The sequence below is a fragment of the Panthera pardus genome, unplaced genomic scaffold (genome assembly GCF_024362965.1).
Source record: "Panthera pardus isolate Hobbes unplaced genomic scaffold, ASM2436296v1 HiC_scaffold_16, whole genome shotgun sequence".
Lineage (NCBI taxonomy): Eukaryota > Metazoa > Chordata > Mammalia > Carnivora > Felidae > Panthera > Panthera pardus.
Genome location: NW_026526721.1, coordinates 10,984,977 through 11,057,065, shown reverse-complemented (window position 1 = coordinate 11,057,065; position 72,089 = coordinate 10,984,977).

The following is a 72,089-nucleotide window of genomic DNA, read 5'->3' as shown; positions in this document are numbered from 1 at the left end:
CTTTACAAATATTGATTCAAATTGAAATCTCCTAAAAAAAAAAAAAAAATAGAGTCTAGCCCCACCGAATAGCATTTCAAAATATCTTCTCAGGTGGGTGCTTCTAAGGTACGGCCAGGACTGGATCTCCTGAACCAGAGGAAGGAAAGCTGTCTCTTGGCCATGTTTTCCAAGGACTTCTGGGTCCCTGTCTCCGCAGGTGGTGCTGGCTGTCTGGGGGGTGTGGGCTCAGGGCCAGCAGAGCATGCTCGTGTTCCTGGGTTTGGGGACTGTTGCATCCTTGTGGGCCCTGTTGGTAGGGAAACGGGCGTTGCATGGGCTTAGCGCACCTGGCTGTTGGACACACACACATACACACACACACACACACACACACACACTCTGACCCTTTTCCCAGGTTGAGAGGCCCTCACACTGGTCACCTGGCCGGACCTGCAGGTATCCAGTAACCATGGGAGCTACAGTCCCATGACCTCCACGTCTAATCTGCACTCACCTGTATTCTGGTTTCCCATTGATTAAAAAGATACCTAATTTCTGTCAGTGGTGTGAGAAACGTTTTCTTCTTAGGACGCTTGGGGACTTTCTAAGCCATATAAATGCCGCGCCTCCTAGTTGTGTGTAGGCCACAGCCCTACCCAATCAGGACAGAAAGGTTCACAGGAGACAGACTTTAAATGTAAGGGCAGAGACAGGCTAAAAGGAAAAGGATGGGAAAGATGTCCTGTGCCAGCTCAAAGCATCAAGAGCTGGTGTGGTGACCTTAAGATCAGACAAAGTAGGCTTTAAGATCAGGAGTTATCACAGAGGGAATCCCCCAAACCCCACAAGGTGATCCCCCTTCTCCCTACCCTCCCGCTGTCTTGGCACCCGGCCCTCAGACCCTACGGTTCAGCTGCGTCCGTGGGAACGGGAATCTGGGTAGGGGTGCGTGGAGGCCGCCTCTCTGGGCATGACTCTGGAGTCTTACTGCCTCCCCCCTTTTCTCCCTTCTCCTCCCATCTTCCAGGCCCTTGGCATAATCTCATCCAGGGATTTAGCGTTTACAAAAGCAGGAATCCTTTCGGCTGGCCCAAATCCCTAAGGCAAGAAAGTGTGAAGCTTGGCTGCCCGGTGGAAATTGGTGTGGGTGGGGAATAAGGGAGCCAAACCCGAATTAGTACTTTCGCAGTTGATCCTGCCATAACGCCCTGCCACTTTTCCCAGGGGCTCCCAGGCCGCTCCAGTCTCTTGGTTCTCTTGTTTGGACAATAGCTGCAGGCGTGCTTGACTTTCTTGTCTTCTCCCCTCCAGACCCCCGACTTTAACCTGTGTAAAGCAACCCTTATTCTCCGCAGGGGCCTCTCAGCTCACTCAGAAACCGTGTGTTGAATTGAGCAGCACTAAGTCTTATTCCCTCTGCAAGAACACGTGGATGAGAGATTTGCCTCTCGGACCAAATCCTCACTGGGGGTGTTTGCTGGTCTGACCCTGCTCTGTGTGCAGAGATCCCCTTCAGGAAGAGGGCAGTTCTCACCACAGATCCTGGCGTATTCTGTCTCATCGTGAAATTGCACCGGTAGGGTGCCTAGGAGCTCACGTCTCAAAGTAGGTCTGTGCAGGGGCGCCTGGGTGGCTCAGTCGGTTAAGTGGCTGACTTCGGCTCAGGTCATGACCTCACGGTTCGTGGGTTCGAGCCCCAGTTCTGGCTCTGTGCTGACACCTCGGAGCCTGGAGCCTGCTTCAGATTCTGTGTCTCCCCCTCTCTCTGCCCCCCCCTTTCTGGTGCTCTGTCTCTCTCTCTCTTTTAAAAATAAATAAATAAAGCGTCCGACTTCGGCTCAGGTCATGATCTCACAGTCTGTGAGTTCGAGCCCCGCATCGGGCTCTGTGCTGATGGCTTACAGCCTGGAGCCTGCTTCGGATTCTGTGTCTCCCTCTCTCTCTGACCCTCCCCCACTCATGCTCTGTCTCTCTCTCTCTGTCAAAAATAAATAAAACATTAAAAACAATTAAAATAAATAAATAAATAAATAAATAAATAAATAAATAAATAAAAATAAATAAACATTAAAATTGAACAAAAACACACCTTTTGGGATGAGCACTGGGTGTTGTACGGAAACCAATTTGACAATAAATTTCACATATTGAAAATAAAATAAAATTGAACAAAAACGAAGTAGGTCTGTGCAGGCAGCACCTTCGGCATTTGGGAGCTTCTTAGAAATGCAGATTCTCAGCTGACCCCAGACCTGTGGCCTCAGAATAAGTAACAAAGAGTAAAAATAAAAGAGATTATGCCAATATTTTTGTTAGAGAGATACTCTTCTGTTTGATCCTGCTGGTGGGAATTAGTAAATTAGTCCGTTGGCACAGCTAGCTGTGGAACAATTTCCTTTCTATGATCTTCAGTTAAAATTTAGTTTGCGGGCGCCCGGGTGGCTCAGCGGGTTGAGCGTCCCAATTCTTGATTTCGGCTCAGGTCATCATCTCACCGTCTGTGAGAACGAGCCCCATGTCAGGCTCTGTGCTGAGCATGGAGTGTGCTTGAGCAGGTGCCCCCTCCCTCTCTCTCTCTCACTCTCCCCTGTTCTCTCTCTCAAATAAAAAAAAAATTATGTTCTGACCTATGACCCCTGCCCCCCTCCAACCCCTTTATTCTGCCTGGAACGCCGGTAGGGTGTTGGAGATCCCTGACTCACAGAACTGATGGCGGCACCGCCTCCTTCTGGACTTTTCATTATATTGAGAAAAAAATCCTCACTGAAGTCACCGTGTCTCAGGAGTGTGATATTTGCTTTCGAACACAACTCCTACCTCACAAGCAACCTAAGCGTCCACAAATGGAAGCCTGATTAACACATTATCATTTACCCACACAATGAAATGCTAAGAGGCATGTAACAGATTGTGTAAAACTATAGCTTCAGATTATTTCTAGTAGTGGGTACCTCCCTTTATGTGGGAGTGGGTACTCAGTCTTTCAGAGAATCCTAGTACATAGAATTGTTCCAAGTAGATAATCCTGAGTGAGCCGAGGATAGGAACTCATAATCTTCTTCCCCTCGCATAATCTGCCCTCCTCTCTTGGGGATCTTGAAACACCCTCAGTGGTCTCGAGAATTCCATAGAACTACCGAGCACGGTTTGAAAACGAAGGTTGCAGTTTTCTCTTTGCCCACTTGACAAATATCCTCGTGAGATCTTGTTAAGCAAAGCAAACAGTTTACTAATCAAATTATGGTATGATCCAGTTTTATATTAAGAAGATAAAAGATATCTTACAGTGATAGATCGATTACTAATTCTCCAGGCTTCACCAGTTTTTGGAAAGAATGAAGTCACATGCGTCATGATTACTCAAATCCCCCTAGCTGGTGGCCCTCTTTCTCTCGAAAAGGTAGCTCCTTCCTGTTCAGCCTCCTCCAGTTATCTCTGAGGAGCCTTAGGGGTGTTCCCCACCTGTGAGGATCACAACTTTCTGTCTGGCGCCTTGGTTTCCATCACCTGCAGAAGCGCATGGGGACAGTCCCGCTTTTGCTGCTGGTGCCTCGGGGAGGTCTGCTCTAGATGCCCATCTCCCACCCACTTTGCTGCAAATGTCTGCCTTGGTCACATGCCGGGTGGGGTCATGCCGCAAAGAATAAGGAAGATGAACCAGGGCTGTTCCACGGGACTGAGCTATGGCTCAGGGGCCGGCTGGGAACCAGAGGCCGTGTCAGCAGTCATGCTGACCTCCTCATTTTCTAGCTGACCCCTTGCCTCCAAGTATTTAGCACCTCCCAGTTCTCCCTGCCCCCAGATGAGCTCAAGGGGGGGACCCCGTGTTCATCAGCCTGAGCTGATTCCCTGTGTGTGTGTGTGTGCATGTGTACATGTGAGTATTATTAAAGCAATGTAAATAGGAATTAAAAATGTTAATAGTAGTAATTTCTGAATGGCAAGATTGGGGTGCCTAAATGTTCTAATTTTTTTCTTGCTTACTTGTGTTTTTAAAATTTCTACAATAAACATGTGTTACTTGTATTAACAAAATTAAGATGCACTTGAAATCAGCCATGACTGTAATCACTGAATACACTCAACATAATTGCTTAGTACGTTTAACTGTGAGTTTCCTGCCATCCAAGGCAGAGTATTTTACCTATGTCAATGTTAGAGGGGTGGAGGGAGGCGTGGAAGGGAGGGAAGCAGGGTAGCAGGAGGCAGAGATACACCACAGGCATAAAAATCATGTGGACTTGTGGTTTCAAATTATTTCTAGTAGAAGACACCACCCCTTTTTTATATGCAATTTTTCATAAAATCTCAGTATCTATATATACTGTTAATAGTTTACACTGAATCCGTATCTTTTTTTCCCCCAGCTTTCTGGGACATAATTCAGATATAACACTGAATAAGTTTAAGATGTACAGGATATTGATTTGTACACTTGTTACCTCTGTCTCTGTCTTTGAATAGATAGATCTGAAGACACCACATTCTAGCAGAGCCCCAACATCCCACACTTCTGGGGGTGGTGAGCTATTCTTTCCCCGAGGGCCAGTTCCCTGGGCTCCCTGCCCTGCAGCCCTGCAGCCAGGGGGAGCTGGGCTTTGGGGACACAGGCGGACAAAGCAGGAGTGTACCCGAGGCCAACGCTTCATTTGGGGTGCCCCTGGAGTTTACACTGATGCATGGCTAGGGAGCGGGTGGGGTGTCTCCAGTTACCAGGAGGGAAGGGGGACCTTTAGGACGATGGTTATTACGGAAGCCGAGTCAGGTCACCATGGGAAACCATAAAATGTCCTGGGTCCCATTAAATGCAGCCCTCCTTTTTGCTGCCAAAGGCTGTGGACTCCAGGATGATTCGCAGAAAGGTTCTTCTTCCCATGGGGCTTTCAACTCAGGTGGGAACAAGACGAGGGGTTCAACGGTGCCTGCACGGTGGGTCTCCACTGACTTTAGTTCATTAGTGGTCTTCCTCTACGGGAGTCACCAGGCACAGTGGATCCTGCTTTGAGCGCTGGACTTTCCAAGTGCCCTGCTGCAGGGGACAAAATTTCAGTCCCCCTTTCACTGTAGCAACAAAAGAAGGCTCATCCCAGGCCCCGTGGAGACTCCCAAATTTGTGTCATTTGTGCCATCTGAGCCACTCCAGGCATCTGACACATTCTCTTTCCTTTATTTTCCGAACATGCCCTTTGGAGGACTATCCCTTCTTGTCATTGTTCTTCCCTGTCCCCATCCAAAAACCCCAAGATTTTTTGGGTTTTGTTTTTAAAAATTTTTTTAGTGTTTATTTAGCTTAGAGAGAGAGAGGGAGACGCAGAATCCGAAGCAGGCTCCAGGCTCTGAGCTGTCAGCACAGAGCCCGACGCGGGGCTCGAACTCACGGACCGCGAGATCGTGACCTGAGCCGAAGTCGGATGCTTAACTGACTGAGCCACCCAGGCGCCCCCACCCAAGGTTTTTTATTCATCGTGTACCTTTTGCTTAATTACACCAGCTAACATTTTTGAGCTCATACTCTGTTTCCAGCACATGCACTACTTTGCTTATTTCTGACAGCAGCCCCAGGCAGGAGGTCTTGCAATAAACCCAATTGTTGAGTTGAGAAAATTGACTCCCGCCAAGAGCCTTAAGCCCGGGGTCCCGCAGGGGGAAGGTCAAGAGCCAGCAACCCAGGCTGCCCGGCTCCCAGTCCGAGTGATGAGTCGCAACGCCAGCGTCGTGGTTGTCCTTCGAGGAACCTGCATCAAAATTTTTAAAAATTCCAATCCTGCTCTTCAGCAGTTTTGGTGGTTTTTACCATCCCTCAAGGCCCTTCTGCCTACAGGACAGACCATTATGGAGCTCCCTGGGGCCAGAGCTTAGATCCACATCACAGAGCCCCCTGTTCTCGCCAACACATGACCCAACATTAACATGGAAGGCATCAAAGAATAAGGTGTTTCACTTGCTCGGACATTTCTGCATAGAGGTCACATCCAATGTGATTTTCTTATTAAGTCCCGGTATATGTTTTCCATTGAAGTGAAACTCGTCGAACATAAAATTAACCACTTGAAAACGAACCTTTCGGGGGCACGTGGTACATTCACAATGTTGTGCAATGGCCACCTCTATTTCTTTCCAAAACCTTTCCATCACTCCCAAGAGAAAACCCGTACTCAGTTAAACAAGTTACACCCTAGCCCTCCCTCCTCCAGCCCCTGGCAACCACCAACGACTTCCTGTCTCTGTGGATTCACCTATATGGGATATGCCACCGAAACGGAATCACACAGCATGTGGCCTTGGTGCCTGTCTTCTTTCCCTTTAGCAGCATGTTTTCAAGGGTCATCCATATTGTAGGATGTACCAGTGCTGGACTCGTTTTTATGGCACAGTAATATTCCATTGCATGCATGACTACATGTTGTTTATGCATTCACCCGTCGGTGGATGCTTGGGGTTACTTCACCTTTTGGCTATTGTGAAGAGTGCTGCTGTGCACATTTGTGTACAAGTATCTGTTTGAAGTACTTGTTTCAGTTCCTGTTGGTGTATACCTGGCAGGGGCATAGCTGGGTCATAGGGTAATGTTTTAATTTAACTTTGGTGCCACCTTATGTTTATTTTTTTTTTTAAGTGTCTTTATGTTGTGAGAGAGAACGAATTCAGGAGAGGGGCGGGGGGTGGGGGGGGGTGGGGAGAGAGAATCCCAAGCAGGCTCTGCGCTGTCAGGCAGAGCCGGACATGGGGCTTGAATTCACCAACTGCAAGATCATGACCTGAGCCGAAATCAAGAGTCGGATGCTCAACCGACTGAGCCCCCTCAGGTGCCCCTATTAGTGCCATTTTAATTTTTTTTTTTAATGTTTATTTATTTTTGAGACAGAGAGAGACGGAGCATGAACGGGGGAGGGGCAGAGAGAGAGGGAGACACAGAATCGGAAGCAGGCTTCAGGCTCTGAGCCATCAGCCCAGAGCCCGACGCGGGGCTCGAACTCATGGACCGCGAGATCGTGACCTGAGCTGAAGTCGGACGCTTAACCGACTGAGCCACCCAGGCGCCCCTATTAGTGCCATTTTAAAAGCAAGGAGTCCGAGGCTGAAGGAGATTATGAGTTTTCCAAGGTCATGTGATTAGAAATGACAGAGCCAGCACTAGGACCCAGGGGCCCACACTGCTGTCATTCTGAGGACAGACCTGCAGACTGCAGGGGTCATCATTCATTCACTCACCAAACATTCATCTAGAGCCAGAGCGAGGCTTTGTGGCAGATTTAACAATAAGTCCCAGAAAGGAGCCTCCTGATGCCTGAAACTTCAGGAGCAAACACAAGGGGAGTATTTTTCATCGTAAATCAACGTGATCAGCTCACGCATAGACACCATTAAGCCAACAATGTATTTGAGCACAGGGAGGTTCTCGCACACCTTGCTGCATCTTTTAATGTCACTGTGGGGAGTTCGTGCTGATTCTCCAGCCCACCTGAAAGGTCCGCTCTCTCCATTTCTAATGGTCTTTCACTGTCTGCATTTCGGGATTGCCCCTGGGGATGGGCCACTGCGTGCTCCAAAGGGTTAAATACCGGGGGCCGGAAGAGAGACTTTAAAGGGAAGGGGGGTGGAGGGTGGGGGAGGCGGCAGGACTGAGCATTGGGAATCGTATTTTCCTGTGGTTTCTAGGGGAATTTTTACTATGAAGAGGCAAATTCTAATGTCAACCCCCGACTGTTCCCGGCTCACTGGAGCATTTTCTGTGTAGATAGGTGACATCCAAAGGCTTCAGCTGAGCTGGCTTTGATAACAGGCTTGGGCTCCTCCTGGCTCCCATCCTCCCTGGCCCCGCTGGCCTGATTAATCAGAACCCTGCCAAGCCCACTGAGGAGGGCTCCCTGGCTAATCTAATCTGCGTCCCCGCGCGGGACAGACACCCCCGCTCGGCCAATGAGAGGCGATTGTGCAAGCTCGGCCGGGCGGTGGAAAATTCCATGCGCCGGCGGCTGCGGCGGCCCCTGGTGGCGTCGCGCGCTCCGCATTCCGCAGCCGTCCCCGAGCCGGTCCCCCAGCGGGTCCCCGAGCCGCTCCGCCAGGCTTCCAGGCGCTTTTCCCCGAGTCACCGTTCGAGAAACTAGCATTTTCTTGCTCCCCCCCACCTCTCTGCGAGAAAAGCTTTCAGCAAAGCCAAGACAAGCTGGCGATGCTTGTATCATTGTGTGTGTGTGTGTGTGTGTGTGTGTGTGTGTGTGTGTGTTGGGGGGAGGGGGTTACGTGTGTGTGATGGAGACAGAAAGCACCGTCCTCAGCCCCCGTCTCTAAGCCCCGTCTGGAATTGTCCCCCAAGTTCCTCGGCCCGGCTTTGCAACTCAGTACGTGCGGAGAATGAATGAACAGGGCACCTTTCTAGATCTACCCGCCCAAGGACTACGGTGACCTTTCAGAGGTGGCCTGTGGGTCCTAGAGAGCGGAAGATTAGGAGTTAGCAAAGGTACAAAATTGCTAACGAGGGGGAGGGAGGAGGGGAGATCCAGAGCTGTGCCCGAACCTCACGCAATAGTATCAGCGCCATAACCCGGGGACGCACAGAAAATTCCAGGGCCACAAAGGAGGGACCTCTTGCTCAGTCCGCCAGGGCGGGGGAGGAGGGGATGCAGAGGCGGTACACAAGGATAGGAGTTAGCCAGACAGCGAAGGGGGAGGCGCCGGGGAGCCAGTGTTCCCGCCGCGGAGGAGGGGAGGCTGCTGGGCCGGCCGCTGCCCTTCCATGAAGCTGGGCTGTGTCACCGGATCCCTATCTTTCCTAACTCCGCGGGCATTATTGCAATAAATCCACCTTCTGCAGGGGGATCCAGGCTTGTTTCTGCCCCTTGCCATGTGAAAGAACCTAGTGAACAGAGTCCAAAAATGAGAATGCAATCTTGCCCAAGAGCCAGTTCTGCCAAAAGACCATCACGATGGCTTCTTCCTTCGGGGATTGAGAGGTGGGGGAGGGGGACAATGGGCCCTGAGCTATCTGGGAGGAAGGAAAGAGAAGGAAAGGGGAAGATGCAGGGTTTTCTTCTTAAAGGAGAGTATGAAGCTTCAGGAAGAACCAAGAAACAGAAGGAAGGGGCCATCTCCAGTCCCAAACCCCGAGGTGGGTGAACAAAGCCAAGCACAGGGAGACAGCAAAGCGGGATGCCCCAGTTCTGCTAGGAGCCAGTAAGGACCTGGAAAAGCGAACTTTCCTGAGTCTTAGTTTTCACCTCTGTAAAAGCATGACAAAAACAATTCCTGTACCTAAAAGAAAAATGAAATTTCTCTGAAACGGTTTGTAAAGAAATATATGGACGTGGGTTTTTTTTTTACCCACATGTGCAAACGATAAGCTATGTCTTTTCGGTTGAATTAACTTTGACGAAGAGCCACTGCTAAATTAATGGATCAGTACATAAATTAACGTATTCAGTAAATATTTACTGAGCACCTAATATGTTCCAGGCATTGTTCTGTGCCTGGGGAGACGGCACTGAACAAAACAGCAACCACTGCTCTTGGGAAGCTCAGATTGGCACGGGGAAGACAGGGCATAAAACAGATGACCCTGTAGGGTATTTGAAAGTGGCTAGCCGGAAAGAGGGGCAGGGGAATGGGAGGCAGGGGAGTGATTTTGAATAGGGTGAGTAGGGAAGGGCTCATTGACAAGGTCATCTTTGAGCAGAAACCTAACAAAGAGGAGAGGGAGTAAGCCCTGCGGATTTCTGGGGGAAGAACTTTCCAGATGGGGGGATGCGGGGGAGAGGGAGTGCCAGCAAGTGCCACGGACCTGAGGTGGGACTGTGGCTCTCCCAGTTGGAGGAACCAGAAGGCAGACACTTGTCCCTGGAAGGAGAGTGGATGATGGGGATGGGGCCAGGGTTCTGGACAGCCAGAGGGGTCACTGCTGAAGATCCCTCTTGGGTTTTCACTGCCTGTAATGCAACTCCATTTCAAGCTTGGAGACTGGCAAGCGACCAGCAAGCATTTATTGAAAGCCTTGCTGTGTTTGAGCGCCTGCAGCAAGGGGGAGTGGGGGAGTGCCGTACAGGCTCTGGAAAACACAAGGAAGTATGACACAGACCCTTGCTCTGAGCCACCCCCCCCCCCAACAGTCTGGTCCAGAATAAAGCTGAGCTGCAAAAAACAATTGGTGACCAATACCAAGCAAGTTTCTAACACATGTTGAATGGTGCAGATGGGCCCTGAAAGGAGGAAGAAACTGGGAGCTTTGGGAACCCCAGAGGTACCCTGGGATTGTGACGGGATCATAGTAGGTGCTCAGTGACCGTTTGTGGACCAAGGCAGAGAGAGCCTGGTGGCTAATTGTCTCCTCTCCGGTTGGGGTGGCCTGTAGCCTCTGGCAGCCGCTCACTTGCACACGGGCCAGTGTTGCCAGACCACCGCTGGGGCGGCTGTGAATGGCCCTCTAGCCACACGGTGCTAAAAGGCCTCGAGAAGAGGGAAATGACCATGCTGGTGGCTGGATGGAATGTTTCCCCAGGGGAAATCACAAAATGAATCAGGTGTCCAGGCCTCAGCCTCACTCCTTTACCGGCCAGTCCAAGGTCCTGGGGCCAGCGCCTGGGGGAGGCTGCTTCCTCTGATAGGCCAGCCTCCTTTCCAGGTCTCTGACTCCTCTTTGCTTTTGTAATCCTGTCTGAGGCCTCTCGCCAGGCAAGGAGGATGATTCGGGACAGAGAGGTTTGATGAAGTTAGTTCAGAAAAGCCCACAATGCTGTGCCACTCGGAACCCTTTGCAGAACTGGCCAGCTGGCCCAGGGCAGCTCTAGAATGCAGCAGTTGTGGCCCCTCGGAGGCCCCCTGGGCACCTGCCTCCTCCCCTGGGGGCCAAGGGCTCCATTCTGAAATCATAGGACGCATCAAGGCAGAGTCTCCCAGCCTGGGGCTTCCAGCTCTAGAATCACCCTTGATCTCCCTGGACAGGCCTGAGCAAGTCCTAAAACCTTCAGGGACTCAGCTACTTTGTGAAACCAATTTGGCCACACCTTCCTCCACTCAGCCCAGCGGGAGCCATGCTGCTCTGGGGACAAGAAAGAGAGAGAAGGGGGGAGGGTGGGGCATTGTCCTATGCTTCCTTCTCATAGCTAAATGTTTATTGATTTAACATTTTGAATAAGTAATATATTATAGGGTTCAAAAAAAACCCCAACAGTTATAAAACATGACACAGTGGAAAGTACCCTTTCCTATCAGCTCAGTTCTTATCCCTTCTCTCAAAAAGGTAGCCACTGTTATTAATTTATTTCTAGATCCCTTCCTTCCTTCCTTCCTTCCTTCCTTCCTTCCTCTTTCTTTTCTTTTCTTTTCTTTCTTTCTTTCTTTCTTTCTTTCTTTCGCACATACAAGCAAATTGAATATATATTCCTTCCCCAATTCCAATTCTTTCTACTAGCTCCATTGTATAGAACCTGCTGTTTTGTGCCTTGTTCTTCTCTGTGAACTGTGTGTTAGAGATCTTTCCATCATGACACATAAAGCATGTCGTTTTCCTTCTTTATTGATGCTTTACTTACTATGCAGAATGTTCCTAAACAATCTCCTATATATGGGCATTTAAGTTGTTGGAAATCTTTTGCTTTCAAACAGTGCCGCCATGGATAACTTGGTGATTCATGTAGCACACGGTTTATGCAGAAGGTAAATTCGTAGAAGTAGAGTGGCTGAGTCAAAGGGTAAATGCATCTCTAACGTGGACAGATGTTGCCGAATTACCCACGGCAGGGGGTATGCCAATGTCTCCTCATAGTAACAACGTAGGAGAGAGAGCTCCTGTGTCTCTAGAGCTCACCAGAGTTTATTTTCAAACCCTTGGATTTGGGCCATTTCTGATCAATTTTTTAAAAAATCAGTATGGTTTCCATGTGTGTAATTCTTGTTATGATTGACACGGAGCATATTTTCATATGTTTAGGAACCAAGTGTATTTCCTGCAAATTGTTCATGTACATGCCCATTTTCCTATTGGTTTTTTGGTCTCTGTCTCATCAATCTGTAGGATCACTTCATGCGCTGGGGCCGTAAACCCTCTGTGATATGAGTTACACACATTTCTCATTTTGTCATCTATTTATTGACTTTGCTTTGGGCGTTTTTAAAAATTTGTTTGCTTTCTGCCATGTGGAAGTTTTTTATTTTCATGCAGTTGAAATTGAAATAGTCAACCGTTCGTTTTGTGGCTTCTAGACATTTAAAATTTTTTTTTGTTTTTTGAGAGAGAGAGAGTGAGAGCAGGGGAGAGGGGCAGAGAGAGAGAGAGGGAGAGAGAGAGAGAGAGAGAGAGAGAGAGAGAGAATCTTCAGCAGGCTTCATGTCCAGTGCAAAGCCCCTCGCGGGACTCCATCCCATGACCCTGGGATTATGTCCTGAGCTGAAATCGTAAGTCAGACACTGAACCAACTGAGCCACCTAGGTGTCCCTTTTAAAATTTTTGTTGTGTCAGGGGCGCCTGGGTGGCTCAGTCGGTTAAGCCTCCGACTTCAGCTCAGGTCACGATCTCATGGTCCGTGAGTTCGAGCCCCGCGTTGGGCTCTGGGCTGATGGCTCAGAGCCTGGAGCCTGCTTCCGATTCTGTGTCTCCCTCTCTCTCTGACCCTCCCCCGTTCATGCTCTGTCTCTCTCTGTCTCAAAAATAAATAAACGTTAAAAAAAAAAAAATTTTTTTAAATTTTTGTTGTGTGACTTCTAGATTTTTGAGTCATAGTGGCAAGACTTTGCTCATCTCCCGTTTTAGTTTTTTTTTTTATGTTTTTGAACTTTTATATTTAAATCTTTAGTACAGTTGGAATTTGAAGTCTATATACAAAATGTTTGTTATCAACACACATTATTGACTAGGCCGTCTTTCTCCCGTGTACTTGAGATGTCACCTTTATCTTAAAATTTCTGTATATATTTGGATGTTTTTCAGAATTTTCAATTCTTGCCAGACATCGGTCTGATTAATCAGATTCTACTATTACAATGTCTTAATTATTGAAGGTTTTAAATATATCTTAATATATGATATAACTATTCCTTCTCACTTATTTTCTCCATCAAAATTACCTGGATTATTCTTGTTTATTTTTCTGTGTGAAAGAATCAGTCACCTTGTATAGATAGAAATTTCTTTTTATATTTTTATTGGGATAATATTTATCAATAAACACTTACAAGTTGAGGGAAACTGACCTAAGGCAAAGTCATCTTATCTAAGGACACTGTATGTCTTTTACTTTATTCGAGCTTTTTACTTTTCTTTTTCTCTCTCTCTTTGTTCACTTATGAGTGTTCAAAAGATTATGTAGGCCTTGCACATATCTTAAGCTTACTTTATCATTTTTATTGTAAATGAGGTATTTTCTTACATTACATTGCCTTACATTGCACATACTTAAGCTTATTTAACATTTTTATTGTAAGTGAGGTATTTGCTTATATCACATAAGCAACCTAACAGAGTTGTTTGTATAAACAAAAGCTATTGATTTCTGTATTTTAATTTTGCATCTCCTCCTACCCTACTGTCCTACCATATCCTCTTAGTGATTGTAGTAATTTTCATTCATTTCTCTTGGGGTTTCAAAGGATACAACCAGTCCCCTGCAAATAGTGATAGTTTTATCTTCTTTGGTTCAATTTTTATACTTTCAATTCTGTTCTTTTTCTAGTTGTATCAGCTAGTACTTCCAGTACAAAATTAATTAATAGTGTGATAGTGAGCAAAGACTCATCTGATTCCTGATTTAGGGGTAAAAGCTTCTAGTATTTCATGATTCAGTGTGCTTTTGGTTTTGAGGTTCAGGTATACATTTTGAAGGTACCTATTGATTCCTACGTTATTGCCTTTGAAAAATAAAGAAAGAATCAGTTGTTAAATTTTGTCAAATTGTATTTGAACATGTATGAAGGTGACTATGTAATTTTGTCCTTAGAATTAGGTGGATTTCCTACTACTGAATAAGCCGCATTTGGTCATGCTGTGCGTTATTATCTTCACTTGCTGGTGAATTCTGTTTGATGGTGTGTTTGTTAACTTTTTTTTACTGATAGTGAAAGTGCACAAAACTTAGGTGTAGAAGTACGTGAATTTGTGCATGGGTATGTGTATGTGTGTGTATATGTATATATGCAATATATACATGAGAATCTGCACATAAAAAGTATGAAAAGCTAATAGATGAGAAAGATGGAATAGAAAAAATACATGATTAATCCTCAAAAAGGCAGAAAATGAGGAACAAAGGAATAGAACAGATGGAACAAATGAAAAACAAATAGCAACATGGTAGGATTTAATGTGACTATGTTGGTAATTCCTTGAAATGTAAATGTAAAACACTCCAATTAAAAGAATAAAGCAGTCAGACTAAATAAAAAGAGTTGAGACCTGGGTGTATACTAACTATTTACAGTGAGCACACATCAAATATAAGGGCAAGGTTAGAGGATGAAAAAGGTTAGACCCCTCAATACTAGCAAAGAAGAAATTTGGTTGGCTGACTCAGTAACAGACTAACTGCACTTTAAGGCAAGAACTATTACCAGAAAGAAAAGGAGATGTTTTGTTATGATAAAAAGGTCAATTCAATAAGAAAACCCAAGAAGCTAGAATTTGTATGTTCTCGATAACACGATTTCAGAATAGAAATGAACAGAAGAAATACATCAACAACCAGAGCTAAGAATTAATCATGTATTTTCCTATTCCCTTTTCTTATGCATTAGCTTTTTACTTTCAGTTTTTATTTATTTATTCATTTAAGTAATCTCTATGCCCCATGTGGGGCTTGAACTCGTGACCCCCAGATCAAGAGTCTCATGTTCTTCCAACAGAGCCAGCCAGGCGCCCTGTTATCCATTAGCTTTTTAATTATATTTTCTCAGGGGGTGATTGCCCTAAAGATTTCATCATGCATCTCTGACTCGTTACCTTTGACTCTTGAAGGTATTAAGGTCAAAGGTATTGGGATATTGTATAATTTTACCTCTACATATGTTAAAAAGCTCACAAGACATCCTTATTATTACTTTGGCTTCAAACAGAAAATATTCTTTTCTCTTTTCCCATGTATTTATTGTTTCCACTGTGCTTTGTTCCTTCCTGAAGTTCTGTGCTTCCATCTGGGAATATTTTTCCTTTACTCAAAAAAATGTCCATTAGTATTTCATGTAGTGCTTCTCCACAGGGATGGATTATTTCAGGTTTTGTTTTTTTTTTAATGTCTCAAAAATTTTTTGTTTTGTCTTCCTATCTGAAGGACTCTTGCTGGATACCGAATCCTAGTTTGATGGTTGTTTTTTCTTTTTTTCTTCTGGTGCTTTAAATATATCATTCCATTGTCGTGTGGCTTTCACAGTTTCTGTTGAAAAAGTCAATCATCAGTTTTACTGTTGTTCATTGAAGGTCATGTGCATTTTTTTCCCCCAGATGCCTTTATCATTTTCTCTTTGTCATTGATCTTCATTGTTTAGCTGAGATGTGTCTTGACACATTTTTCTTTTTATTTATCTTCCTTGGGGTTCACTGAAACTCTGGATCAATGAGTTGACATCGTTCATCAATATTAGAAAATCTTGGCCATTGTGTCTTCAAATATTGTTTCTGCCCTTATTTTTATCCTCTCTTGACTCCAATTATACATATATTAGATCTTTAGACTGTGCCTCATGTATCACTTGTGCTCTATTCTATTCTTTCTGTTCATTTTTCTCTCTCTGCTTCCTATCAGAATTTTCTGTTGATCTACTTTTGAGTTTACCAATCCTGTCTTCTGCTATATACAGTCTTCTTTTGAAAATAAGTTTTTAATTTTAGCTATTGTATTTTTGGCTGTAGAGTGTCCACCTGATTATCTTCATGGATTCCAATTATTTCCTTTAACACATTTATCGTATTATTTTAGAAGCATAGAGGCTGCAGATGATATCTTCTGCCAATGAGAGTTGCCTTTTCCTTCTGTTAGGCTCATGAGGCAAAGAGAAGATTGCTGTAGTCTAATCAGGGACTGAGTCAGGCTGGGGCTGGATTCCATTTTGGTAAGATGCATTCCACCTCTGGTTTGCCCTAAACGTCCTGCCTTTTGGAGGTCTGAGCTAAGCAGCCACCCCAAAAGTTAAAATTTGGCAAATGTTTTGAGAGAAAGACTGGTCACGTTTCTGGCAGGCCTTTCCATCTTATGGGACTGAGTTTCCTAAGCACCTACAAGATTTGCAGGATATTTCTTCTCTCTGCCTTTCTAGCCCAGCTCCCAGCCTTCTGGGTCCCCCTCCCTCCCCCACTCTCCTCCAGCCTTAGAACTTAGCAAATGTCTCATGAGGAAAATTAGCATTGTGTTTTGGACTCTTTTAATTTCCAATCCATTACACTAACCCAAAGTTCTGCTGCCTTCTCTTTTTGGGTAATCTTTTTGAGCCAAGCTGACATTACCCCATATCCAGCTGGTGAGTTTCAGCTCATGTACGATGAACTCTTACTCCTCTGGACTTTTCTGTTTATCTAGTCTTTGTTTTCATGGTTCTCAACTGTCTTGAAAATACAATTATTTCAATTTATCCAGTCATCGCTACTGCTGTTACAGAAAGAAGGTTCATCTTCCTGACCCATTGTATTCTACCTGGAAGCCCGAGTACCCTGTTTGTCAATGTTTTATTTAGTCTTTGTTGTTGCCATTGCTTGTTTGTTTCTTGCTTCAGTATCCGTAAGTGAAAGATAATGTATGAGTCTTTTTTGTGAGCAGTTCCTGTCAGGTTTTGGTATTATGCTTATTTCATGAGGAACATTTGAAAACCTTTCTCTTAAAACTGCCCTGGCACAGATTCAATACCTTTGGAATCACTACTCTCTAATGGAGAATCATCTTGATCCGGATCCACATTCGGTGCAGAGCCTGATTTGGGCCTTGATCCCATGACCCTGGGGTCATGACTTGAACTGAACCCAAGAGTCAGACACTCGACCTATTGAGCCACCCTGGTCTGGAACTTTTGTTGCAGAGTGGCAGGGCAAAACTGTGGGACAAATTTCTTTGCTCTTCTGCAGGTACTACTTTATTTGATTTTCTATCTCTTCTGGAGTCAGTTTTTTTTAAATTTTTTTAATGTTTATTTATTTTTGTGAGAGAGAGAGAGAGAGAGGGGAGGGGCAGAGAGAGAGGGAGACACAGAGTCTGAGCTATCAGCACAGAACCTGATGTGGGGCTTGAACTCAGGAACTGGGAGATCGTGACCTGAGGCAAAGTCGTTGCTTAACGGACTGAGCTACCCAGACACCCTCTTCTGGAGTTAATTTTAACAAATTATTTTTGTCTTTCATAGCACTGTCAAATATAAATATCAATACAGTATAAGTCACACATACCATTTGAAGTTTTCTGGTAGCCATATTTAAAAAGTGAAAAAAGTTAAGTAAAATTATTTAAAAAATTTTTATTTAACCAAATATATCCCAAATATCGTCATTATCAATATTATCAACATGTGAGCAATTAAAATTATTAAGGAAATATATATATATTTTTTGCTTCACAAGTCTTCAAAATCCAGTGTGAGTTTTATACTTATGATGTATCTAGGCTTAGACCAACCACATTTTTTTTTTTTTTTAAGATTTTGGTTTTAAGTAATCTCTACACCCAGCATAGGACTCGACCTGTTGAGATCAAGAGTCATGTGCTGTACCAGCTGAACCAGCCAGGCCCCTAGACTGGCCACATTTTAATTGCTCAGTTTCTACATGTGGCCAGTTGCTGCTATTTTGGAGAGCTCAATTCTAGAACACTGTCCTTTTCATCCCTGTTTTCAAATGTATTTGAAAAATTATTTTTATAACACTGGACAAACTGCTTTTAGATGATTTGTTTCACTCCCATGGTTTTTCCAGTTGTTGGATCCATTTAGTCTCATTTTATATATTTGCCCTGTCTACATTCCTCTTGATTTCATTAGCTATAAATTTGGATATTTTGCTATTTTGTTTTTTAAGAAGACCCAGCTTTTGAATTTATTAACTAGCTCTATAGTCTTTTGTTTTATAATCATTACATTTGAACTTTATCTTTATTAATTTATCCCTTTAGCTATCCTATCCTTCAGTTTGATTGTTTTTTTCTTTTTTAAATTTTCTTTTAATGTTTATTTTTGAGAGAGAGAGACAGACAGACAGAACATGAGTGGGGGAGAGGCAGAGAGAGCGGGAGACACAGAATCCAAAGCAGGCTCCAGGCCCTGAGCTGTTAGCACAGAGCCTGACACAGGGCTTGAACTCCCAGACTGCGAGATCATGCCCTGAGCCGAAGTCAAGCGCTCAACCTGCTGAGCCACCCAGGAGCCCCTGATTGCTTTTTCCAACTTAGTTATCACGTTATTTCATTCACTTATTTTTATTTTTTCTGTTTACTAATGAAACGGTGCAAGGCATATGCATTTCCATTCCATTCTGCTTTAGCTGTATTGCTGTGAGCCCTCACACGGTCATGTCTTCCTTGTTACCATCTTCTTTTGTTCTGTGCTATCAGTTTGTACTTTTTTCCTGTGACTCCACAGTTGTTTGAAAGAGCGTTTAAAATTTTCCAGTAAGTAAGGGCTTTTTGTCTTCGGATTTTTGACAATTTCTACATTGTCATTAAAGAATGTTTTCTGTTCTGTTTTTGTCTTTTGGAAATTTTGAGGTTTGTTCTGCGGTCTCTTGAAAAGGAGATGTTCTCTATTTCTCTAATTTATTAGGTGATTTGGTTCTCCCTTAGCCTTGTTAGTTTTTTTTCCCACTTGCCTCGTACAGCTTTGAAGATTGGTTTTTCTCTTTGTCTTCGGTATTGTGTAGTTTCACTATGAGGCATGTAGGGATGGAATTTTTTTTCATTATCGTTCTCAGGTCTTAGTGTACTTCTTTTACTGAGAGTTCATATCTTCCTTCGATAATGATGATCTAAGCCTTTATGTCTTTGAAAATTGCTCAATCCTTTCTTTTCTGTGTTGGAACTCCTCTTAGATATCTGCTGGTTTTTCCCATTCAAGTGTTCACGTGTCTCAATTTCTCTCTCACATTTTCCATCTCTTTATTTTTCTGAGGCATGTTGGGTAATTTCCTCTCGTCTTTCGGTTCATGAATACTCTCCGCATCGGTGGCAAATCCACTACATCAATTCCATTTTCCTGTAGGAAGTTTATTTGTTTTCTTTTTCAAGCTTCTATTTGGTCCTTTGGCAGTATCCCCATTCTATTTCCATCCTGTGCTTATGGTTTATGTTTTTCCCATTATATATATTTTTTAACATGTTAGATATCTCTTTTATATTGTCCTATTATCTTTGGTTGTTGATACGCAGCTTTCCCCCCATCTGTTGCGTCTGTGATTTTCCCTCATGGCAATTCATTTCCTCATTCAGTTTGCTATCTCTGTTTATCTTCAGTGTGGCTCATGTTTTTATGATAAGTCCCAGTTCCCTGGGTTTGGGGGGTTCCCTGTCTAGAGGACAGTTTTCGTTTTTCTTCCAGCAGGAAGGACTCTTATGGATTTCTTTAGTACCGAACTACTCTTGACATTGATGTTGTGCTAGATAGATATTGTCAAAGTATACTTGTCAACGGTGCAAGCCTGGGTGTCTGATTTATGGTATTTTTCCCTCTTTCTTCCCCAAAGTCCAAGTAGATGACAAGCCTCCTTGTCACTTCTCAGACGGGTGGGTAGAATGTTTCTAATCCTTGGTCTCACTTCATGTCCGGGAGTAGAATTCTGCGAAACCCAGTCCTGTGTTTTAGATCAGCTCTTCCTCTGCATGAATAATTGAATCTGCACCTCTCGGCTGGTATCAAGTCCTGGTTTCCAGAAATTTCTCACCTTGAGTTCCCTCTATCACTTCAGCTGTTCTTGCCTCAGAGCCTAACTATGGATAAAACCTTTTCTTATTAAGTTTCATCTGGAAATTTTTATCCATTTAAAGCAGGAGTGAGGGATTTACCAAGATAGTGACCAGAATTCCACAAATAAAATTTGAAGTGAAAACTAGTTTTTACAGTAAGTCAGAGACAACTCACTGGTGGAATAAAATTCTAAATTTTCTTGAATTTTTAAGATAGTCTGCACACTAGAGACATTTTGCTCGAGGCAAAGATTTGGGCCAATTTCCTTCATCCCTTGAGGTTACGTGTTTGTTCTGTTTTGTCATCAGGGGTACTTCTGTGGAAAAGTTTGAGAAGCGTTGCCCTGAGATGACCTTGACTGCTAAAATGGAAATCACTCTGTGGGCAAGTCCCTGACATGCAAATTAACACCCAAGCTAGAGAGCACTTGCCTGGCTCAGTGGTCTGTATCTATTGTTTTTCCTAGGCCTGCCCTAAAATGTCAGGAAGCAGATCTTTAAAAATTATTATTACTCATGAAGAAAAGTGAAAACAGTACAAAAGGCTATAAAGTGGAAAGAAAAAAGCCTTAACCAATCACACCGCCCTCTCCCTCCAATTCCCAAAAGACCCCATTACCTACAGCTTCTGGTGGACCTTTCCAGAAATGTGATGTGCACACAGATTTTTTTTCTTTTTAGCACAAATGGGATCATAGTATACTTGCTGTGTAGATTTAATTTTTTTTTAATTTTTTTATTTAAAAAAATTTTTTTAAACATTTATTTTTGAGACAGAGAGAGACAGAGCATGAACGGGGGAGGGTCAGAGAGAGAGAGGGAGACACAGAATCTGAAACAGGCTCCAGACTCTGAGCTGTCAGCACAGAGCCCGACGCGGGGCTCGAACTCACAGACCGCGAGATCGTGACCTGAGCTGAAATTGGCCGCTTAACCGACTGAGCCACCCAGGTGCCCCTAGATTTAATTTTTTTTTTTTTTTTTAATTGCTACCTTTTGGATGTGTTTTCCTAGGAGCACATGTAACGTTGCCTCCTATTTTCAGCAGCTGTAGTGGATTTCCCACATGTTAATGACCCTCTGTTCATAGACGGTGGGTTTCTATCCCCTGTGTTTGCTATTTCCGACAACCATTCAGGGAGTGTACTTGTGCAGACATCTTTTTGCAAGTGTGTGAGCAGAACCGGAGAGGAAATATGGGCCAGAGTTGTGGGCGTTTAAGGATTTGATGGACAGGATTGGACTGTTGTCCCAAAGTGCAGTGGCAATTTGTATTGTCACCACCAGTGGGAGGACTGCCTGGCGAGCAGGACTTTCAGGAGCTTCCAGATCTGTACCCTCTGCTTAGCATCCCCAGAGAGTGCACGGAAGTTGCCCCCAGTCAAAGACAGAAAATCTGGTTTTTGATACCAAGATCAGATGCTTCTTGTTTTTGAAGAATGTGGTTGCTTGAGGGGCTTTGGGGATTCCCAATATGGAGATCAGACATGGGTCAGAGGCTGGGAGGGTAGAATAAAGGACATTGAATGAAGAGTTCTTATACACTGAATTCCTCCTTTTTAAAAATTTTTATTTTAATTTTATTTTAACTAGGCTTCATGCGCAGCGTGGAGCCCAACGTGGGACTTGAACTCACAGCCCTGAGATCAAGACCTGAACTGAGATCAGGAGCCAGACACTTAACCGACTGAGCCACCCAGGCACCCCGACACCGAACTGCTTCTTAACTGCATTATTGTTTTTGGAATTTTTTTTTGTTTTTACTTTCTTTTAACGTTTATTTATTTTTGAGTGAAAGGGGCGGGGGCAGAGAGAGAAGGAGACACAGAATCCGAGGCAGGCTCCAGGCTCTGAGCTGTCAGCACAGAGCCCGACGCGGGGCTCGAACTCACGAACTGTGAGATCGTGACCTGAGCTGAAGTCAGACACTTAGCCGACTGAGCCACCCAGCCGCCCCCCCATTATTGTTTTTGATAAGGAATACCTTTTCACTATAAAAAAAGTGGAAAACGTGAAAACACACAAAGGAGTTAATAAAGCTACTCATCTGTGGGCAGCTGAATAATGCTATTTATTTAAAGAATTATTTAATCTTTTAAATAATTAAGTAAAACCACTCGGTGTGTGCAGTCGTTGGCACACAGAGTCGTCAATGAAAATAATTGCAGTAACAAGACAGACTGTATTTGGGGGTATGGCCCTTTGTTCTCGGAAATCAGTTGTTAAACGTTTTAAATATCTCTTTCGTGTACTCTGAAGTTGGAATGTAAAGATAATGCAAAGTTGTACCAAGCAAATGGTTACCAAAATGTACACTGACCTTAGTGATACGCAACCCTCTCGTTTAACTTAACTCTGATGAAATTTTTTTTTTTTTTTTTTTTTTGCTTTATTGGTTGGTGACTGCATAGTATGGAAGGGATGTGTTATCATCCATTTGGCTAATCCAGGTATCACTCGATGATTCGGTAATTTCCAGCACTGCAATGTCAAAAGAAAGCAATACCATACTGAATATTCATGAGTGTTCAGCACGGCCTTGCACATTTCTTTGGTTATTTCCTCAGGATACGTTGTGGAATGCAGAATCAGTGGTTCAGAGGTTATGTACGTGGTTAAGTCTTTTTGCTCTATTTTGCCAAACCGACCTCTAGAAAGACTGCCTGAATTTATATTGCTGCTAGCAGTGCATAGGAGCAGAAATCCTATTTTCCTTGCCACTGTGTGGTATTCCTTTGCCGTTTTATGAAGTAAAAAACAAACAGAACAGCAGAAGAAAAGAAACAAACCCATCCCGGTTTTAACTTTACGTTTTGATTACTTGTGAGCAGTTGCGTTTTTATATGGTTTTATATGGTGTAAGTTTTATCTTTTACGTGTGCATCCATTTAAGACAAATTGATCTGCAAGAGTTCGTAGTAAAATAAGGATAATCAAACTTTTGTCACGTATATTGCAAACATTCTCAGTTTTCCGGGGGAATTCCTTGACTATTTTTGGAGAAGGAGACTTGACATAGAGTCAGGTCCGTCTCTTCTGTCTCTATCCCGGGAGGCAGCTCCAGGTCAACAGCCGTCTTTCAGCAGATGATCCGGAGGGCCAGAGGGGGAGAAATGCTGGCGAGGTGCTGGGGACAAGGTTCCGTTAGCAGAGCCTGGTCCTGGACGACTGTCATTCCGTAGGATCTCAAGGAAATGGGCGTTCTGGGCAAGGCTTGCCTTACCACTGCCTGCATTGCCTGTCAAGTGTCTTGCTGTGACCCCCCCCTGAAATCTGGTGATCTGGGACGGAGGCTGCCGAGAACGCCCTGGGGCCTGGAGCCTATTGTCTCCTCCATTCCAAGCCGCTGGGATGTTGAGGCTCCTTCTTTGTCCTTGGTGGTTGCAGGGCCAGCAGGCTGCCTTTGCATGGTTTGTCAAATGTTTCCCCGGACCTAACTGTCGCTTTGGGCACTGGGACCTTGGATGTTGTCCTCATTCGAAACCCATTCATCTTTAGTCAGCAGTCCTGGAGTGGCATGGAATGCAAGGGCAGCTGTTTTCTTGGTGGGGGCCATTATTAGAATGCCTGGAATTCCTGCCGCCGTCCTGACACCAGACAGAGAATGGAGCCCACACCAAAAGCGGAGAGCGGGAGAGAACTGGGTCCTTGGCGGCATTCTTGAACGACTTATTCAACTGGCCCTGGAGCTCCCTACAGGGAATATTTATGATATAAAACAATACATTCCTATATTGATTATGCTGGTTCCAGTCAGGGTTTCTGTTATTTGCGGCCAGAGCCTCCCAGCGGATGGAGTAGTTAAAATGCCAAAACCCCATAAAGCCCACAGCTCCTTAGCAGGTCCCAGGGGCAGTATCTGAGAACGCACAGTGGCATCGTTCGTGTGCAAATCTTCTCTGAGATGAAATTTCCTTTACCCACTCTTCTGGGAGGTGCTCCCACCTCTGCTGGGGTTCTCATTCCAGCCTCCCGGCTCCCACTTTTCTGGGAAAGTCCAGAAAACCCTCCCAACCTGTGCATGTCTCCCCTTGAGGCTCCTGTTTGTGAAGAAGGACGAATCACCGTGCTTTTGTCAGGCACAGCTCACTACTGGGGAATGGCTCGCTAGTAGAGGGGTGACTCATTAGTGGGGGAATGGCTAGTTAGTTGAGGGGGTCACTCACTAGTGGGAGAGTCACTCCTGAGTGGGAGGGATGGCTCACAAGTTGGGGGACGGCTCACTAGTGGGAGGGGGCAGCTCACTCGTGGAAGGGCAAAGGAGATTTCCAGCTGGAGAAGACCAGGCGCATCGAGCGTATTTGGTTGGCAACATGGATTGTTCTCTAGGAGCCCATCTCTTTCCTTCTCTATGCCTTGTCATCCTTGGAAATTGGCCTCATCCTCAAGTTTCAAGATGGCAACATCAACCTGAGAAATAGCATCCTGGGGAATGTGACTTTCTCTCCCATTCCTGCCTCACTGTGCCCCCACCTGCAGGTTCTGTTCATTACTTACTGGCCATCACTGTGTTGCAGGGAGGGGGTCCTGAGGAAATCACTGGCCACTGAGAATGGGGGGCTCCTTCCGACCCGAGGCCCTGGCCTGGCCTCACAGCTGCATGGGAGTGGGGCAGATATCTGAACACTATAGGCGTTCTTTTCAGAGGGAGGATGGGGATAATAGATACTGTGACAGGCCAGGGTGCCACCTATAAATATGATTTGCAGAGTTTCACCATGTTCCAGGACTTGGTCTACAATATTTCTAACACCCACCTCAACCCCATGAGGTTGTAGCATTACCTCATTTTACAGAGGCGTAGACTATGCTTGGAGGTTAAGATCTTTTTTTTTTTTTTTTTTTTTTTTGATATTATTAAACAACTCTCTTCTAAAATACTGTGGTAATAGAGTTTGCAAGTGGGTGGCTTAGGGATATAATTTCCCAGGTGGTGAGTGGCGTTCAGCCAAGTGCGGTGTGATGCCCTCCCTGCTTTTCCATCAGGCCGGGAGCTCCTCAGGAGCAGGCTCTCCCCTGGACGCTCCTTGCCACGAACCGTCGAAAACCACCGTCGGCCAAGACAGGCCTGTTCATAATAACGGGAAGGCTTGCCAGGTACGGGACAGAATTACACCCGAGAACAAGTCAGGCGCAAACCTTTCTAGATTGACATGTCTTTCCACCCCCACTCCAGCCCACTCAGGGCCACCCAACAAATGATGCCCTGGGGCCTTGGCATGCAATTAAAAGTGAAGAAATGCTTAATCAAATCATGCCACTTGAAGTGAGTTGGCCTGGAATGGAAACGCTGTGTGGCACTAGCCACAGTGGAAATTTACCAGGCCCAAATAGACACCAAATACTCCCAGGTTGTTTTGAAATAGATACCGTTGTGTTCTACAAAGTTCGGAGATCCGTTTGCAAATATTTAAAAACCTTTCCATTAATAAGGATTGCTTTAGGAGATCACACACAGACATATACACAGGCACACACACACACACACACACACACACACACACACCTCACTCCTCCTGCCCCCAAGGCTTCTACTATGTGCATGGGAAAAAGCAGAAACCCACAAGGGGTGCTCCAGGCACCCCAAGTGTCTGTTCACCCTGGTTGAGACTCATGAATCCTATCATTCTTTGAGACAGCTCTCATTAAAAAAAAAAAAGTTTATTTATATTTTCCCCCCTCAAGAATGTCATGACTAACTTTCCATTCATTATCAAAATATTCTTTTGCCACTAATTTCCCTTCTTGTTTAAAATAAACAAAGAAGCAAACCCTGTTGGCATTGCATCTAGGATGCACTCTGCTGTAAACAAGAGAAAATTTTCTTAACGGATCTTGAAGAGCCCTCCCGTGAGAATTTCCTCTATCAGCTTCATTTGGCATGGAGGGCAGGCGGCCACGATGGAGTGCAGGGGGTAAGGGGAGGCTGTCTTGAACATGCCAGGACCAAAGTATCTCATCCCTCAAGGCTTGGCTCCAATTTCTCAGGCCAGGTGCCCACCCCTCCCTGCTCTCTGTGCCCTCACCAAGGGTGCAGAGCTGTGTTACCTAGACCTTGGCACTGGCTACTGTGTAAACTTGGGCGATGAGTTCACCTTTCTGCACCTCAGTTTCCTTACCCATAGAATGAAGCGGTAGGATTCATTGTTAATTTTTAAAATATTTCTTATTTTGTATTTGAGAGAGAGAGAGTGAGCGAGCAGGGGAGGGGCAGAGAGAGATGGAGACAGAATCTGAAGCAGGCTCCGGGCTCTGAGCTGACAGCCGTGAGATCATGACCTGAGCTGAAGTCAGATACTTAACCGACTGAGCCACCCAGGTGCCCCAGAAGCTGTAGGATCTTACGATCTCTAAGACCCCTCCAGCACTGAACTTCTAGGATTCTAATCCAGCAATATCTACATGAAAAAAAGGAGGGTATTTTTGACCAAAAAAAAAAAAAAATCTTAGTTTTTAGGATTCAGGAACATACAGTGAAAGCTCCTATATGAAATCAAAACATTTTTTTAAGTTTATTTATTTTGAGAGAGAGACAGAGAGCAAGTAGGGTAGGGGCAGAGAGAGAAGGGAGAGAGAGACAATCGCAAGCAGGCTCCACACTGTCAGCACAGAGCCCAATGTGGGGCTCGAACTCATGAACCATGAGATCCTGACCTGAGCCGAAATCGAGAGTCAGACACCTAACTGACTGAGCCACCCAGGTGCCCCAAAACATTGTCTTTTCAAAAGGCAGAACACAAGAAAAGTCCAAAAACTAACTCACCCAAGGCTTCTTTTCTAACAACACAGCCGAAAACCTCCCCCAATGCCCCCCAATATACCCTGCAAATGAAGGAAGAGAAAGGGGGTGCAGAGCACCCCTTCTTAACTGCCCTGAGCCAGGAGAGAGTTCTCATCCTTTAGCTTCACTTCTATTCCATGACCTGATCTGAGGGACTGTCTGCCTGCAAGCCTCCTAGAGAAACTTTGAGGAGTCCAGGGGTGAAGGTGGCTCTCTTGACCAAAGAGTAACGCAGAGGTCTGGGGAGGGACTCACCTGAAAGTAAATCAAAACAAAACATTGAGTCCTTCTGTGATAGATGTGGCTCCTGGTAGATGAGACACTGCTCAACATCCTTTACAGGCCCTCTGGCGTGGTCTCCTGGACTTGTTCTACATGGAAGGGAAGGTGGGGAGAGAGAGGGACTGCTGTTAGGAAAGGCGTGACTTTTCAAGATGGGTCAAAAGGGGATATTGTTGTCCCCGCTGGGGAAATTCCCCTCTTGGGGAATGGCAACAGTGATGTGGCCAAGCTTTCCAGAGACCCCTGAGGTCCGGCTATGGGATTAGGTCTTGCAGCCGCAGCAGTGGGGGAAGCACCCCTAAGAGGAGTCAGGAGGGGAAGCCAGAGAACTGGGAAAGGAAAGTGGTGGGGAGGAGCCAGTGGGTGAGTCTATTTGAGGAAGGAGGGGATTCCAGTGATGCTGAGAGGTCAAGGAAGAAGAGGTGCAACATGGCCATTCTGTTTGGGCATTTGGAAATGGGAAGGGACTTGAGGGGACGGATGCTGGGATTTCTGTACTACTACCAGGTGGGAGCTCTCATGGCCATCCGCCTACACCAGGATGGTGTAAGGAAATAAAGATGAGACTGACAGTGCTCTAACAGCCATGCCTCACTCATGGTTTCCAGTTCAGGTGAGAAGATGGATGCTTGTGCCAGTTTCAAGGGAAATAAGAACAGTGAGGATGATACAGTGTTGTCTTCTCTAAATCCAAATTCATTTAACCTAAAAGACTTTTCTCTATTTTGAGATTATGTCTTCTCCAATTTTGGTATTAAAAATGTCCTTTCTTTTATGAAGTGATGGCAATAGGTGGTAGCTGTTTGTTTTTTTTTTTTTTTAATGTCCTTATTTGACAAAATAAAGAATTGGCAAATCTAGCTGGTGCCTACGGCCAATTCTGCTAGTTTTCTCTGAGTATTGGTTTTCCCTTTCTTACATGCCAAGAGAAATTTAAGGGGCATGCGACCACCCAGAATAAAGCCTACAGCTCCCAGTTTTCCTTGGAGCTAGGTGTGGCCAGCTGTTGAAGTTATGGCTAATGAGATGTTTGTAGAAGTGATGCCTCCAACTTCTGGGTAGTATCTTTAAAGAAGGGGCCTGTCTGCTCTCTGCTACTTTTCCTCCTCCTAAAAGCTGGAATATAGGCATGGAGTTATCTGGGACTATGAAGATGAGTGCAATGCACTGGGAGTGGCAGAGGAACCAGACAGATGGAGCCCCAAGCCATAGCGTTACTGTATCAGCCCAGGATGCTTGTATAATGTGAGAGAAATGGGCACTTATATTTCACGTCTCTGCAGATAAAATGAGTCGACATTTACATGATATTTGCAGTGTTGAAAATAGATGAGATTATCCAGGAATAGAGAGTAGAGGGAGGAATAAGAGGGCCTAGAATGGAGCCTTAAAGAAGTTCAATATATAGTAGTTATATAGAGGGGGAAGGACCCCTAAGGGGAGTCAGGAGGAGAAGCCAGAGAACTAAGGAAGGAAAGTGGTGTGGAGGAGCCAGTGGGTGAGTCTATTTGAGGAAGGAGGGGGTTCCAGTGATGCTGAGAGGTCAAGGAAGAAGAGGTGCAACATGGCCATCCTGTTTAAAATGGAAGTAATTGGTGGCCTTATCAAAGGCTGTTTCATTGAATTGGTGGGATGAAATCCAAGGGGAGGGAGGGAGGGGGAAATGAGAGGGTGATAGAGAGACAACACACTCAGAAAGTGTGGCCATGAAAGGAAGAGCAAGAGGGTAGGGGCTGGAGGGAGATGAGGAGACTTCTCTCCTCTCCTTCCCTCTCCTCTTCTCTCCTCCCCTCCCTTCTCAGCTTTTCTTTTTCTCCCTTTTTTCCCTTTTTTTTTTTTATAGAAAAACTGCAGAATGCAGGGCATTTACCCACTGATGGGAAGGTTCCAGAACAAAGAAGAGATGGAAGAAACAGGTTAGCGAGAAGGTAATTGCTGCAAACAGCTCCCGGGAAGATGGGAGGCAAGGAAGACAAAGAGCATCTGTGAAGGAACTGGCCCTCGGCAGGAGGATAGAAAGTTGGTTGCAAACTCAGGAATGCACGTTGGACGATTGGTTCTCTTTTCTCAGTGCAGTAGAATGCAAGGTGGTCCATGCAGCTGTGGGATTTGCCTCCAGCGGTGCTCTGCTGGCCTGGGGGCAGGTGTGGGGAAGATGGATGCTGATGTTCATCCAGGGTTGGAATTTTGCTAGGTGGGTGGAATGTGAGGACAGAGGAGGAAGAGAATGTCTAGTGTTTGGAAGAGTGAGAGAATGGAAGCTGAAGAGACTGAAAACCATGGATAAGGAACACCTGGAGGAACACCTGGACCTCACTGGTCCAACATCCACAATGGAGTTGAGTAACAGATGTAGTGGGGATATGGAATTGAGGGGAAAGTTAGGATAGAAGGCTGCAGTCAGAGAGTGAGAGCACTTGGGGTCGAGATTCTGAGGAAGAGGAGCCCATAGTGTCAGTCAGGCCCAGATAGGCATGGGAGTGGGGACTGAGAAGGAGGAAGGAAGAAGTTGCTGGAGATCAGAGGACAAGGAGCCAAGAGGCCAAGATCATGGCTGGGCCAGCCATAAGGATTCTAAAGCAGCGACATGAATGGGGGTGGAGAAAGTTGTGAACCATTTGCTAATTGTTGGTTGGATGAGGAAAGGCACCAAGCAAAGTGCAGAAATGACCTAGACTAGGGCAAGGATAAGACCTGAATGACCTTAGCCTCAGTTGAGTGGCTAATTTGCAAACCCAGGAAAGAAGTGTTCTGGAAGTGACAATGCAGAGCCAGCTCAAAGTGGGGCCAACTCCTAGACCCAATGTCAAGAGCATAAGAGTAAACAGTTTCCATTTGGGAAGCCTTCAACAGAAGCAGTATCTCTGGGTCAGCCATCAGCAGCCAGCTTAGTCACCTTAGCACCTCCTGGGAAGCTTTTAAAATGCAGATTCCAGGGCCCCACCCAGGCTAATTAAATCTATATATTTAGGGAAAGTTCCTGGGCACAGATCTGGCTTCCTAGGCATGAGTCCTACTGGTCCCTGTGTTCAGTAGGGCCCCATTCTTAGTTTAATGCAATCTTGATATTCTTAATCATTTTTGAACAGGGTGCCCTGCAAATTCATTTTGCACCAGACCTCGCAAATTTGGGTAATCAGGCCTGTCTGGGTAGCAGTATCCTTTAAGAAATCTTCTCAAATGAGGGGCACCTGGCTGCCTCAGTTGGTAGAGCATTCAATTCTTGATCTTGGGGTTATAAGTTCAAGCCCCATGTTGGATGTAGAGATTACTTAAAAATAAAATTTTTAAAAAGAAAATAAAAGAAAAAATCCCCTCAAGGGATTCTGATGCGTGGGTAGGGTTAAGAGTCACCAAGTTAAGCCAAGAGTTGAAGAAATGGCTGAGAGTATAGGGTGGGAGGAAGATGGCGGAGGGTATGGGGAGGATGGCACGTTTGCACAGAGATTTCTACTCTAGGTCTATGTTTGGTTCCTTGGAGAAGGAGGAGTGCTGGAGCCTAACAACTTTGCCATGGCCTGAAAGGGAGGCACACTGGTGGGGTGTGGGGCTGGAGAGTCTTTGCTCTGTAGTCTTCTGGAGAGTGCATGGGCAGCCCAGGGGCAGTGGAGAGAAGAGACTACATAGAGTTGGGGACAGGGGTGAACAAAGCTAAGCACGTCGCTCTGGGCCGAGGCACTGAATGACTTTGTGGGTAGTGGGCACTGGGATGGGTACAAGAGTCCAGAGTTCCTCAAAGCTGAGAGACTCAAGATGTTTGGCTGGAGGTCTAGGCTTGGAAGACACCGTCCCATAGATAGAACATGGAGCAAAGCCAGTCTCCCATTTTGAGCACTCGCAATGCTCAGGGAACCTTACCAGAGACGTGGCATGTCCATGAGAATCTTGTTTTCCCTGGGGAGTCTGAGAGGAAGTGAGCAGAGCTATGTAAACCGAGACAGGGCTCTGGGAAGAGGCGGCTCCCCAGAGAAACGAGCCGCAAACACAGGCGCCACAGGGTCACTTGTCAATGAAATGTTGGTTGTTTTTCTAAATTACGAGAGATAAGAGGTGGTGAAATCTTCCCTCAGCTTCAGCCCTTTAGTATAAATAGTTCTTTCAAAATCAGCCCAGACAAGGCTGGGCCTGAAGGAGAAGGCAGGTACATAAGGCCTGCGGTCCCATCTCTGGGAGCTGCCGTGTCAGGGCCGGCCATGGAAGCACCAGGTGGAACCAGGTGCATCTGAGGCTCGTGAGACCCCCTCCTGAGGGCAAAGGAGAAGCTGCCTGAGGAAAGCCTCATCTCAAGCCTTTAGCAATGGTCAGGGGAGCAGCAGATAGCATCGTCACTCTCTCACACTCAAACATGGCCAAGCAGCAGGAGAGGTTGGCAAAGGTCGCCTGATTCAGGCTACCTCCAGATTTGGCGGAGCAAATCTAAGCACTTGCTACTTCAGGAACAGCTGAGGCATGAAGGAGCCTCTCATCTGGGTACATTTTTGTCCACCCTGGCCTCACAGGAGCCTGCCCCTCCTGCTCGCTGGCCTCCAGCCTCTTGTGGTCCAGGTGGATCGACTGGCTGAGCTTCGGAGGCCCATACTTGCTCAGGGATGTTCTTCTTGGGACACTTGCATGGCTCAGTTGGTTAAGTATCCGCTTAGGTCATGATCTCATGGTTCGTGGGTTCAAGCCCTGCATCCAAGTTAGTGCTGACATTAATCCTCTACTTGGGATTCTCACTCTCCTTCTCTCTCTCTCTCTGCCCCTCCCCTGCTTGTGCTCTTTCTTCTCTTTCAAAAATAAGTAAAGAAACTTAAAAAAAAGAGAAGAATGTCTCCTCACTGACCCTGAAATACATTAAAAGGTCACTTTTGGGACGCCTGGGTGGCTCAGTCGGTTAAGCATCTGATCCTTGGTTTCAGCGGAGGTCATGATCTCACAGGTTCATGAGTTCCAGCCCCGTGTATCCGGCTCTGCCCTGGTGGTGCAGAGCCTGCTTGGGATTTCATCCCTCTCTGCCCCTCCCAAACTCACGCTGTGTCTGGATCTCTCAAAATAAATAAATACAACTTAAAAAAAAAAGATCACTTTCACTTGCCCCTTTCTGATATTTGAGGATTTTTCCCCTTCATGGCAACAGGGAAGCCATCTTGCCAAGTTCGCTTCCCAATGGAAAGCTTCGTGACTTTACAAAAGTTGAGAACTGGCCCCTTCTTCTTTCCATCCGCGCGTGGGTCAGTGTGGCTGTGTGGCACGTCTGTGCACATGGGGAAGTCCTCTCCAGCTCTGGCCACAGTGTGTCTCTCCCTGGGAGCCGGTGTTGGCCCTCTTGCCAAGGAAGCTGAGTCCTTTCCCTGATCTGGGGAACCAGACCACTCATCCCTGGGGCATTTCCTGGTTCCGGACACCTCTGATGTCTGCACAACATCTGCTTCTGGCTGGAGGATCAGTTGTTGGGGCACCAGCACCTCTGTTTTGGGTATTGTCCCATGTCTATCTACAGCCCTTGCCCTAAATCAGTGGTTTCTAAACTTTTCTGATTATGCGCCCATTTAGTAAGAGGTTGGTGGGGGGTACATATTGCCCATCTGTTTACTTATACACTGCACATTATATAAATTGTAAAAGAAACATAAAGTTGAGGTTAAAAAGAGGAACGTGATGACATAAACAATGTTTTTGAGTGTTGTTAATTGTGGTGGCTTCTGATTACCGCTAGTCACTACCTTGAGGCCTAGGAATCTAGATTTGAAGTTCATTGTTAACAAAAAGGGATTTAAATACCTATTAGAAGTAGTCTTCTTGTTAATTCGGAATGATTTCTGGCCAGATCTGATCAGCAACTCAAGTTTTAATCGTGCTGTGGGTGTGGGGGCCCACCTATAAGGGACGAGTCAACTCTACTTAACATTATTTCCAGGCAGGACTTTTGGTAGTAATCCTAAGTCTACCCCGTTCATCTTGTGGGAACTGATCACATCACGATGAGATGATCTGATCTATAAATCCTCTTACCTGGGTGCAGGCTGAGTGTTCTTGGTCTTGTCGCTCTGCCCGGAAGCTGGCTCCTCCCTCAAGAGGCCTCAGATCCTGCCTGTGGGGGACTAAGTCAGAGACCTATGAGCACCTTTATGTTAAATATTAGAATATTAGCTTGCTGGAGCTGCTGTAACAAAGTGCCACAAATTGAGTGGCTTGAGCAACAGAAGTTGATCACGTCACAATTCTGGAGGCTGGAAGTTTGAAACTAAGGTGCCATGATGGTTGGTTCTTCCTGGAGGCTGTGCAGGAGAGTCTGTTCCTGGCCTCTCTCCTAGCTTCTGGTGGTTTCTGGCAATGGTTGGTGTTGGTTGGCTTGTAGACTCATCACCCTGATCTGTCTTCGTCTTCACATCACCGTGTGTGTGTGTGTGTGTGTGTGTGTGTGTGTGTGTGTCCAAATTTCTCCTTTCTGTAAGGACACCAGTCTTACTGGATTAAGGCCTACCTTAAGAACTTTATTTTAACTGATTAGCTCTGTAAAGACCCTCTCTCCAAATAAGGTCACATTCTGAGGTGCTTGGGGTTATCTTTTTGGGGAGCAACATCATTCAACCCATAACAATTAGTAAAGCTCATTGTTTTCTGACTTCTAGGTAAAAATAAATAGAAGTTCTAATGGCTTCTTGTGGCAGATCCCGGTGGATAATGGCCTGGTGCACCCGTGGGGTGTGTGTACTTTTCTATGGAGACCACTGCCTCATTAGTTCAGTCCCTCCTCCTCTTTTCCCCGTGATCATTCACCCCCGGTTCTCATTAAGGGCAAGGAGGGTGTGAGTGTGTGGAAGACCAAGCCTTGAAGAGCTCCGTTCGGAATTCCATAGAAGATTGGTTTAATGGGGGACTTCTGGACATCAGGATGGCCAGCCAGCCTCCTCTCTCCTCTTCCAAACCTTAGAAATAATAAGAAAGACAGTTTTAAGTGAAGGCATAACTTTGTTCAAAAGCAAGAAGGGAGAAAACAGTTAAGTGGGTTTTCGAAAAGTTACGCGTAGAATTATCGTAAGACCCAGCTATTCCGCTCCTAGGTGTGCATACCCCCAAAGATTTTAGAAGGTTTTCAAACAAAAACTTGTACGTGAATATTTATAACGGCCCTATTCACAGTAGCCAAAAGGTAGAAGCCACCTAAATGTCCAACAGCCGGTGAATGGATAAACAGAATGCGGTCTAGCCAGACGACGGACGATTACGACACCTAACAAAGGGTGAAGCACAGATACACCTTATATCACAGATGAACCTTGAAAACGTGATGCTAGGTGAGAGAGGCCAGATACAAAAGGTCGCATATTGTACGATTCCATTTATATGAAATGTCTGGAATAGGTCAATCCGCAGAGGCAGAAAGCAGATCAGTGGTTGCTAGGGGCTGGCGGCAGGTGTTGTTGGGAGGAATGGAGAGCGGCCGCTTAATGGAAGTGATTTTCTCTTACGGCGATGAACGTGTTTTGCAACTAGATAGAGGTGATGGTTGCAAAACGTTGTGAGTCACTGAATGGTGGACTTGAAAATGGTTAATTTTATGTTATGCGAACTTACCTCAATTTAAAAAATTAAAAGCAAGAAGAGGAAGTCTTGGGGGGAATCTTTAACCCTAAATGGCTTAATGAGGCGCTGTGGGCACCCTCTGGCTCCGAGTGAGCAGCCCCGGGAGGGAGCACTGGGTGGTACCTTCCAGTGTAATGACAATCCTGCGATCAATCTGGACAGACTCCACCAAGCTGTCCGTGGGAAAAGCCTAGCAACAACGTGGAATTTTTTTTTTTTTTCTTTTTAATCAAATGGCTCGGTGCTGTCTGCTCTTCAGAGCTCTAGGGCAGTGTCAATGCATCAGCAACCATGACTTACACGACCCCTTCATGTCTTCCCTATCTTACTCCCGAACCTTAAAATCCTGTGTTTTAAGTTCCTCCTGATTTCTTGGGAATGCAGTTCATTGACTTGGAATGACTATAATCTCCGGTGGAGAATAACATGCTTACTGGCTAAATAGCTCCTTCTCAAAAGAGCTGCAAAAGCAGATTATGTGCAAATTCAGAGAATGCTTTTTGGTGCCAAGCCCTGGTTGGATTTGAAAGGTCCTGTCAAGTTTCAGATTCACAGCTTGACGTTTACATGGTTATTTATGCCACTTATTAACTGTGGTGTATTAGTAGCAATCTAATTATGACTGCCCTCTTCGTTTGTCTTGCGAACAGCAAGAGAAGATTACTTTGAGACAAGAGTTCACCCTGGGATGTACTTATTGAACACATCTGGGGAAGGATGGGGGCCAAAAGGGCTGATGGCTTTGGCATGAGCTCCTTTTGGTCTGTTACGTTCTTGAAGCTTTTGCCCCAAGAACCCTGGTTGCTGGGCATTGCTGCTGCTCTGGGTCCAGGAAGAGGCAGAAAGATGTGCTCTTAGGACCTGAGAGGCTGCCCCAAGCGCAAAGTCTTGAATAACCTTTGTTTCTAGGAGATTCTGAGGCACACAAATGGAAGCCCTGCCTTTCTTTAAGGTGGTTCAGAAAGCCAGCCTGAGTAGGGAATTGCGAGGAGCCAAAATCCTGCTTTTTGAGAAATTTGTTCTAATTTTTTGCATTCTGACATAAGAAAGATCAGGAGCCGTGATTCCCAGCTTGGTGCCTGCATTGCAAGGAGAACCTGCACTATTCTGAGGGGCCTGGCCTCTCCAGCTCAGACCTGGAATGACAATGAACCCCTATTCTGAGGCTTTTGGTTATAACATTCACCTTCCCTCCACCTTCCCCACCCTGTGGGGGCTGTAGGGTGAAATGGGTCCTGAAGGGTAGGGGGCACTCAGCAGGGTAAGGGAGAGCACAGAGCAGCACAAGAGAAGATCTACGGTTTCTTGGCTCAGAAGGAACGTCACTGGGTTCCTCCGGCTCCAGGTGAGACAGAAGGAATCCTGACACTTCACAGGATAACTAGAGAGAATAAGGAAAGCACATCAGAAAATAAACAAATAAAGTAACTCATAGGGACGTAGGACCATATAAAGTTTCTAGCCCTGACACCAAAAGCATGATCCATAAAAAGAAAAATTGGCAATTTTACCTCCTCAAAGTTAAAACGTTTGCCTCACTGAACTGCAAGCCTCTCCTTAAAGATGCACAACTTCCTGTTACTGGTGGCGGGGAATGGCTTAGTCTCACACCGTGTGGTCACGCTGTTGGTGACACAGCCCTTCCAGGCCTTCAGAGCAGCTCCGTGCTTTAGGGAAGGGAAAGTTGGAATCCACTCATATTTGGCCACCTTCTTGGAAAGAGCCCCCCATCCTGCTGATAGCCATTTTTATGAAATCGAATTAGGTTGCTCAGTGACACTTCCCCCTTCGCCAAATCATCTTTGCTTCTTGCTTTCCATGAGGTCGGATGCCATTTGCCACACCCCTGATGCTTTGCCACTGGGTGAGGGTTTGAGTCTGGGCTGCTTGGAGCAAGGACCACCTACTTATCTAGAGTCTCTGCGACTTCAGATGTGTGCAGCTGTTGGCTGCCAGGCAGGGAGTTTCTAAAAGGAAGAAAAAGGCAAGACAAAAGTCAAGCGAATGCCCACACAAACACCTGAAACCGAGTTTTGACAAAGGAGCAAAAGCAGTTCAATGGAGGATAGACTGTTCATCAAATGGTGCTAGAGTGTTTGAGGTCCACAGGCAGGAAAACCAAAAAAACCCCCAAGCCCCCAAACCTCCACCTAAACCTTACACGTTAGTACTCGTTATTACTCATGATCACATCATGACTCATTTATATTTACACAAAAATTAACTCAAAATGGACACGGGCTTACATTTACAATGTAGAAAATAAAACTTCTAGGAAAGAAATAGAAAATCATAGAGACCTAGGACTAGACAGAGAGGTTTTTCTTTTAATTACGAAAATTGTTTTAATGTTTATTTATTTTTGAGAGAGAGAGAGAGAGAGAGAGAGAGAGAGAGACAGAGCATGAGCAGAGGAGGGGCAGAGAGAGAGGGAGACAGAATCCGAAGCAGGCTCCAGGCTCCGAGCTGTCAGCACGGAGCCCAAAATGGGGCTTGAACCCACAAGCTGTGAGGTCACCTGAGCTGAAGTTGGACACTTAATGCCCTGAGGTTCTTTTCTTTTAAGTTTATTTATTTATTTTGAGAGAGAGCATGCATAAACAGGGGAGGGGCAGAGAGAGAGTGAGAGAGAGGATCCCAAACAGGCTCCGTGCTGTCAGCGCAGAGCTTGACGTGGGGCCTGATCCCATAAACTGCAAGACCATGACCTGAGCTGAAATCAAGAGACAGATGCTCAACTGACCAAGCCACCCAGGGGCTCTTAGTTGAAGAGTGTTTAGACTTGACATCAAAAGCATAATCCATCAAAGGAAAAGTTAATAAAATCCTCAAAATGGAAACTTCTGCCCTGTGAGGAGAATGGAACGACAAGCCTGGCAGAAAATGTTTGCAAAGCACATTATCCAATAAAGGACTTGTATCCAGAATATATAAAGAACTCCCAAAACTCAATAGTCAAAAACCCCCAAAGAATCCAGTTAGAAAATGGGCAAAGACACAAACAGATGTTTCTCTGAAGAAGATATGCAGAAAGCAAATAAACACAGGAAAAGATGCTCAACGTCATTAGCCACTAGGGAAATGCAAATTAAAACCACAATGAGATATCACTATCACCTACCAGAATGGCTAAAATAAAAACCACTGATAACACCAACTGCTGGCAAAGATGGGGAGAAACCAGATCACTCACACATTGCTGATGGGAATATGAATGGCATAGCCGCTCTGCAAAAGTCTGGCAGTTTCTTACAAAATTAAACATGTACTCACCATATGACCCAGCAATCATGCTCTTGGACATTGTCCCGGAGAAATGAAAACTTATGTTCACAACAGAACCTCTACAAAAATGTTCGTTGCGGCTCTATTTGTAATGGCTTCAAACTGAAAGCAACCCAAAAGTCTTTCAATGGGTGAATGGTTAAATAAACTGGTACATCCATATCTCTGTCAATTTCCTGCTGGTGATATTATACTATAGTATAGTTATACTATAGTTATGCAAGATGATGTTATCATTTAAGAAACTGGGTGAAGGGGTCTTCTTGAATTACTTCTTACAACTGCATCTGAATCTACAATTCTCTTAAAATAAAAAGTTTTTTTTAAGAAAGTAATATTGAAAAAAGTCAAGTGGATGAGGCGCACCAGGACTAGGCTTTTCGAAGCCCTCATAAGGCAGACCGCAGAAGATCTGGGAGCTGAGGAAGAGGAACCTTTGCTTGAAGAGTGCAATGAATAATAGCACTGTCTCTTACAAGGTCCACCAGTTATGCTCCTTGGCATTTACCCAAACGAGTTAAAAACTTATGTCCATACAAAAACCTGCACACGAATGTTTATAACAGCTTTTTCATAAACGCTAACACTTGGAGACAGCCACGATGTCCTTCAGTAGGTGAATGGATACATAAACTGTGACATGTCCATAAAACGAAATATTATTCAACACTACGAAGAAAAGAGCCATCAGGCCACAAAAAGACATGGGGGAATCTCAAATGCATGTTATTAGATACAAAATACCAATCTTTAAAAGGCTCCATACTGTATGGTTGCTGGAAAAGGCAAAACTGTGGACACTGGAAAAAGATCAGTGGTTGCCACGGGTTAGAGAGAAGGGAGAGGAGGATAAATGGGCAAACCACAGAGGATTTTCAGGGCAGTGAAACTGCTCCATATGGTACTGTAATGGTGGATACATGTCATTATACATTTGTCCAAACTCAGAATACACGCCACCAAAAGTGAACTCTAATGTAAACCATGGATTCTGAGTGATAATCATGTGTCAATATAGGTTCATTGATTATAACAAAATGTTAAAAAAATCTTAAAAAATAAAGCCTAGTAAAAAATAATAGCAGGGGCACCTGGGTGGCTCAGTCGGTTAAGCATTGGGCTTTGGCTCAGGTCATGATCTCACAGTTTGTGGGTTCGAGCCCCACATCAGGCTCTGTGCTGACAGCTCAGAGCCTGGAGCCTGCTTTAGATTCTGTGTCCCCACCCCCTCTCTGCCCCTCCCCTGCTTGAGCTCTGTCTCTCTCTCCCTCTCAGAAATAAATAAGCATTAAAATAAAAAAATAATAACAGCACTGCCTTTATTAACATCCTCACACAATTCAAGGTGCTTCTAGAAACATTTTCTCCTTTTAAGGACCATCCTTAAGATCATGCTCTGTCGTAGATGGAAGCTGGAGGGTGTCAAATGATAGCAAATGCTGTGTAGAGCACACCAGCAAGGGACCAGGAGGTGCTCCTGTGATCAGGGACACACCTGTCCCCCTAAGGGCAGGGATGGGTGAGGAGAAGTCTCCCTGGGGCTCTCTGGTAGGGTGAGTGGGTGGCAGGGGTTCTTGAGGCTCCAGTACAGGCAAACTAGATGGAGGCAGGGAAGAGAAGTATGCAGTCCAAGAGAGGGAGGACCAGAGCAGAGAAGTGATAGGTGTCTACGGGGACTCTCTTTCTGACACTGGATGCCATGCTAGGGTGTCAGTGGGACTTTGCTGTATACACAGGACAAGGAAAGGAGAGGCGAAAGCAGAAAACTGAGCCAGGAGTGGGGTTGGTCCAAACTCAAAACGGAAGGGGTAGGAGTCAGAAATCTGGGATGGACCCAGTAATTAACCCAAAGGGTTGATTTACTCTGGGGACTTCATATATAGCCAGGGAGTGATAGAGAACAAGGTGGGAGGGCGTTTTTCACGGTGTCATGACTTCTAGAGAGGTATACCTGCTGATTTCCCTTATGCATGTCTTCTTAAATGATCTCTTTTCTAAGCACTTGTTTGGGGCATGGGGTCCGGTACACAGGCATGCCTGCTGTTCATCCTGGCAGAGAAAGCTGTCTCCCTCTTGTGGTCCCTTGGGGGAAACCACTCCACGCACCTGGCACCTTTGGAGCTGGAAGGGCCAAGGGGGTACTTTCCAATCAAGAGGTACAGGCGAGTGGGAAGTGGAGCCCCAGCATGGCCCTTGGCTATTTGAAGCCAAAATAGGTGCACAGGAGGGTTGTGAAAATCAAGGGTAGTGAAGGAGAAGAAAATGGAACAACTGGCAGAAGATTCCAGATTCCTGACTAGGCACTGTTGCCTTGGCAACAGGAGAAGCAACACGTTTGGAAGGAGAAGCGCTTTTGTTCTCCAAGTCCTCCTTTTGTGGGCAGCCTCAGCCCCCCGCCCCGTCCGAGATTCCCAGGAGCACCCTCCTTCTGTGCAGTGGGGCGGCAGATACACATGCTTCTGTGATCATCATGGTGTGCCTTTCTGGGGACAGTCACAAAGATTTGAAAAAGCAAGGACATCCCAAAGACCTGGGGTTATGGAGCCCCTTCTGATCTTGGATCTCGGTGATGTCCATTGAACTGAGGTCTACTGAGCGAAGGTGTTGACTTGGGGTCATGTGGCACACGTGGCCAGGGGCCCAGCCCCCCTGCCTCCTGGGGGCAGCCTGGTCCACTGCCAGCCTCATCCTGACCAATCAGTGAAATGCAAATCAGAGGTTAAAGAAGGAAAGAAAGTGCTGATGCCTGGCAGGGGGAGATGAGGAGATTTGCCTGAGTAACAGCCCTGTTTGAGGCTTGAAGGAGTCAGATTAGATGCCCTGGGAAGTAAGTCTCCTCACCTCCAGGGCTGAAGGGCTGCCCCTCTCGGTGGCCTACTAGGTTTGGGTGGCCTTCAGTCGCCACGAGGTAATGGCCCGGGGACTGCCTTTCTTCCCCACTGACAGTGGACTCCTGAAGGGCACATGGGGTCTCCCTCCCTGGGCTCTCTCTGGCAAAACACAACTGTGCGGGGCTGGCTCAACTTTGCGACCCTCACTGTGATGTGCGGCAACCCAAGAGGACCGTGAACTTAATTAGAACCAGAGACTGTCACCTGTCTTCATCCTTGCTGCCTGTAATCCCAACCCAAGAGGTTTTCAAAATCCCCACTTGGTTTATTAAATTTCTTACTTCGTTTAGTTTTTAACCTTTTATTTTGAAAATTTTCCAGCTTGCAGAAAGGTGGTAAGGATTGCACAGCGTACATCTGTCTGCCCTTGACCTACAGTTACCAGTGATTGGCGTCACCACGTGTACTTTCCGCTCTATCCTTACGTAGACTTGTTATCACCATTAGTTACTGAACCATTTGAGAATAAGTTGCAGACACCATGATCCTTCATCCCTGAGTGCTAAGAATAATCACAGTATATTTATGAAGTTCAGAAAATCTAACACTGACACAATACTAAATGTAATACACAGTCCAAATTCAAGTTCCACCAATGCCCCCCAAAATGCCCTTTATAGTAATTTCTGTTTTCTGATCCCGATTAAAACCTTAAAAAAAATTTTCGTAGTGTGTGTTTATTTGAGAGAGACAGACAGACAGACAGAGCCCAATGAGAGGCTCGAACCCATGAACGTGAGAGCGTGACCTGAGCCGAAGTCAGACAACCGATTGAGCCACCCAGGCGCCCCCCCAACAAGTAAAAACCTTCTATCCTTAGTGTCAGCAGTTGTTGAAAAGCTGGATCTGGCTACACACACACACACACACACACACACACACACACACACATTTAAGGTTCACTGCCAAGCATGAAGGATCTTAATGTATTTATTCCTTTATTTTTTTGTTGACAAGCTGCCTCTCCCCATGCTGGGGTCTTCTAACCAGGCTCATTCCTCCAGCTGCTGGGAAAGGGGCCCAGGGGGCTGTCCTGTCTCACTGGCACACTGGGCTTGGGGTGAGGAGGCAGAGAGGACAGGCTCAAGCAGACCACGAGGTCCACCAGTCTTCCTGCAGGGGTGCATTGCTCATTATCAGTGGGCAGCAGTGGGCTTTTGCTTCGGGCCCAGCACCACCCTCCTAGAGAGCAACGAACAGAGTTGAGGAGGACCCCCCGGGGCCAGCCGCTCAGCCTCTCTCCTCTGACAGAGAGGACAAACGAGTTCAGAGAAGTGGCCCGGGCCAAGCTCACTTAGCCAGCGCCTGGAATGGAGACCAAACTGATATTTTTTTCAGGCCATCCAGCTGTTTTACAGACACCCAGGTCTGGAGAACAGGGAATACAAGGACAAAAGGGAGAACGTATTCCTTGGAGAGACAAGAAGCAAGGGCAGTGAACCTGCTTCTGAAGAGACAAAGAGGCAAAGCTCCAGACGTGCAGCCACTGGCGGACTGGGCGTCAGGCTCATCACCCCTGAGGACGTGGATGCACATGGAGGTGTTTCCCAGTCAGTGCTTGGTGCTCTCAGTGGGCGCCATGGCCAGCGAGGGCCTGGAGGCTGTTCATGCGCCCTTGTCCGTCCCAGCTCGTAAGTGCTTTTGGTTTGGATGCTCTACTTTTCTTGGCTTTCTCAATAGGACTGGAGCCTGCTGGGAGGAATTTGCCATAATCTGCTATTCTTGCTTTCGAAGTCACCAAGGGACGCAGACAGGAGACATATGCTCAGTGTGAACGAGACATCACAGCTAAAATCATTTTTCTGGTCGCAACCAATTGGATTTCACAGGACTAAGTAATTAGACAAAAAGTCATAAGCTAACAAACTCCGAACTTGCTGCCAAGAACCCCTCTGCTTCAGAGTCTGAGGTTGGAATCAGTGGCCTGATTTATGGGGATCCTGTCCACTGAGAATGCAGAACCCTGTGCCAGAGTTGTGGGGCGTCATTCCTCCTGAAGACGGCCCGGAGTGGAGACTGTCCAGGCCGCATCTGTTTTCAGATTAGGAGAGACACACAGAAAGCACACTATTGTATCCCTGCCACTTTCATGGCTCGTGACGGCCCGAGCAAAACATTGATGGCCAAGCGTTAACGTGCGGTGCATGCAACTGGGCCCTCCTGGGAAAATCTTTTCCTTTTGGAAAAATACCGGACACCTTTCAGAAGGTTGTGACTGCTAAGCGGGAAGTTTGAGCAAAATGATCAGTCCCTATCCCCTTTCCAGAACAGATCTTGTTTTTATCTCCAACAAGAAATAGCACGAGTAGACTATACACATATATTGGGAGTTCACGGTGCGCCAGACACTGTTCTAAGTTCTTTATTGTTTTCTTTAATCATCAGTACAGTCCTGTGGGATAGGTCCCATTTTACAGATGAAGAAACTGAGCCTCAGAGAGGGTGAGAAACCTGGATAAGTTTACACATACTTAGGTGGCACAATCAAGATTCGAACCCAGATAGTCTGGCTCCAGAGTGTACCCTTAACCACTATTCTTTATTTTTCCTTAACATCATTTTAAGTCAGTGTGTGTTTGCTATAGACTGAATGTTTGTGTCCCCCTCTCCCCCAAATTCATGTGTTGATATCTGATGGCCAATGTGACGGGGCTAGGAAGTAGGGCTTTGGGAAGTGATTAGGGCATAAGAGTGGAGCCCCCAGGCATGGGATTAGTGCCCTTATAAAAGAGATCTCTGAGGGGCACCTGGGTGGCTCAGTCGGTTGAGTGTCTGACTTCAGCCCAGGTCATGATCCCGTGCTTTGTGGGTTCGAGTCCCACGTCGGGCTCTGTGCAGACAGCTCAGAGCCTGGAACCTGCTTCAGATTCTGTGTCTCCCTCTCTCTCTGCCCCTCCACCACTCTGTCTCTCTGTCTCCCCAAAATAAATAAACATTAAAAAAAATTATTTAAAAAAAAAAAAGATCCCCGAGAGTACCCTTGCCTTTTTAACCAACGTTAGGGTACAGGAAGAAGACGTTGTCTATGAACCAGGAAGCAGGCTCTCACCAAACACCACATCTACTGGTACACTGATCTTGGACTTCCCAGCCTCCAGAACTTTGAACAATGAATTGTTGTTTGTAAGTCCTTCTGTCTGTGTCATGTTTGTTATAGTAGCCTGAATGGACTTAAGACATTGTTAGAGGTGAGCCTGAGCTGGGGTTTTCTAGGTGAGTCTTCTTGTATGTAGATCTGATATGACCTTTCCAACTTCTCAAGCCATTGTGGAGCATTCTGGAGCTAGGACTGGATCTGCAGTGCACTGACCTTGGTAGATAGCATGGCTTCTGGCTGGGGTGTCAGTACCACCTTATGGAGTGAATGTGGGAAAGAAGGAGGGTGCTAGGCTGCCTCCAAGATGTCCCTCATGATCCCTGCCTCCGGTAATCTCCTCTCTTTCAGCGTGTGCTGGATGTATTGACTGACTTCTAACAAATAGAATAGGGCAGAAGTGATGGGATGCCACTGTGGAGATTAAGTTGTAAAAAGATTGCATCTTCCATCTTGGGGGCTCACACTCTCTTGGATCACTCATCCTTGGGGAATCTAGCTCTCTTGTATGGTAGCTCTGTGGAGAGGTTCACATGGCAAGAATGAAGTCTTTCAACAACCAAATAAGTGTGCCTCAGAATGGATTCCCCCCACCCCCTACTCCAGTCAAGCTTTTGGATAAAACCACAGCCCTGGTTGACAGCTTGGCTGAAACCCCATGAAGGATCTTGAGCCAGAAGCACTCAGCTAAGCCACATCTGGATTCCTGACCAACACAAATTGTAAAATGATAAACATTTGTTGTTTCCAGCTGCTAAGTTTCGGGATAACTTGTTACACAGCAATGGATAACTAGTACAAGGAGCATCTGGTACTCATCTCCCTCAGGTGTTGCCTGAGGAGCTCTGATACAAAAGCCTTGGCCAATCTGCAGGTTTTCATCAGCCCTCATTGGTGTGCCCTGGGTGTGCCCCGAATGTGCAGGTGTTGCCTGGTGTCCGAGGGCTGGCAGGAAGGAAAGCTGTGTTTGGACTAACCAGTGGGGAATGGACAACTTGCCTGGCCGTGCCGAGCATGGGGGAAGAGACAGATCATCCAGGCTCATAGGAACCACAGCCGCCCCAATAAGATTTATTACACGCTCTTCCCACGCTTCTACCCTGATTCTCTCACCAAAACTTGAGTCAGTCAGAGAGCGTTATAGTCTATACAACACTTCCATGTACATTCTCTCTTTGGGTTTTTATAATTGTTCTAAGAAGCAGATAAATAACCCTTCCACCAACTCAAAATCTGCATTAACCTGGAAGTATTTTTGACTTTGTCTTCACTTTTCTTTTTGCTAAATCATAATGACAAACTTGAGAAATATCCAATCATCCTTTCCCCATTCTCAACAATGGGGCATTGTTCTCTCAGGTTTTGCCTGTAGCTTTGAGACTAATTGGTGTAAAGCCCAAGAAGTCACTTTGAAGTGATCATTTCAGTGGATCCAAGACATGATTATAGGATAGTGAGTTACTTGTTCTCTTTCAAAGGCGAGCCAATTTGGCTTCATTTCTGGCTAACTCCTGCTTCCTTTGATGTCACCTATGTAAAAGAGTGTTACTAAAAACAATCAAAGCGTATTTGTACTCCATCTTAAATACTGTTTGATGTATTTTTCATTATCTGGCTGAGAGTATATGTTTGTTTCGGGTAAATGTAGATCTAATTTTCCTTTCAATATAAACCTGATAACTCTAATGAGTTGACTGTTGTATTTCTCACTTGATCTGGCTTTTCTTGCATAAACCAACCAGAAAAGAAATAGTTTGATTATATAGAGATGTGTTTTCTTCTGGGATAGCATCTTCAAGAAAACTATCCTGTTCTAGGGGCGCCTGGGTGGCTCAGTTGGTGAAGCATCCGACTTTGGCTCGGGTCAAGATTTCACAGTTTGTGGGTCAGAGCCCCATGTGGGGCTTGCTGCTGTCAGCAAGGAGCCTGCTTCTGATCCTCTGAACCTCCCCTGCTTGTTCTCTCTCTCTCTCTCTCCCTCTCTAAATAAGTTTAAAAAACATTAAAAAAAAGAAAGAAAGAAAGAAAGAAAGAAAGAAAGAAAGAAAGAAAGAAAGAAAGAAAACTATCCTGTTTGCAACAGGGATCACCATGTGCTGGATGGAATATCCCCATTTGGGGAGAAGGATCTCATACAGAAAGAGGTGTGAGTCACTTGTGGTCAGGGAATTACACGTGTGGGGGAATGCACGTGTGTCTGGGAGACTGCACAGATACTGGCAATGGGTGAACCCAAGAATCTACTCCATGACGTCACTGACACCCCTGCTCAGGACGGGCAGATTCTAGGGCACATCTCTTGCAGTTCAATGCTGGGAAGGCATGGAGGCATTTATGCTTGGGCCCATGGGCTTGAAGAGGGACAAAGCTCTCTTCTGTTTACTCTCAGGGTGGGCTGGGAGACTCATAAAAACAGTAAGTGCCCACACCTAGCCCAGTGGTTCTTAGCCCTGGCCACACATTAGAATCACCAGGGAAGCTTTGAAAAATACATCCAGAACTCATCCCCTTGAGATTCTCATTCGGTTAGTCCTTGGTGAAGCCATATCTTTTTTTCAAGTTGAAATTCAATGAAGCACAAATGCTTCATACCTCTGCTGTACCCAGTGTGTGAAAACACCCATTCCATCAAACATCAAACAACCACACTTGGGGCATTTGTTTTTTTCATGCTCATGAGAGACAGTTATTTCAACCCTTTCTCCTAAATTCTATGTTGTAGCTTGAGTTGTGCTCCCCAGAAAGATATGTCTATGCCCCAGATCCTTTGAATGTGATCTCATTTGGAGAAAGGATATAACTAAGTACAACCAGGCAGCTTGAGATGAGATCTTTCTGGATTACCCATTGGCTTTAAATCCAAGGGCAAATGTCTGTGTAAGAGTAAGAAGAGGAGAAGACACAGACATAGAGAAGAGGGGATGGCCATGGGAGATGGAGACAGAGGTTGGAGTGATGGCCACAAGCCAAAGAATGTGGCCACCAGAAGCTGGAAGAGGCAAGGAAAGAGTCTCTCCTAGTGCCTCTGGAGGAAGCACAACCTTGCTGACACCTTGATTTCAGACGTTTACCCTTCACAACCATGAAAGAATAAATTTCTGTTATTTTGAGTCACCAAGTTTATGGCAGTTTTGTTATATGGCAGTCACTATGTATGTCCTATTTCCTATTTTCTTTATTCACCCTTTCTTTGGCTCTTTCCAGGTGTCTCTTGACTGTTTTACAGATAAGGTTTACACTGTTCCTGATTTCTCTCCATCTTCTCTTGACTGAGGCCTCCTGGCACCACAGCAGCAGCAGCCCAATGTGGACCTGTAGCTGTGGGCCCCTCCGAGATTCTAGCTGTTTTCTTGCTCATTTTGACCATTCTTCTTGGAGTGGTGCACATTTTTCCTTCACATAGTTATCTCTCTACCTGTGCCCATAGATAATGTCTCCTTCACCTGTTTTCCCCAGGGTCTTTATAGTACTACATTGATGCATTGGGGTGTAGAGAGACGCAAAGGCAGTGGGGATAGAGAATAAGGAGAGGGAGAACCCTAGGATATGAGGCTAGGGCCAGGAAAAGTTTTATGGGCCAAATGCATGATTTGAAGCGCTTGGAAAACTATTTGCAAAAAGGATCTTGTGCATTGTTTTAGCAGAAGGGCACAGGTACATTGGGACATCAGAGTCTGGGAATGTTCTAGGTCTTCAGAGTCTGGGAATGCTTTAGGTCTTCTTTCTTTGGTCAGTCCTTCTATTGTTTTATGGAGAGAAGTAGCTCCTCCTTCAAAGAGCTACTCCTACTAAAGTGGGCAGAAGCAGAAGGGAGTGGGAGCAACTGTGTTCCAATGTAGTCCCCCTAAGTGTTTACTGGCTTTGAGTGAAGGTTCACATTTATCTAGTGTCTTGCCTGGGATGCCTGGCCAGTACCTGTAGGTGATGATATGAAGGAGAGGAGGGACACTCAGCAGGGTCTTGTGAAGTGCCAAGGATGGTGGAAGAAGGGTAACCCAGGCAGATCCAAGTATCAGAGCTAGGGGACCCAGGGCAGAAAGCAGGAAGTCTGTAGAAGCTATGGCAGTCAAGAAAAACTGCAGAGGTCACAGAACAGTGAGTCGGTGGGTTTTGGGTGGAGCCCCACAGTGGGCCTATGGGTTTTGGGGAGGAAGACCACAGAGGTAAAAGGTCTCATTGCATCATATCAAAGGTGCACTGCTATCAACATGACTTATCACTGCTGATATTAACTTGGATCATCTGGCTGAGGTATTCTTTGTTAGATTTCTACACCATAAAGTTACTCTTTGTTTCCCTTTCCATACTGTCCTCTTTGGAAAGAAGTTGCTGTCCACAGCCCACACTTAAAGAGTGAGGAGTTATGCTTTCTCATCTTGAGGTTGTACCCTATGCTAGAGAAATTATTCCAAATTCCTCTTCACAAAAGACTTGCCTCTTCTCCCCCATTTATTTATTTACTTGATCTTTTATTTATAATAGAATGGGTTCATTTATATTTGCTTTATACATTGAGTTATGACCCAAATACCGCGTTTTAAATTTTGTTGCTCAAACTGTTCCTGGTTTGGCCATTGAGAACTCTTCCAGTTTGCTCCTTGGTCCATTTGACATAACCCCAACGATGTGAGTTGTGTTTTGTTTTGGTTTTGAATACTTCCTTACTTTCTGGCATTACAAAATGATACAGGATCATCTTGTATATTTCCTGCGCCAGTCTTAGAATCAGCATTTCTCCAAGGAGCCATTGTCCCTTTCACTGGAGAATGTTATTATAAACCAAGATCTGGATGGCCATTGCTTCTAGGCTTCTCAGCTGATACAGTAAGGAGAATATGTGTGTATTCTAACTTGTGTCTATACATATATCTATAAATATTTATACACATAACCATCAGTATCTATTTTAAGCTAAATATGAGTTCATACTGATGTCTCCAACTCTACTCCGTTGCTGCATGGATTATTCTAGCCTCCTCTTATTCCTTATCTGTAACCTTCCCTGCCCCCAACAGTGACAAACCCAGCTCTGTCCTCCTGCCATCCATTTACTTAGTTGTCCAATTCCAATATACATATATAGTGGTTTCAAAGTTGTTAACTTGTACCTTCATGGGACATAACTTTACACATAGAATGCAGTGCTGTGCCTGTGTACATTCCTCTGGCCTTTAATCTTACAGATTCTACCCATTTCCAAAGTGACTTATGTCAACACTTTATTCCCCCACATTTTAGATTTTTTAATGTTTATTTATTTATTTTGAAAGAGAAAGCACATGCATGCGAGTGGGGGGGGGGGGATAGAGTGGAGGAGGGACAGGAGGAGAGTGGAGAGAGAGAGACAGAGACAGAGAATGAATCCCAAGCAGGCTCCACCCTGTCAGCAAAGACCTGACACAGGTCTCTATCTCATGAATCATGAGATCGTGACCTGAACTGAGATCATGACCTGAGCCAAAATCAAGAGTTGGACACTTAACCAACTGAGCCACCCAAGAGTCCCTACATTCTGCAATTTTATCGGGGATCTCCTGACCTCCTAAATAATATTTTATTCCAGCTTATATAGAAAAATACTGGAGAAGACTTACACTTGAACCAGCCTATGTGGCTTAGAGTAATGGAATACTGGGGTGCCAGGGGGGCTCAGTTGGTTAAGCTTCCAACTTCAGCTCAGGTCATGATCTTGTGGTTCCTGAGTTCAAGCCCCTTGTGAGTTTGAGCCCCTCACCGGGCTCTCTGCTGTCAGCACAGAGCCTGCTTGGGATCCTCTGCTCCCACTTTCTCTGCCCCTCCCCTGCTCTCTCTCTCAAAAATAAAATAAACGTTACAAAATAGAATAATGGGATACTTTGATCATCAGGGTCCATGTCAGTTGCTTACTCCTATGCCAAGTGATGGTATCAGGATGCTCGTGTTGTCTATCTATCTGTAAGTACATGATTTTTATGGAAAAGGAGCAGTTCCCCAAGGGAAAAGGGGGGGGGGTGGCGTTAGACAGATAAAAACCACAGATGTCCACAACATTCCACTCCTTACTCCCACAGCACACACACAGATCCTTCTCATATTTATAGTTTAAAATATGCCTCCTTCTAACAAAATTTGTATATCTTTTTTACCTAAAGGAAAGTCAAGCTAAAGCCCACACAATTACCATATCCAGCTGCAAATCTAGGACTCTGGGTGAGGCATCATTCTTCCTTCCTTCCTTCCTTCCTTCCTTCCTTCCTTCCTCCCTCCCTCCCCCCTCTTTCTTTCTTTCTTCCTTTCTTTTTCTTCCTTTCTTTTTCTTCCTCTTTCTTTCTTTCTTTCTTTCTTTCTTTCTTTCTTTCTTTCTTTCTTCTCTCCCTCTCTCTCTCTTTTTGAGTGTAGCTTCTCATGGTCAGGCAGAAGTACTTGGATTTTTAAAAAGAAGGAAAAACAGGGTAATACTTAACAAAAGATATCAATCTTTAATGGAAGACTAGCAAGGGAGATTTTCTTAGTCAGGAAGCATTCATACATTCGTCATTCTCTTCACAAAATACTGTACAGCTACTCTCCTACTCTGTTCCTGTGTTAGTCAGGTCTGGTGGAAAAGGCAGACAATGAAGGATACAGAATCATGTGTTTTGGGGACATCTGTTCTTACTCTCAGCATCGTTTAATGTATGTCCTTATTTTGTCTATACACAGAGTTCCCTTACCAGGGCTAACTGAAATTCAAATAAGTATCTTTTATTTTTCATGACAGTTTCAATTAGTAATCACTTTGCATTTGTCAAGACTTTTGTGTGTTCTTCTTTAACTCCATTAATCTTAGCTGAATTTCAAAGCATTGAAATTAAATTGTATCAAATTGTTTACTTTGAAACCCTTTTAAAAATGTCAATGGACTGGGAATATTAATTGGCACAGAGTGTCTGTGAAGGCAGAATTAGATACAACATGTGACCATTGCTGATACGATAAAACCAAAGTTGACATTAATAAAAGAATTGTAATAATTTACCATCTGTTTGATCATCCGATGCTTCTTAGCATACTGTAAAATACTACAGAAAGAAGAAAGCTATTATCAGTTCATGCAAGGTAACAATACTGTGTTTGCAAACAGAGCCTCTTAGTAGTTGAGTCTTTATTGCTTCCATTCCTTTGAGGATTCTGGTATTTACCACACACACACACACACACACACACACACACACAGTTTCCAAGTTCCCCAAGCGGTAGAATGTTTTAACCATTTAATGAATTAATGCTTTTAATATAAAAATCCAAGTTCAATATAATTGTCTCACTCACCACATAAATACAAGATTGATAAAAAGAGAGAGGCATTACACGTTATGTGGACCAATATTAGGACAAACGTTTAAAATCAGGTGGATAAAGGGGGCCCGGGTGGCTCTGTCTCTCAAAAATGAATAAACATTTAAAAAAATCAGGTGGATAAACATTGTCCTCTCTCAATTCTATCATTGAATTACTATTACTGTACATATAAGCTTACTTGGAGATAATGTCAGAAATTTCCATTTAAGACCCTTTATGGATATGAGACTTGCCCTCTCTGCCTTTTGGGCTTCCTGGCCTCCCTGTGATAGACAAACTCTCATAAGTAGCCCATTTTAAGGCTCAGTCTTTTTATGCCTCTGCTAGAAAATTTTCAGTAACATTATTCCTTAGGCTTACACCTATGGTCTTCCATAATTTGGCTATCACCTGTCCATTTAACCTTATTTCTCATCACTCAACCCCTTTATCCTCCTATTCTTTCTTTTGGCTAGAAAATCCTCTCCCAGTTTTGACTAGCAGTTCCTGAGGGCAGTGACCCCATCTTGTTTATGGCAAAGATCATGGTGGTTATAATCTCTTTCTTTAAAAAAAAAAAACTTTTTAAATGTTTATGCATTTTTTGAGAGAGAGACAGTGAGAGTGAGTGAGCACGGAGGAAGGGCTGAGAGAGAGACACACAGAATCCGAAGCAGGCTCCAGGCTCCGAGTTGTCAGAACAGAGCTGCATGCAGAGCTCAAACTCAGGAACCACACTGAGATACCACCTCACGCCGGTCAGAGTGGCTAAAATGAACAAATCAGAAGACAATAGATGCTGGCGAGGATGTGGAGAAACGGGAACCCTCTTGCACTGTTGGTGGGAATGCAAACTGGTGCAGCTCTGGAAAACAGTGTGGAGGTTCCTCAAAAAATTAAAAATAGATCTACTCTATGACCCAGCAATAGCCTGCTAGGAATTTACCCCAGGGATACAAGAGTGCTGATTCTAGGGGCACATGTACCCCAATGTTTACAGCAGAACTTTCAACAATAGCCAAATTATGGAAAGAGCCTAAATGTCCATCAACTGACGAATGGATAAAGAAGATATGGTTTATATATACAATGGGATACTACTTGGCCATGAGAAAGAATGAAATCTGGCCATTTGCAGCAATGTGGGTGGAACTGGAGGGTATCATGCTAAGTGAAATAAGTCAGGCAGAGAAAGACAGATACCATATGTTTTCACTCATATGTGGATCTTGAGAAACTTAACAGAAGACCATGGGGGAGGGGAAGGGGGAAAAAAGTTACAGAGAGGGAGGGAGGCAAACCATAAGAGACTCTTGAGGACTGAGAGCAAACTGAGGGCTGATGGAGGGTGGGGAAGAGGGGAAAGTGGGTGATGGGCATGGAGGAAGACACTTGTTGGGATGAGCACTGGGTTTTGTATGGAAATCAATTTGACAATAAATTATATTTAAAAAAAGGGGGTGCGCCTGGGTGGCTCAGTCAGTTGAGCATCCCACTTCTGCTCGGGTCGTGATCTCACAGCTCGTGAGTTCGAGCCCCACATCAGGCTCTGTGCTGACAGCTCAGAGCCTGGAGCCTGCTTCAGATTCTGTGTCTCCCTCTCTCTCTGCCCCTAACCCACTCGCATTCTGTCTCTGTCTCTGTCTCTCTCAAAAATAAATAAACATAAAAAAAAAAAAAAAGGAACCGTGAGATCATGACCTGAGCCAAAGTCGGACACTTAACTGACTGAGCCATCCAGGCGCCCCTGTTATAATCTCTTTCAAAGATACTTGCCAAAGAGTGAATATGTACTTAAATTCTACCCAATTTTTCCATACTCAGCTTGAATGATACCACTTCTAAGAAAACTCTGATTCCTTCATTTGGAATTAACTTCATTTGGAATTAACTGTGATTTATAACTCCTTTTGTTACAGCACTTTCTACATACATATATTTTTTGCTGATGCTCTGTACTTATTCATCTTTGAAAACATAGGAGAGGGGCACCTGGGTGGCTCAGTCGGTTAAGCATCCGACTTCAGCTCAGGTCATGATCTCACAATTCGTGGGTTCGAGCCCTGCATCTGGCTCTGTGCTGACAGCTCAGAGACTGGAGCCTGCTTCAGATTCTGTGACTCCCTCTCTCTCTCCCCCTCCTTGTGTTGTCTCTCAAAAATTGAATAAACGTTTAAAAAAAAAAAAGAAAACATAAGCTAATAGGGAGAGGAACTTAGAAAATAAATAAATAAATAAATAACCAGCTGATTTGATGTCTTTACCATACATTTGCTTCTTCTCCTTTCACAGGTGACAACTAATCTTTTCCTACCAAAATTTGCTCTCTGTGCTTGTATTCTCCCTTGGTTTTTTTTCTTCTTCTTCTCTCTCCTCTAACATAAATTTATCAATCTCCTTCTTTGCAGGATCATTTTCATCAGCACAAACATGTTCTTATATTTGTCTTCTTAAAAAACAATCCCTATTGATGCTACATACTTTTCTAATCACCACCACATTCTCTCTGCTCCCTTTTATAGCAAAATGTTTTCAATAGTCCACGGTACCTATCTCTACTTCTTCATCATTTGTTCTTCATTCGTCTCTTGTAGATTGGGTTTACAACCCCACAACTTCATCATGGTTGTTCCTATCAAGGTCATTAGACTGATCTCCATATTGCTAAATTCTATGGTCATTTTCAGCTCTCAGAGGCATTTAACATAATTGATGACTCTTCTTATTGAAATATTCTTTATGTTGGCTTTCATGACATCATGCTCAACCATATTTATTTCCACTTTTTTGACTGCTTACCAATAATGGAGATAAAATAAATCATAAAATAGTCGCAGTGAATAAAAAGAATGAAATAAAAGAGGGAAAAAGAATAAAGAATAGACACGACAAATAGAAACCAAAAACGAAAGTGGTAAATGAAAATTCTACCACGTAGATAATTACATTAAATATAAATGGTCTAAACACCCTAACTAAAAGTCAGAGATTGTCAGACTGGATAAATGAAAGACTGCACCATGTGCTTCCTACAACAACTCATTCTTTTTTTTAATTAATTAATTAACTAACTAACTAATTAATTAAATTAAAATCCAAGTTAGTTAACATATAGTGTAATAATGACTTCAGGAATAGAATTTAATGATTCATCACTTACATATAACACCCAGCGCTCATCCCAACAAATGCCCTCCTTAATGACCCTTGCCCATTTAGCCCAAACCTCCACCCAACACTCCCCTAGCAACCCTCAGTTTTTTCTCTGTATTTAAAAATCTCTTATGGTTTGTCTCCTTCTCTGTTTTTACAGTATTTTCAACAAACTCTCCTTATGCACAAAGACACAAATAGGTTACGATTAAAGGATGGTTAAACATACACCATGCTAGCATGTATCCATTGAAAGCCAAATTGGTTACATTAACATCAGACAAAGTAGACTTTGGAATAAGGAATATCACCAGGGATAAAGAAGGAGAGTTCATAATGATAAAGTGATCAATTTATCAAGAAGGAATAATCATTCTAAATGTATACCCATCAATTATCAAGCTTTAAAATACACAAAGCAAAGACTCAACACGACTGAAAGGACAAACAGACAAATCCACAATTATAGTTTAAGACAACACTCCTTTCTCTATAATTGATAGGGGAAGAAAATCAATAAGCATATATAACTTGAGCAATATATCAACAATGTGATATGATTAACACTTATTTTGAAATGCCCCATGACAAAAACAGAATACTCACTTTTAAATTTTGCACATGGTTCATTAATATAGGTCATATGTGGAGTCATAAAATGAGTCTCAATAATTTAAAAGAAATGAAGTCATATGGAATTTGTTCTTCTATAATGGAAATAAATTAGAAATCTATGACAGAGATCTCCCATGAAGAGCATGCAGAAAAAGTGGAGATATGGTCCAAGGCTAAAACTTGGAGAAATACCATAGGAGGAGCTCTTGAAGGAAACTAGTGAGTAAAGGTCAGAGTAGAATAAAGATAACCAAGAAAGAGGAGTCATAGAGGCCAAAAGAACAAAGAAATATAAGGAACCACAATATTAAATGAAGAAGTAACCAATATGAGTGTTGAAACAAATCCACTGCACTTGGAGACATGGGGATTAGTGATGTCCTCAGGAAGAGAGCAGTTAATGAGAAATGGGAAGTAAAGGCAGTATCTATCCCTTTTTCAGGCAAAACCTCCTTACCTCTTGGGAAAGCTAAAAGAATAAAAAAACAATGCAGCGACTAGAGGGAGAGTCAGGGTCAAAAGAGGGGATTTTTTTTTTTTAGTTTGTTAATTTGTAGTTTTAAAGATAAGGGAGATTTGAACATGTTTGCAGACTGAAGGTTAAGAGCTGTTAGTAAAGGAGATGGGAAGGAATGGAGTTATGACCATAGGTGGGGGAGTCATATTGAATACAGACATGAGAAGTAACAATGTGTTACTGGGGAGTGAAAATGTAGATCAATTTGTAGGTGGGGCTGAAAATTGCTATACATAGGACTACCATTGATTTAACTTTTACCTTTTTGTTGATGACTCTCAAACTTTACCCCTAGCCCTAAATGTTGATCTCCAGATCCAACTTCTAAGTGTTCTCTGGTCTTGTTCACTTAGAGAGACCACCACTTTGCATTTACATGTATGAAAACAAACTTGTATTCTGCCTAACAAGTTCCCTTTCTGTTTCCCCTCTTCCCTTTGTCCCCTCTTGGCTCAGGTAATCGAAACCTCAAGTCAACCTATTATGTGGCATGTCCTAGACTTACGTCAGATGAAAAGTTGAGTTCCACTTCTTAAAAGCTACAGGGCATGGGGTGGGCTGTTGATGCATATGGGGTGGGTGTGGGTGATGGATCATAAAACCAGATAGGTTTTAAAAACAAAGATGAAAGATGGGTTTTGAGATGATGACAAATCAAAGCCAGCCAGGCTATCCCCAATATCACCAATTCACAGAGGTGAATCAGGAGAAAGAATCTAGGTAGAAAGACAGCAAGATGAAATTTTGTGAGATTAGAGATTAGAGGGTTTTGAGGGTGGGAAGCTCTGAACTGGTGAAATGCTAGATATAAATCCTTATGGTGTTCCTTTGAACTTGAACATGCACATGGAAAAAGTCATTAAAAGCACCAAGCTGGCATAGACTCCCCAAGTTTATAGGTTGAAGGACACATTATTCTTCTACACCCCAGCCTTGGAATGTGGACTTTCCCTTGATTGTTCCTTCTTTTTCCCTCATCCCCATTCTACCATGACTTATTTTTGAGTGCTAGATATTTTTCCTCTACAATGTTTCTGTACTCTGGCCCCCAAAGCATGAATCTCCTTTTTTCCCCTTTTCTTCTCACCAGTCACTGTCTAGATTGCTTACACCTTTTGTTTCTAGTCAGTGTGGAAATGTTAATAAAAAAAAAAAAAGGTTTTCTCATAGTTTTCCTACTCTTGGCAGACTATACCTGGCTAGAGGCCAGTAGTAGCAATGTGCATGAATATGAAAAATATATATATAATAATGAGGAAAAACACTGATCCAACCCTTGGAAAATAACTCCCCTGAAAGTCTAGGTTTATATTCTGGGCCAAGATGTCGATTGTTGTTTATTTGCTCTGAGCCAGACATGGTGGCTACAAGCTGCTTGGCTTTCCAAAGGTCTCACAAGGCATTATAGCCCTGCAAAGGCCCCCTTCAGAGTAGATTTAATTAGGGCAAACGATATTAATGTTCTTGCCTGGACTGCTACAGTCCAGTTGCGTGATGGTGAGTCTGGGAGTTATCCATGCTGGGCCATCACCCCACTCTTTTGTCCCCATCGGTAACTTTGAATTTCATAAATGTTTGGATGTGCAAGCCCTCAGAAAAGTATCCTCTTTCCTCATTTACCTCGACCACGTGGGATCACTTGTGGTTTGGGGCCAATGTATTAATAGCACTATAAATACAGCTCACAAACCATTCATCACCTTTCTCTTTGACATCGCCTTTTTCAAGGACAAAAACCTCCATTTTGTGGTAGACGTTGCTGCTTTTTACCTGCAAGAGTCTGGAAACAGAGTCTTTTTAAAATTCAGTTCAAATGTGTGGCTACATTTACTCCAGCCTTGGCCCAATGGCAGCACGGTATCTGTTACAAATAGTTAAGTTACCAGTCACATAAACCAGCCACTATTCCTAGTCCCTCTGCTCACAGAATTAAACTGTTCATGTATCCTCATGTCCTCACATTCAAGAAGCACAAAAACCTATCAGCATCTATTGAAAATGGCTCTTCCTGGGCCCTAGTGTAATGGAATAGGAGTCCCAACCATTGTGTAAGGAAGGGAAAGAATTGTGGCATGAGGGTTGGGTGGCAAGTGCTGTCACTGAGGGTCATGAGTGGTAGAGGACGGTGGCAACATGGCCTGCCACTCAGGCCATCCAGGAATGCTGGCCAAACCCCAGAGACAGAGCTGGCTAGGGAGAGCAGCATGGAAGGCAGTTTAGAGGCCTACCAGAGAAAGCCCTCCATTTCACCAAAAGATCCAGATGACCCTTGGTGGGGGACACATCCTGGTTTAATCTGGGGAAGGATAGAGGCTAGAAGTAGTTTTCTATTTGCTACCCAAAGCCTAGGTGTGACTCAGGTAGAAGACACAGTTCTGGGTCTCAAACTCCTCTCCTGAGGTTTTCTCAATAGTGGTTCTCAATAAGGGAATGGTACCACCTCCTTGAGAAGAGCATTTGGAAATACGAGGGGGCCATTTTAGTTAGTCACCATGCTGTGGATGTTGACATGAGGAACCGAGAGCAGGAAGGCAAAATGTCAGTAAGGCTTGGGACAGGGTCACCCAACAAAGAATCATCCTGCTGGGATGTCTCCCTATGAGAAACACACATGTCCTTCCCAGGAGGCTCCCACCAAGTCTGGGAAGACTCTGTATTTTGGAGTTTAAATATGGTGTCCTGCCCTTGTCTTTGTCTGTCAGAGCGCAGAGCTCTGAGCTCCTCCTTTCACGGGCTGGCACTGCCCAACATTAGATACAAACAAAAAGTGCCTGTGCAGGTCAGCAGCTCCTACAGCTGACAGTGACCCCCAGCCTTCATTATCACCACAGCCAAGAATATTTGTAGTACAGATTGCTCCTCTGAGAGGAGAACTGTGTTTCATGGCAGGATTCATGATGAGAATGACTTTAGAGGGATGGGTGGGAAGCAGCTTTAATTGACCACCTGTAGCTCTCAGGAAACAAAGATATCCCCAGAAATATGAGTTCATTCAGCTTTTAGAAGGTTCAAGAGGTTTGCATCACCCGGTTTTTCTTTCCCAGGAACTAACCCAGATGTCAGTTGGTCATTTTCTTGAACCAGAGCAATGGTATTTTGACAATGGCTAGAACCAAGCTTAGAAATAGAGGTAGCAAGATTGTGGCTTCCCTTTTGAGTTTTCTTTTTCTCTTCCTTCTCTAAAGGTAAGAGCAGAGACTGCCAGTAGTTTGCTAATTGTCTTCAAGTGAAAAGATTGTTTAATTCAGAAGAGATTTTAGACTCCCAGGGGCATGACGCCCATCATTTCACAATGGAGAATTATTTTGTGGTATTTATTTTATGATTCCTGACCCTTGTTCTAAATCTTGCTGGTGTGTTTTCATTTAAAATGTATTAACTGAAACTTGGCATCGTGACTTGGCTCTATTAAGCTCTACAACAGCTTAATCCAGATTTTATTATACTGGGACTTGAGTATATGAACTATAATATGGGGGAAGCTTGAGGATAAATAAAGTAATTTTGATACTTACTATGCATTTAACTCTTTTGATGCTCTCTTGGCAATTAACTGGAGTATTTGTGGTTGGTTTTCAACGTTCTCAAAATGTTGCTACAGTAACTGTTAAGTCTCCCTGAGACTGGGGTTCATGGGATGTGGGGTAAATGGCAGCCTCAGTTGAAAGTTCTAGGTCCTGTGGTTATCATACGTTAGGCCTATCTAGTGGATGTGGACCCCGACTAGGCAGCCTTAACCTCCCCTCTGAGCTCCAGGATACTCACATCTGACCACCTCCTTACCAGCTTTCCTTGGACCTCTTGCGAGTTCTTCAACCTCAATGCTTACAAGTGGACCTCCAGAGCTTCCTCTCAAACCCGCTCCTTGACTGTACACCCCTTCTGGAAAAGGAGCCACCATTTACTCAGTTGCCCCTGCAACTCTCTCTCCTCTACTACAAACTTCTAGGTTACATCTGCAGTCCATCCACTTCTCTCCATCTCCACTGCCCATCCCAGATCCAGCACCAGTGGTTCTCACTTGGAGTATTCATTTAGCTTCCTACCTGTCTCCCCAGGACTATTTGTGACTATGATCATCTGTAGCTTTCTCTCCTGCAGCCAGAGTGATCTCCTCTAAGTAGAAAACAAAGCTCTTTACAGCCCTGCCCCAAACCCTTCAATGGCTTCCCAGTGCCCCTGGCTCAGAATTTAAGTCTTTCACATGTCCTCAAGACCCTGTGTAATCTGACTCCTGTTTACCTCCCAGCTTCCTCTCACCCTGTTTCCACCTTTTATTGGGTGTTGGCCTCCCCAGTCTTTCCCCTAAACCAGCTCCTGGCTGGGGTCCCCTTATCAGTGCAATGACTTCCTTGAAGAGGCCTTTTTGATCCCCTCCCAATCTAACTAAAGCCCCTATTGTATTCTCTCATAGCACCGGTACTACTCCTTCAGGACATTTATCACAGTGTGTACTTTTATATTTATTGTTGTATTCTAGATTTGGTGCCTGTTCCTCCTAGTAAGCTTCAAGTCCCATTAGGGTTAGGGCATTGTCTACTTTGTTCACCACCATAAATCCAGTGACCAGACCAGTGTCTGATATGTAGTACGTGCTTACTAAATATTGGCTGAGTCCATACATTCTGACTTCGGGTACTTGATGATCACTTTCATCAGCAAAAATTTACTGAGTTTCTGCTATATTCTTTCTAGAAGGGGAGGAACATAAAATCTAAAAAAATTTAAGAACCATTCAAAAGATTTTTAAATCAAGTGGAAATCCATATTTTCTTAGTCTAGAATTCCCAAAGGACTTTTGGAGCAAAATCTAGTGAGTAACCATGTAAAGAACTCATGAAATGGAGACAGGTTGGGGAAGAATGACCTGTGACCAGGGGTTTCAGAGAGCTGAGCACAGGCCCTAATGGAGAAGAAATCCATAGAGAATGTGTGTGGTAGCCACCTAGCTAGGTCTTCTCACTGGGTCTTGTTCTGAGTCCTCCTGTTAATCCATCAAAGTCTGTGTGAGTTTTATCTCCTTTTCCAGGAGATAAAATAAAACATGCTTAATTGTTCCTAGCTATATTGCATTTAATTTATTTGCTTTCAAGTTTTCACGTGAGCCCAGAGAGTTTGTATGTGAAAGAAATCTTTACTAAGTTTGAAAATAATTTATAGAAAATTAGAAGAAAAAAAGGCAAAGGTGGGGAAGGCCATTTGCTTCAATGCCTCCGGCACATACTGAAGGAAGTCTGAAAGGTCACATTTTAAGGCCATTTTCCTCTGTTTTTTATAAGAACAAATGGTAGGTTTATAAACCACTAAGGAGGGAAAAGCAGATATTCCAAAGAGATGTGCAAAGTCTTTGATCGCTAATCTTTTCAGTAATGGGCTGTTTAGGTTAAAGACATGCTTATGGAGAATCTAGGTAAGCCCCTGGAGGCCAAACTCTGAGCTTAATCCACCAAAGATCCAGCTAGGAAAAATGGAAGGAAACTTCTCCAAGGCTTGCCCTAGTTGGATGGCAGCTCTCCACCAGCTTCTCAAGCACCTCTTCATTGCACTGTGCTTCTGAAAATGGAAGGGGAATTTTCTTAAGAGGTCTTCTAGTTTGGCTCCCTGGCTTCAACAAGGGAGCTAAGAATAATAAACACCTTGTACACTTGGAGTCAAAGAAGCTAAATGACCTTGTCCAAGGTCACACAGCTAGTAAACAGCAGAGCTGGTGCTAGAACCCAGGCCAGGGTGGGCCAGAACCATGCTTTTAACTCCTACCCCATATCTTGCCTTCCCAGTTCACATCTGTGTAAATCCGTCGTTCTCAATGTTTTGGTGTTGCCGTGTTCAATGCTCCAGTGTCATGATTCCCCCTATTTCTCCTTTTTTCTAACTACTCACTACCTCCTTCTTCCAATCTGCCTACAGGGCAATATGAAATTAAAATGTAGTGATTTTCTTTTTAGAGAATGTTCTAACCCCTTGGTCCTCTGCCCCACCTCCTTTGCCCATCATAACAAGGTTTAGAAACTAAAGCATTGACTGAAACTTCACAACTGCTCACCATGCAGAAAATGATTCCCTTTCATTTATTGTGCAAAAATATGCCCCAAATGTGGAACATAATCTTCCCCATTCCCAGAGATATTGTCCTGGGCTTCTGTTAGCAACATTATTTTCTTTGGAGCCTTATGCACCTATACAGAAGGTTCTAATTATGCCTTAGCATATCTCAGTGAGAAAGATCTAGTGCAGTAAGTTGGTCTCATTTCAAGTAAAGATCATCTGCAAAAATTGTATTCTATTTTTAAGTCATACAATCTTATTATATTTTAAATGATTTTATAATTTTGTCTGAAATTCTTTCAAGTAGGCTGTAGAAAAATTTATATGCAAACACACAGATGCAAATCTGAATACATTGAGAGCAAGCATGTAAGACATAAGGTACTAGGGTTAAAACCACAGAACTAGGACCTGAAATAATATTTCCTCTTGTACTTCTTGTATTTGCACTAGCAATAAAAGAATATGTACCATTTTCCCACCCAAACAAAAAGTAATGTTACTTAGGGAGCTGCAAATAACGTGAAATGTGATCGTGCCTGTGATCCGCCAAAGTGACACTTCTACTTTCAGGGTAGAAGGGTGAAAATTCTCAGTTACCCCTCCATCAGCTGCATGCTGTCTGGGGGAGCATGAAGAACATCTGATGTCTCGCCATTAGCTCTCTTTTTGGTGTTGTTCTGGGCATTTTCCTCAAAGGGAGTCGCCACTTTACTGTCTCCTGTAGCCCTGGAGTTCATGCAGCTACCTCCCTCTCCTGTGAGTTCAAATGGGTAGATTCATGAATGGTACAGATGGAGAAATAGATTAACTTTAGAAAAGATGCTGGCACTGATACTCTTGGGACTGAACTGCTTCCAAGACAGAAATAATCTTTGTGCTTTCAAAATTGGGAACTCTGATGCAATTTTACTCTCCTTGTCAAATGGCTGGATGTGGTATAGTAACCGTGGTGGGGGGTGGGGGTGGGGATGGGAACAGCCAGTCAGGTGGCTTTGATATGAATAGCTTGAAAATGAGGCAAATTATTGTGCCAGGATTTTCTACTAAGCTAGCATAAGGTTTTTTTTTTCTTGGAGATTGAAACATTGATAATTGATTGGATTCTGTCTACGAAATTGTCTACAAAAGGATGTTCCTTCCTTCCTTCCTTCCTTTCTTCCTCCCTCCCTCCCTCCCTTCCTTCCTTCCTTTCTTCCTTCCTCCCTTCTTTCCTTCCTTTCTTCCTTCCTCCCTTCTTTCCTTCCTTCCTTCCTTCCTTCCTTCCTTCCTTCCTTCCTTCCTTCCCTCCCTTCTTCCCTTCTTTCTTAAATACTTACTGCATATATGTTAACCGATATGGGACAAAGAGAATGATCCCTACCCTCATTGACTAATGAGGGAGATGAATGTAAACTCAGATACCAGCTCTAATGTTTGATTGTCCCCTCCTGGGGACAGGAGGGAGAGTCCTTGACCAAACCTGGAACTCCTTCCATCCCCCCAATCTCTACCCACTGCTTCATCTTATGGTGTGTGTTTCTGTTTGAAATTATTTGTTTTTGTTGCATTTCTTCCCACTAGAACACCAACCTTATGAGGGCAGGGATTTAGTTTTATTCATCAGCTTATCCCCAGTGTCTGGAAAAGAGCTCATTGACAGTAGGTTCTAAACAAAGATGTGTTATGAGCACAGGGCTGTATATTGCAGAGAAGGGGGAGATTGCCTGCAGCAAAGAATGGTGGTAAGGGTCAAAGGGAGGAAGCCTTGCTGGAGAACAGGGCACAAACTGTAGTGTCTCACCGGGTAGAGGAAGTGAAGCAAACATACCCCTGGAAGAGGGGACAAAGTGGACAAAGGATCATATGAGTGAAAAAAACTTCAAATGGGAAAGTTAGGTCAGTGAAGCCATGTGTCAAGTGTGTGGGCAAGGGGCAAGAGAGGAAACTTTATGGAGAAAAAATTGGGCTGGACTGTGAAAGTGTCTAGCACAAAGTGAAAAATAATATGAATTCACCAAGTGATTGGAAGGGTAACCAAATATTTTCTGTAGCTATTTAGGATATAGAGATAAATAAACTGTGTGTGTATGTGTTTGTGTGTGTGTGTGTGTGTGTGTGTGTGTGTGTGTATTCACCAAGCATTTCACACATAGTAAATAACTAGCAAAATTAGTTTCTTTGTATGGCATGCCAAGGGATTTATCCTACAGTTATTAAAGTCCTCCTACCCCCAGGTATTTAACAAGGGGAGGGGCATGTTGAGATGGGTGTTTTGGAAAGCTCCAGAGAATGCGTGGAGGTTGGATCAGGCAAGAACCTGTACCAGGGAGGCCAGGTTAGAGACTGTGGAAGTCGAGGTGATAATGACCAAATTAAGGCCAAGGCAGTTTGCAGAGAGGGGAAGGTTTCTATTCAAGGGCTATTTAGCAGTAAAGGAATAGATCCTTGTATCCAATTCAATGTGGAGAGTAAAGAAGAAAGCAAGTGAGGATGACATTAAAATGACTTCGTTGCATTTATTACTATCTGATATGATAAAACATATATGGGGTTTTTTTTTTTGGCTTGTTTGTTTTGTGGACTGTGTCACCCACTAGAAAGTGAGCTGCTTAAGGACTCTTCCAATATTGCTCTCTATCATATTTCCATAGCCTAAAACCACGCCTGGCCACAGAAAATACTCAATTAGTATTTGCAAATGAATTATTGCATGAGTGGGAATGCTCTTTGCCATAGATTAGATAAGGAAGGCAGGAAAAATGTCAAGTTTGGATGAAGAGGTAAGAAATAAGGCACAAAGGTAAGGATCCGGGCAGAGCTGCCCAAAGTTCTCTTGAACGGATGAGAAAAGTCAAGACTGCAAAAAGTCACAAATGCTGGAATCATTTTGGAGTTGTTAATGTGCTGGTGATGAATGAGATCATTAGGGAAGATAAGAAGGGGCACAGATCAAGAATAAAAACCAGAGGCATACTACTATGTAAAAGGAGTTGGGGAAAGACATGGAACCAAGACAAGAGATGGGAAGGCACGTGGGAAGTGTCAAAGGAAAGCCCCAACAGTATGTTGCTCTAGAACCATGGCAGGAGTGGGGCACCTGGGTGGCTCATTCGGTTAAGTGTCCAACTCTTGGTTTCTGCTCAGGTCATGGTCTCACGGTTTACGAGATCAAGCCCTGCATTGGGCTCTGCGTTGACAGTGCTGAGCCTGCTTGGGATTCTCTCTTCCTCTCTGCCTCTCTCTCTCTCTCTCTCTAAAAATAAATAAATAAGCTTTAGAATCATGGCAGGAGAAAGTTGCAAGAAGGCCAGCGTCAACAGGCAAACCCACCAGCACAGTAGTTCTATGGTTCAAATTTCAGTGGAGAGAGGGGTTGGTGTGCCAGGGCAGTGTGCTAGAGCTGGCTTGCAAGAGCCAATTGTTGACTTTGGGGGAATGTTGTGAGTTATTATCAAAATTAAAAAATTATCTTTTGTAAGCTTACCGTTAAATACATTAAAATCGAAGATAATAAAGGTTCCAAATGCTTCACTTCCTAATTATTTTATTACATTTTACTCTTGTCTATGCTCTTGAGGTTATTTATGTCCGTTGAATCTGTGTGGTCTAAGTAGTACCTAGTGGCATGCTAGTGACTGTCACTTCTCAGCTCTGCATCCAGTTATGTCATGTTGGTCGGGTGAAGCTGGCCTTCGTAGGAGTATTTACACGGCAGCAACTGGCTAAGGCTGTGTATCAGGACTCTTCTCCCCAGAGCGCTGGTTGTTAAACATTTACCATTTACAGTGGCCCACCACTGCTTGAATGGGGGGAGAAAAGGATCCAGTCTGAGTTTCATTTAGACTGGGGAAGATGGGGGTAAGAAGCCATTGGCGATGGTGGTGGAGACGCCTGAGACAGATGGCACTTCCATGACGCAAGACCGAGTGGGTGGTGGACTGGGTCCCTGAGCTCTGGTATAGGGAAGGCCTATTATCCACTGACGTGGCGTAAGTGCCACTTACATGCATGACAAAATAACGTGACTTTTTCAACCATATCCTGTTGATATGACTGTTAGGTCCTCCTCATTGATCCGACTTCCCTTTGTAGAATTCACCTTTGAGCATTTCAAAGTTTGCTTTAAGTGTCCTGCCATACTGCCATCCCAGTGAGACAAACCATCAGCCTGTTTATCTTGTGTAAACTCTGTTCCTTGGCAAACTGCTCGACAGGCAGGTACTTTGTGTGACAGGCTGCTTCAATCTGGCCAATTCCAATGGAATAGCTGGAGAGCTCACTCAAACGCCGTCATTAAATAGGTGAAGTAAATACCTAGAACGAATTGCCCGGGGGGAACTTAGTATTTCTCGGTATTTCTAAGCCCTGCGTTTGTTTTCGATAAACACACAAAGCTCACACTCTCTAAAATTATTACTTGAGGTTCAAATTAAACCATAATCCCCACCACCACCACCAAAACAATGAAACGAAACACCCACTGTTCCACTGTTTGTAAACTACATGTGCCTCTTCCTTCCCCCCGCCCCGCCCCCACCTTGCCCTGTCTTCTCATATTGCCTCTCCCCTGGGAGGGAACTATGCCATCTTCCAGATGAGGACTCGAGGATTTAGTACCCTGAACAATGAGGCCAAACAGGCCCATCTAAAAGGCAAGGTGAAATAAAGGCTCCAGGAGCTGAACCCCTACATCACTGGTTATTTAACCTCATACATCCTGCTATAGCTGTATGCAACTTCACCTTTTTCTCTGTGCACTGGTCTATTTCTCCTCTTTCCCACTTAGAATGCTTTTGCATGATACTTCCCAGATTTCATAATCATCTCTATAATTGTCCTTCCTGGTGACCATTTACAATCCCATTATATTAATAGAACGCAGTCTGCCTAAACCGTTGCCTCACAGTTGGGCACTTGGGCTGTTTCCAATTATTCGTTTTAATATAGGGCAGGACTTGAAACATCTTTTTACACATGTGTTTGTTTCCTTGGAGTTGTTCCTGGGGACATTTTTCCCCAAGAGGCTCCACCAGGTCAAAGAGTAGAATAATTTTTATGACTTGTCACTTATTGCAAAACTGCTCTTGAAGACTTCTTTTTTTTTTTTTCAACTTTATAGTGCCACCAGCAAAGTTTAGTGTGCCTGCTTCCTCAGAGCCCTGCCAATAAACAATTTTGTCGTTTTTATTCATTTCTCCTGTTGTTCCGGTTACAGCACAACTCCATGTAGCTAAGGAGATGGAAATCAGAAAATAATCTTCCCCTAATCAAAGCCTGCTGTAGTTATAGGTGGGAGGTTTTGACATATATCCTAAAGAGTTAAGAAAGATTTTTATCATTCAAGCACAAAAATGAAAAGAAAGGTGGGGACACAGGCGGCCCTTTTAAGGGGTTAGGGGCAAAAGAGAGAACAAATAGATAAGACAACACCAAAGGGAAAATGATGAGGCACATTGTAGAACAAATGAGGAGGGAAATATCCCTGCTTACTATTTTCAGCACTTTCCGAAGCAAAAGAATTGCTAGAATTACTACATTTGGGGAATAAACCTGTAGCGTAAGCTTTGTGTTTGTTATTGGTGTTAAATATGTTAAATTCAACACAATATGTGGGATGTTATCTTTTCTCTCTACTTGGCCTGAGATCTGTTTTCTCTCTCAGTAGCCATCAGCCAAAATAAGAACGATGAAAATGCTATGAAATTGGCTTTTGCATTTTTAAGAGGGCTCATTATTGACCGAGCAGTCCCTACAGGCTGCATGTAGATATCTCTGGCACTCATAACAAGCAATGGACATACACAGCACGTTCCTTTAAGAAGACTGTATTTATACTTTATTGTTCTTGGGCATTTAAAACCGATTTCCTCTAAAGGGACATGACTTGTGTCTTTAGTTTTACGGAGAATCTTCTCAAAGGAAGCAGCTAGATTCAACGCAGCCATCAGATTATTTCACAAATTGCAATTTCATTTCCCTATGAGAGAAAAATGTCTCTAAAGGCTGCATGTGCTGTGCTCTACCTCCAGTTGCTTATTAAAGTTTGAACTTCTATAATCTCAGCTCTTTCATTGTTGTTGACTACGGAGAAGTTACCCGTTATTTTTAGAACTTGTTTAGCACAGTGAGATTTCCTAATACACATTTACACTTGGCTGACTGGGATCCTCCATTTTGAAATAAAGAGCCTGCGTCTACAAAAGCAATGTGAGGTGCCATATTGGGGCATATGCCAGATGACCAAGCCAAGAGAACAGCTTCTGCCTGAAATAGAGGAATTTATTCTCTTGATGGGATGGAATTAAATTTTATTACTGTTTTCCTTTCTTTCTGAGAACTTATTTTTCTCTGTTTTAGCTTACTCAACATCCCTAATGCGTTTGATACAAACTTCCCTGTTGGAAACTTCCCCATCCTGGTATCTCTGACCTTTTTCTCTGGTTCTCCTATTCTCCAGTGACTTCATATCTGGAATCTTCTGTGGCTCTTCTTCCTCCTTCGCTTACCTTCCAAATGACAGCATTTACCAACACTCGGGCCTTCTTTTCTGTATGTATAAGACTCCTAAGTTGGCATTTTCTAGCACTTCCTTCTCCCCAAGCTCCAGTCCCATATCTCCTTACAGTTGTCCACAGGACATTTCTACCACCACATGCCCCCTGATGTGCCTTGTATCTCACAGATGCAAGAAATCGCCTTCCTTTCCAGTATGCTCAGGAGAGCTAGTCCTCCCAGCTTTAATTCGTCTCAATCACCCAGACCTACCTCAAACATCTTTGGCCCTTTGGGATAACCCAAACCCAGACACCAAGCTGTGCTTGGATTTACCTCAAAATTTCTCTCACATTAGTCTCCCCTTCTTTGTTCGATTTGCTGCCCTTACTTCCAGCTCTGTTTACTTTCACGGTCTCTGAGATGAACACCCCAATACCCATCTCTTCCCGCATCCTTCTTTCCTGTCCATCCCTCTCAGATTTCTTCAAGCATCATGGCAACTGCTCCCTTGCTTGAGTATCCTCAGTGCCTCTCTATGTCCTACTACACTCAGTCTAGACCTCATTCTGTATCTTTCCCAGTCTTTATAATCTGGTTCCCAGAAGCAAATTTTCTTTCCCTCTAACCTCCAACACTAACCATTCCCATAGGACTGATGTCTTCGTTTTATCTACGTGCAGCAGTATGCTGGAAATGTCTGGTACTGGCTCACAAGAGCTGGTGTGAAATTTTCGGGAGTTTTTGAGCCAGTTAAACACAGCTAAAGGAAATTGTAATTATTAAAAGGAAATCATATAAACTTAAACAAATTATGTTTAAAAAGTTAATAAATCCTTAAAACTCATAACCTCCTAATTATTTTAATATTATCTGTGCTCTTGAGATTATTTATGTTGTATGTGGAAATGCTGTATGACAGTGAGAGTGAGCTGATGCACATCTCTTCCGAACTCTGCATTCAGTAATGTCACACTAGTACCTGAGAATCAGCCATGTTTGGGATATTTATACCACGGAAATTGGTAAATGCCACCAATAATGGTTGGTTTCTTTTTCCAAGAGAAGGATGTTGAACGTTACCAGCGTTCCACTGTCCTCATCCCTTGTATATTTCTCTGTCTGGGACGTCCTTCTTTTTTCCTCTTAATTTAGCAGGTCTTCCCTTTTTTCCCCACAATACAAAATCTTTACTGATCCCTAAACGCCCAGTTAAATCTCTCCTTATCAATCACACTTCCCTGACAATAATCGCTTTCATTGACCTATTTGCCGCCCAAACCCTGCATTCTTTTTTTTTTTCTAAGATTTTATTTTTAAGTAGTCTCTACACCCAATGTGGGGCTTGAACTCACAACTCTGAGATCGAGAGTCGCATGCTCTACCAACGGAGCCAGCCAGGCACCCCTAAACACTGCATTCTTTATGTCCCGAACCAAACAACCTAGCGCTTAATTGTATGTTTTCCATTAATTTCCATTAATTTGGTTTAATTAGACGATTCAACCATTTGCTAAGTCAATGTGTTCCTTTAGAGCTTCGTATGTGCCATACCCTGTGTTGGTTTCCTTTCTGTCCCGGCTCATTCATTGCTAGTTCATGCCTTTGCCTCTACTAATAGTTTCATGCACCTTGGAAGTCATCAACCACTTTACTTCAACATCACTTTTGGGTCCAACACAAAGCGGAGCCCTTAACAGGGACTCAAAATAGATCTATAAGTTGGTACAACACTCTATAAGTATTAGATGTTCAAGGATGATGAGTATTGCTGAATTTCGGGGGGGAGGCGGAAATGCCTTGGTTCAAGTTGCTCGAAACTTTTGTTTCAAGTGCTGGAAGTTTCAGTCCCAAATCTAGTATCAATGAAGGGGGAGATTATGAGGTGTTTAGGAGGCTTGCTTTCAGGACCATGTGGCCATGGTCACACCGTTGTTCAGTCTTGTACCCAGGTAATATTATTTGTCCTGCTTACCTACTTATTTGGTTGCTGTGAGGACCAAAAGAGAAAAGTATGTAAAAAGGTGCTTTGCAGAGTGTTCCTCTAATGTACAGACTGAGAACCCTTACGGCCCCCACCCACCCTTTACCATATTCATGCCATGTTCCTTCCTCCAGCCATCTGTAAACAAGAAGAAAAGGACTAATCTGTATCTTCCTTATTGCACACCATTTCCTCCCCTTTCTTTCCTAAGATAAAGAAGCAGAAAGAGACTCTTAAAAACTGAGAACAAACTGAGGGTTGATGGGGGGTGGGAGGGAGGGGAGGGTGGGTGATGGGTATTGAGGAGGGCACCTTTTGGGATGAGCACTGGGTGTTGTATGGAAACCAATTTGACAATAAGTTTCAAAAAAAAAAAAAGAAGAAGAAGCAGAGATGCCAGGATTGATGTCCAAAATGAGTTTCGAAAAAGCAGGAGCATGAGCACACTGTAGTTACCAGTACTGAGTAGTCATAGCACCATCTCCAAAAGCTCTGGTTGTGTCATGACATGTTCCTCCATAAATGCCTACATACATCCACATAGATAAGCTTATTTTTGATGCTTTCAACCATCCTGTGAAGTGAGTAGAGTAGGATGATGATGATGATTGATTGATGATACCTATTTTATGGGCCTCCCCAAAGTCACATGGCCACTCAGTGGCCAAGCCAGGATCAGAAGCCAGGTTTCCCATTTCAGAGTCTAGCAGGACTTTATGAACACCCACTGTCTCAGTTGTTCAGCAGCGCCACTCAACTTTATGCCTTTTTATGAAGATTTCTGCCCAACACCTCTTTGTGACACAAGGGGAGGAACCTACCCTGGAGGTCAAGGGGGATGTTTTGAAGCGTGCACCAACACTTCACTGAAGCAAATAACTTTGCTTCCGCTGAAGCAAATAACTTTGAGCATCTCAACCTCTTGGTGCCCCAGAAGCTGATGCCATCTGTCAAGGCAATGGTTGTGCAGCTCATTGTCCCCACCTCACAAGACTTTGAGAGGATACAAGGAGATGCTGGATGTCATAGCGCTTTGAGAATCAAGTTGCTGCACGAATCAGGACATCATCAAATGTAACAATAGTTCTGTCTCTTTAAAGCAGCTCCTGGAGAAGCTGGTGAATGAAAGCCATCCCCATGCCAGCATTGGTGCTCTTTCTCTTTGGTTTTCCCTGACTTTTCCTACTGTATCCTCCATACGGAGGGCACTGAAGAAGACTTGCAGTTTCTTTCTTCACAGAGTCTCTAAGAGTTGTGGCAGTTAGTCTGGAAACTGTTCCATCTCTTGGCAAAAAAAAAATCAGCCATCAGTTGGTTACTTCGTAAAACTACTAAGCCCAGCCTCATCCATCTGTCCTTCTTTCCCTCTTTCTGACATCAAAAAGACACCAACTTGTCCCTCAAGTTCCTGTCAGAGTCAGCAAGGCCCGTTCTCTCATGGAGTCGTAGGATGGCTGCAGTCCTTCACTAGATGGTTTGAGAGTAGGAAGCAGGGGTGAGTAAATGTTCAGTGGAGACATGAGGCAAAATAGGCTTTGGGTTTCTGGTAGGCCCATTCTTATCCGCTGAAGTATTTGCATTTCTCTTCTGAGAAAAAGAGAAAATCAGGCTGAAGGCAAGCATTTGATTGAGTCCAGTACTAGATTTATGAAATGGGGATAGGTTTTGTGTGTGTGTGTGTGTGTGTGTGTGTGTGTGTGTGTGTGGTGGGGGGAGGGGTGTTGTTTTTGCAAACTACTAATGTTCTTTTACCTTTTGCATTTTTGTGGGCAGAAAATCCTCCTAGTTCTCCTTCCGCTGTTTGAGCTATTCGTTCCCCCAGGGAGAGATTGGGAAAGAGTCAAGCCTGCCCTGTCAGGGTGCAAAGAGAAAGAAGTTTCTGACATCCAAAACAAAATTTTGCAGCAAAACAATAGTTTTGAAAATCAGACTTTGTAGAAAGGAAGATGACTTTCAAAATTCTTTAACATACCAGGAACCAAGTCTGGAGGGCTCATATCCTGAAACCTTTTCCATAATTATGGAAGAGACAGACTTTAGCCAGTGACAACTAGGCCTTGGAGCTTGCTGTTCCAGGGTGGGAGAAAGATATGATAGACAGGAAGGGAGGGCTTGAACCAACCCTACCTGGGCCTGGCATTGTGGGTACAGAAAAGAAATGAGAAGGAAAAAGACTGGGTCAAGTATCAAGGATCTTGCTCAAACACTGTTGTCTTACGAGGCTACCAGAAATACCCAGATAGGCATGGGCAGCCCCAAACCTCAAAG